General features: G+C 35.2%; 2 pseudogenes across 1 annotated transcript; one reads left to right on the forward strand and one right to left on the reverse strand.

Annotated features, from left to right (window-relative positions):
• Nucleotides 1-43,895: 43,895 nt before the first annotated feature.
• Nucleotides 43,896-48,740, reverse strand: LOC149149776 (uncharacterized protein At1g03900-like; annotated as a pseudogene).
• A 6,169-nt stretch (nt 48,741-54,909) lies between these two features.
• LOC149149777 (guanosine deaminase pseudogene) lies at nt 54,910-55,561 on the forward strand (annotated as a pseudogene). Its single transcript, XR_016263228.1, has 2 exons — nt 54,910-55,015; nt 55,338-55,561. The product of XR_016263228.1 is annotated as a guanosine deaminase pseudogene (transcript).
• Nucleotides 55,562-72,089: the final 16,528 nt, after the last annotated feature.

Here is a 72,089-nt window from a genome sequence, read left to right on the forward strand (position 1 = left end):
TTTATTCAACATTAAATTGTTTTGTTGATATCAAATGTGTTTTTTTTTTACTGTTAGGTGATTTCATTGTTTGATCATGGATCCAACTATTTGGAGTTGTCTTCCTTTCGAAATTCTTGAAATTTTCTTCCTCTGACTCCCTTTATCTGTTGTGATAAAGTTTAGCACTGTTTGTAAGAAATGGAAGAATTTTTTGCAAAACTCTTGTTTCCTGTTACGTTGCAAGCATGTCTCTACGAATGAATTTGGATTTCTGGTTCATTTCCTCAATAGTGAAGACAATTGTTTTTCTACTCAATACATTAATCAAAATGGGCACATATCTCAATTTCATTTGTGATTCATAGATTCAAGATACAGAGTAGAGTCTATTGTTGGACCAATGGTGGTTTTATCCTTACCAACAGAATGCTCCCATACACACAACTATTTGTAATGAATCCATTTACAAAGGCATTTAAAAACATAGGGCCAATACACATTGGAGACTGAGGATTCTTTTCATTATTGGAAAATGTAAGCAGCGGAAAATATGACTGGGTTGTTCTAAAACATATGTATGACATAATGCAGTGTAAATTTTATGTTTGCAGTAGTCTTGATAGGTTATGGCAAAGGGCTACTATTCCATTTGGTGGCACTTCAACCCCTCAGAATGTAGTGTTTTATAAAAGTAAATTGTTTTGGCTTTATCTGGACAAGGAGTATGAAGATTATCCTCGGTACGGGTATGCAATCTACTGGTTTTAAAAGAATGGGGTTTTTCATTTGTTACAATCAATGACATATGGTGTATGTCATTAGAAATGTACATAGATCAGTTGATATGCCTTATCAATGATGGCTCCACTTTTGTATGGTCAATTGAAGAACTAGATCATTTCCAATTTGGTCAACCGTGTGTTGAACGAAGAATTGACTACTTCGAAGATGATTGGGGTTTCAGATCGAAGTTGTTGGAAGAAATTTCTATAGATATAAATAGCAAATGTCCTAGTTATCTTCCATTTCGAACAGTCCATGGTTTAGCTCTTATGTGCAACTCCAATGAAGTTCCTTTTCTATTATATGACATGATGACTCACATATGTTTTCCAATAGATATTGATAATTCAACTAATGAACAAATGTCTCAGTTTTCGTACCCAACGTTGGAGGATTACAATGATTTGATTGAGTATGGAAATGTTTTTGCAATTTCTCCCCGTACGGATTCTGTTGATGAGATTCCACCATTGGATATGGATATGGATTCTTAGGATATTAGTATTCTTAGGAGATCTTATAAATATTACCATTCTTGTCTCTATACATACTATGAGTGTTTATGGTAATACTTTAAAATTATGTTTGTATCGATCTTTATGATGTAAAATATTTCATATTGTTTCCCCTAAAATTTTCTTAATTACATGTAAATGTGTCTTGATGTTACACATTTTTCTCTGTTTGTATAATTATAATTGCTATGAGTTATGTTATACATGTTATTTGTACTGGTTTTTGTCATTGATTCTCAAACAATGTTATATGTTTATGTACATTTTAATATTTGAAGTTATCTTTTGATAGTATATAGTTCCAATTTTTTAGATATACTTCCAAGTCATATAATTCTTAGAGTATTGTGTGCCAATAGTATGGGTTTCATTTTGATTGTAATATGATACATGTAAATTTAGAATTTTTTGTTTAAGCCATTTGGAAGAATTCATTTATGTTTTTAGCCATTTTGAAAAATTCGTTTTTGTTTTTAGCCATTTGGAAAAATCCTTATACATTTTGATAAGTTTATATGGTTGGAAAAAAATAACATATACACTTTTTATTTTTTTTACGATTTCCAAAAAAAACTTGTGCCTTTTTCATTATTTTGTGTTTGTTTATATTAGATATTTGTTATGTTCCATGTTTATGATTCCATAATGAATATTTTATTATTCATTGTAGACATGTCATCTGAAGGCACAAGCAAGCATACAAGAAAACAAAATTTTTCACCAGAATCACGTGAGAGGTCTAATGAAAGTCGTCGTTTACGGTATCAACAAAATAAGGATGCCATAAATGAGCATAAGAGAGCTACATATCATAGAAAAACGAGTGAAGCCACTCTTGAAAATGATTTTATAATTCCTCATAATTATCGTACAATAGATGATATAATGGAAAGAACATTTCTTGTTGATAGTTCATTATTAGGATATGCTCCTCGTAAGCATAATCTTGTTGCTTAATGCTCTCCTCAAAATTTTCATAACCTTGGGGAAACATCTTGCAATCGGGAAGAACGACATGTCAATAATGTGGATGAAAATGTCCACCCTAACCCTTCCGTGTGTCCAATTGCATGTTTTGATAGCCAAAGGTTGCAAAACATCCATGTTGTAGGTAATTATGACATTGTGTGTGATGATTTGGATGATAGTTTACTTGGCCATTTGTTTGATAATTTGGAGCCAGTTGCTCAAAACATCGGATCTTCCAATCCCGCTTCTCAAAGTAATTTGGTCCCAACAAGAGAATCAATCATCACCGATAGCATTTTGCGTGGAACAATGGAGGCAACACAGTGATATTTTGAGTTTTTATGCAATAGTTGTTGTTTTATTACATTCCTATCTTTACAAATTTTTGTTTATTAAACTTATAAATTATTTTATTCTCTTGGAATAGGATACAACTCGTTTTAATAGAGGTCTGGAAATTAATTCTCGAAGCGTTCCATCTACTAATCTTAGAAGTGAAGATGAAGCATGGCATGACCTTCGTATGCATTCTCCTCGATCAAATTGCCAAACTAATGTAAATTTTCAATTTTTTTGATTTTATTTTCATTTTTTAAATTTCTAGTTGGTTGGACATTGAATTTTATGGCATATTTTATTTTCTTCGGACATGACACAAGTCATTTCAATAGAGGCATACAAATTAACTTCATATATGTTCCATATATTGAGGATAGAATTGAAGAGGAACCATCTCATAGCGTTCATCCACATTGCCAAACAAATGTAAATGTTGAGTGCATTTGATATTTTTCTCATTTTAACATTTACTGTTGGTTGGAAATTGTATTTTGTAACCATTTATGGAGAAAACATGATTTCATCTCATTAGGTTGGATAATTGGAATCCAAAACATCAAATTGTAAAAATAATGTAGATGTTCAATGTATTTGATTTGTTTTCCATTTTTGAATTTTTATTTGTTGGACATTTAATTTTATAACATATTTTATTTTTTTGAAACATGAAACAACTCATTTGAATAGAGGCATAGAAACTAACTCCCAAAATCTCCCATCCACTGATGTTAGAAGCCAAGAGAATCATCTCATAACCCTCATCCACATCAAGACACAAATGTAAATTTTGAATGCATTTGATTCTTTTTCATTTTTTTCATTTATAATTAGTTGGAAATTAAATTTTAAAATATTTTATGACAAAGAGACCTTTACATAATCTGAGGTTCATGAAATGCAGACCATAAATTTTGAAATACCTTGTGATAGATCCATTCCACATGCTTCAAATTTGGGAAGGGAATCTAATGTTCCTGAAGATGAAGTACATTTTAGAAGAAATTTTACTCTTCCAAATGGTTTCAACATGGTTCGGCCAATAGATATTATATTCATTTTGATGAAAACATGATTGCGGTGCATAAAATATTTCGAGCAAAGATAGAAAACTTGTTAGTTGTCCAAATGTGTCACATTTGCCAAGAATCATATCCCAGAATCTAGGTTTTGAGACATTCTCAAGGACCTGTTTGCAGACGATGTAAGAGTGAAAGAGGAGACCATCGTTTTTTTCGATTTAATAACATGGATCCTGGTGAGCAACCTCATATTTTAAGAGTCCTTACTCAAGTTGGATAAATTCTAATAGCACGTGCGAATCCTATTTTGCAAGTGATACATGATCGAGGTGGGAAATATAAGTATAGTGGTCATACAATAATCTTTCCTCAAGATATTTCTACAATTGTACAAAGTCTTCCCCAACATGTTGAAGATATTGACTTTCTAATTGTGAGGAGACATGTCGCTCAGTCTAAATATTATGAATGTTATGTCAAAATATTTCGAGTGATGGCTACATTTCTTTTCAAAATCCAACATGATAAATATTATCGAGATGTTGTAATTGACTATGACTCAGTGAATTCTTTGCTCGAAAGATCAACAAATGTCTCCTCCGGGCTTAAATTTGTTGATTGTGATATTGAAGAATCTAAGATCAATGAAACTAATAATGAAGGGTTGCATGTTGAGCATTTTCCCTCTCATCCTTCTTCTTTTGTTCCTCGCCTACCAAACGAACGAAGAGAAGTGGAAGAAATTAGACCATTTCTTGATAATGTTGATTCTACATGTTCAAGACATGGATTGGCCCAATATTGGAAGCTCTCCAGTGAATGAATATAATACAGAGGGGTTATTAGATATGGAATTCTCAACATTGTTCCCCACTGGTGATGCTGATTGGTTGCAACCACATATTTGTATTTTTCAACTTCATGAGTATGCATTGCATCTTCTTAGGTGCTATGATCAGAGATTTGGAAGCCATCCTCACTTTCGATATTACCTATTCAACATGATAATGCAACATCGAAGCCAAGAAATTGTTGTAGTTTTTGTAAAGAAACATTTACATGATAACTCACCTACAACAATTGAAGAGTTGTGTCACCAACTATTTCATTTACCAGATAATAATTTGGTTGAGCATCTTATGGAGTTTGGCTTCTCTCTTAGAGGTACAAGGGCATACTGGACTAATTTTTGAGTTGCATTGACTGACATGATTACTCAATTAGGATGTCCATATTTATTTCTTACTTTGAGTGCAGTTGACAGAAAGTTGCCAGAGTTGCATAACCTCATGCCCATACATTCACATTCTCGTTCTTTAAATGAGAATCATATGAAAATTGGGAATGTTATCTAGTACCCTCATATTGTTGCCACATTTATGCACCATAGATTCAATATTTTTCGAGAGGAAGTTATCCAAAAATATCTTAAAGCTAAAGACTTCTAGTATAGGTTTGTGTTGTTTAATTTGTTTTCTATACTTTGTCAACTTTTATTATGATTCTATTTATATTGTTTGTAGTAACTATATCTTCATTTTTTTCAAATATGAGTGACAACATAGCGGTTCAGCACATATCTATGGTTTTCTATGGTTAGAAGGCGCTCCTGACATGGAAAGACTTGATTAGTCAAATGGTTCTAATGTACAGTGTGCAAAGAGATTGTTTGAAAAATATGTAACTACATGGAATCCACGTGACATACATCATCGCAACATAATGGTTCCACGAAGCCTCAATGATGACCCTTGCCTATTGAATATTGGTCATATTTTCTCTTGAAATCCTCATAATGATTACAAATAATTGTTAAATTGTGTCCAAAGGCACACAAAGTGTATTGTAGATTCTTGTTTGTGCAAAGAGGGCACTATTCTGACATGTCGGTACAATTCTCCATGGGATCTTTGTAATGAATCAAGATTGTTCATAGATGATCAAGGAAGAAAAAAATATGAGCCAGTAAGAAATGATGACAGACTTAATGTACATAACATTGACCTTATAACAATGTGGCGTGCAAATGTTGATTGGCATCTAGTGCTTTCTCGCTATGCTGTCTTGAAATATATTGCTAAGTAAGCATCAAAAGAATAAAAAATGTCTGAAATTTATCATTATATGTTAACTAGAATTTCAAATTCTATTGGCTCTCAGGATCCTGGTTTATGTGCATATGGAAGGTTTCTTGCATAAACGACTATTCACCATGACATTGGAGCACAAGGAAGGTGCCATATGTTGCTTAAGCTACCTCTTGTTGTTTGTAGTGGGAAATTTGTTTCCTTAAATGTTGGAAGAAAGGTTTTTAGGAAAATCTTAAGGGATGGCTTGCAATGTTCATCTGAAAATACTTTTTTTCAACATTATAAGAAGGGACCTTTTTTGCTTGAACATCTATCTTTGATAGAAACAACAAGATATTGGACATTTGATAGCAATCATAAACAAGATCCATTGAAGCCTAGAGATGTTCATGTTATTTTTCGGGTCTGACCAAGGTTTTATTTTACTCTTGGTGAGGCTTCAAAGGAATTTGAAACCTTTTGTTGGAAATAATTTCTCTTGTACAAGCCATTTCGTGACATTCCTGCAGAAAATGATGTTTCAGCTGAAATTATTATTGAAAATTGGAGGAATTTTTGATATTGAGCATGGCATGTTGATCAAAATCTATCAATTATAGATAATATTAAAGATGAAGAAGATGGTGATTTTTCTAACTAGGAAACGAATCTTGAAGATGATTTTCAATAATGGAAGATTTTCTCTCACTTGGTTCCACCAAATGATGTGAATGTTTATGATCTTCTCACCCTTGGTCAAAGGGACATTGATATATCCTTTGACTCCGAAAGTACAACTATTTCTGACGATGTTGCAGAGGAAGCTATTAATTTTATAAGGAATGAAAAATCAAGGGGTGATATTTTTGACCTTTCAAATAGAACATTTCCATCTCCAGATTCTTTTTCAGAAAAACTACGACATCCTTTTGAGATTGTTTTAAGGTACTTTGTTGAATATGAGATTCGTGAAGCTCTTCTTATGATTGTTCAGGGCACTACGGGCACTGGTAAGTCTTTCCTTATCCATTGCATTTTTGAAGCTCTTTCTAATTCGTCATGTAATGGAAGAAGCTCGTTACTTCTTCTTTCCTGGACAAGAATATATGCTTTTAATATACATGCAAAAACAATACGCTCGACTCTAAAAATTCTAATTAAATGTATGCAGCCACTATAGGGGCAGTCACTTGCAGTATTCCAAGAAGAAATGTGACATGTTAGATATATATTTATTGAGGAAATAGCTTTCTAGGATCAAGGTTGTTTATGAAAATAGATGCTCAATTACGAGAAGCATTTCCAGAGAGAAATAATTGTCCTTTTGGTGGCAGATTCATCGTCCTTGTGGATGACCTTGGCCAACCGTCTCTTGTGAGAGATAAGCCTTTGTATGTAGGTAATACAACAGGGAAAGTCTTGTGGAACAAATTCAACATTGTTTTCAATCTTGACACAATATTTTGCCAACAAGGGAATAATGAGAAACAATCTTGTTTTCGTAGAGTCCTCAATGACATAAGAAATGTAGAAATTGTTCTTGAAGATTGGGAGTTTCATATGTCACGGGCTGATATGAGGTTGCATCCTAGAGAAAGAGATTTATTTAATGCAGCAGTTCACATGTTTCCAACAAATAATTTGGTTTCCTTACATAATAGGCATATTTTAAAATCATTAAATTCTCTAATTGCATGATGTATTGTTGAGCATTCAAGGCATTCAAAAATCATTGGTGTTGATGATGATAAATTGGACCGTGAGCTTTTTGTGTCATGGTCAGCGTGTTATGTTGACATGTAATTTATGGGTTGAAGTTGGCTTGGTGAATGGTGCACTTGGTTATGCTAAGGATATATTTTATACGCCTACATCTAAGCCACCTCAACTTCCAATGTTCACAACTGTTGTTTTTGATAAGCATGTTGGTGTTCCATTTGATGCAAGAAATCCAAACAGTGTGCCTATCAGACCAGTGATAAGAGGAAATAAAAAACAAATTCCTTTGAAGATGGCATGGGCTCTTACAATCCACAAGTCACAGTGATTGACTTTAGAACGAGCCTCAGTTGATATCGAGAATAAAGAGCAGCAAGGCCTTACCTTCACAGCCATATCAAGAGTGAAATCAATAGATGGTTTACGAATTGCACTGAATTTCTCTTTTGAACGTTATGCCAAGATGAAATATAATGCATATGTTACAATTAGGAAGAAACAAGAGGAGTGATTGAAATCCATATCATTATGACATACAACTAATAACATTGTGACCTTCTTTATAGTATGTTTTCTGAATTGATTTTATTGTCCTCTTGATTTACTTTTAATATAATAATAATTTTCATATATTTATGAGATTAATAAATTCATCATATTCATAGTAATATTTGAGAAAGTTGTTTATATCATTTTCCATATTGTTCAATTTACTTTTTTTTTTAAAGTTCATATTGTTATTTTCTTTGCAACAGGCCATTCAGACATAAAAAATGAGTTATATGAACCGATCATTCAAAATCGTTTTTATAATTGGTTCATATTGATATTAATATTGTGGATTCATATTACATTATGAAATTCAAAAATGGAGGTTTTGAATATTGACAATCACCATGGCCAATATTCATTTTTTGAATATTGGCCATAGTTTTATTCTATTTCCATGATTTTTTCTATTGTATTGTGAAATGAGGCTTATATTTGTAGAAATTTTTATATCATTTGGTTCATGTAACACTCGATTGTTTTTTTCATGTAACATTATAACATTAAGTTTTTTAACATAAATACAAATGGGGTGTTATGTTATATATATGTGTGTGTGTGTGTGTGTGTGCTTATTTATTTGTGCATGTCTTTATAGATTTTGCTTTTGTTTTCTTGTTTTTCAAATGTAGATATGGGCAATAATGATGTCATCTATTATGCCAGAACGATGCACAATATTGCTGGAGCTATAAGTTTTCTTTTCTATCTTCGGAACAAGTCCGATAGAAAACATGGGTTCCATCCTGCTTTTATTGATGATCATATTCGTGTGTTAGATGAAATGAACACACATGTAAAATACCTATTACACGTGCACCAAAGGGAGTCTGGAAAGAGAACAAGAAGGAATTGGTTGAAAGCGTTAAGTATCATGATCATTGTCCTATTGATTTGAAATGGTGCTACATTTTTCATTGGTCTGGTTGTGTTTTGGAAGAGGCCACTCCATAGACAACTTTTGATGGAGTGTTTGAACTTCAACTTTGTAGTGGGAAACAAAAATATAAAGACTCAATGTTCTTTCTGTGGGTGCAATGTTGGTGAAATTGAATTTTTTTTCTCGTTATTGTTTTTATGTAGAAAAGTGTATATCTCTGGTCTTAAAATGTCCTATTATGTTATTCTTCTTTAAATCCAATGTGTGCAATTTAGATGTGTTTTTTGTATTTATGTTCCTTTGCTCTAATGGCAGTGTTACTATTTTTTTTCTCTTGCATTTGTGATTGTTGTGGTCTTTTGTGTGGATCCCTTCACTTTGTTCATGTCTTTCATAAATGAATATATTGTTTACATTTATAATATTATTGTTGGGCTTTCATGTTCTAGCTATTTATATCATTATTCTTGAAATTTATACTATTAGTACTCATGTATTGATATCAACGTATTTATGGCCTAAAATTTATTTATTGTTTATAATGTAGTGATATAAATTTGTTGTTATCAATTTGATAATGATTTATCAAGTTTTAATTCCTTATAGTTTACAATTTGGTTCTTATATTGACTGTGGTTTATGTTTTTTATTATTGTTTTGTGTTATAACATTATTTATGTTTATAATATTGATGTCATGGATTTAGGGTTTAAGGGTTTTAAAATATTTAATATGACATATATTCTCTCATTTTCAAAACTAATCATCGTGAGGGTTGTCGAACATTGCGTTATAACGAAGATTGTCTTCAGATGAAAACAATAATCAATAATCGTGAATCATTGTCAAGCATGGTCTAATGCTGCATTGTAACAAAGAATGTCTCAATATGAAAATCAACGATGGTTAAGGATGGTCATCGATATTTATTTTTCGATTTATAATATTTATCGTGGGGTTTAAACAACTTGGATTTATAATATTAATCCATTGGGGTTAAAATATCAATCCTTTCCATTTTTTATATTTATCCCTTGCATTTTTTAATCCCTTAGGTTTATCCCTTGGGTTTATTAGTTCCTTGGGTTTATAAAATTAATAATCTCTTTGGTTTATTAATCCCTTCAGTTTAAAATATTAATTCTTAGGGTTTATCAATCTCTTCGGTTCTTATATTGGTTTGTTGGTTTTATTAATTCCTCGGGTTTATTAATCTTTTGTGTTTATAATATTATCTTGTTGGGTTTACTATTTCCCTTTGGTTTACTATTTCCTTGGGTTTATAATATTAAATGATTAGGTTTATTTGTTCTTTAAGTTTGTACTATTAATAATTCCTTGGGTTTATAATTTATTCCCTTTGGTTTATTAATCCCCAATATTAAGGTTTAAATAACAGTTATAAGGTTTAATATTATTCCCTTACTTTTACACTGTTTATCCCTTCAATTTATTAACGTGTTGCTTTCATAATGTTAACAATCCCTAGGGTTTATTGACCCGTTAGGTTTATAATATTCATAGTCATGTTAGTTGATCAATCCATTGGGTTTAAAATATTAATTCCTATGTTTTATTAATTCCTTTTGTTTTTAATATTGATCTCTCGTCATTTTTATCCCGTGTGTTTTTAATATTTTTCCCTTGGGTTTATTAATTCCTTAGGTTTATAATATTAAATGCTTGGGTTTCTTTGTTCTTAAAGTTTTTAATATTAATATTTCCTTTGGTTTATCATTTAATCCCTTGGTTTTGTTAATCCTGTGACCTTAAAATATTAATTCCTGGCGTTTATTAATCGTTTGGATTTTTAATATTAGCTCGCTGGTTTTATTGATTCCTTGCATTTATTAATCATTTGTTTTTATAATATTAATGACTTGGGTTTGTAATATTAATAGTCCCTTCGTTTTATAAAACCCCAATATTAAGGGTTAAATATTTGTCCAAATATTTATGATTATTTCAATATCACAATAGATTAATCTAATATGGAAATCAACCATGGTCAACCATGTCTATTTTAGGGTTTATAATAGTCATGTTAGGGTTTCTATTTGTTGGGTTTATAATTTTTATCCCTTAGGTTTATTATTCCCTTAGGTTTATATTATCAATCAATCCTTTCGGTTTATTGATCTAAGGGTTCATATTCCTAGGGTTTAATAAATTATTCAACAATGGCCAACAATAAACAACCATGTTCAACCATGATCAACAATTGTCCACTATCAACCACTTGGGTTTATTATTCGCCGATCAATGATGGTTTATTATGAGGTCAACCATGGTCCAACATGGAATTGTGATAAGGATTGTCTCAATATGAAAAATAATGATGTTTAGTCATGTTTATTTTAGTGTTTATAATATTTGTCTTAAGGTTTATATACGTTGGGTTTATTATATTAGTCCCTTGGATTAAATATTATTCCCTTGGGTTCATAATCCCTTGTGGTTTTATTGTTAATCCCTTGGGTTTATTATTCCTTTGGGTTTATAATATCAATCCCTTGGATTTATTATTCCCTTAGGTTTACAATATCAATCATGGTCAACTATTATCAATCATATCCAAAAATGGCCAACCATGGTTGAATGTCGCATTGTGACAAGGATTGTCTCACCATGAAAATAAACCATGTTTATTTTAGTGTTTGTAATATGTATATTGGGGTTTACAAATGTTGGGTTTATAATATTAGTATCTTGGGTTTAATATTATTCCCTTGGGTTCATAATACCTTGGGTTTATTATTAGGTTGGGTTTATAATATCAATCATGGTCAGCTTTATTAATCTCTTGCGTTTGTAATATCGATCCCTTGTGCTTTTTGATCGCTTAGGTTTTTAATATTTATCCTTTGGGTTCAGTAATTCGTTGGGTTTTTAATATTAAATCGTTTGGTTTATTAGTTCCTTTGGTTTATAGTATTAATAATCTCTTTGGTTTATTAATCCCTTGAGTTTAAAATTTTAATTCTTAGGGTTTATTAATTCAACCATGTTTATTTTAGTATTTTTAATATTTATCTCAAGGTTTGTATACCTTGGGTTTATATAATTAGTCCCTTTTGTTTAATATTATTCCCTTAGGTTCATAAACACTTGGGGTTTTAGTATTAATCCCTTGGGTTTATTGTTCCTTTGTGTTTATAATATCAATCACTTGGGTTTATTATTCCTGGGTCAAACATGGTTTATTATGATGTCGACCATGGTGCAACATGGAATTGTGATAAGGATTGCCTCAATATGAAAATCAACCATGGTCAATCATGTTTATTTTAGTGTTTATGATATTTATATTAGGGTTTATATACGTTGGGTTTATAATATTATTCCCTTGGGTTTAATATTATTCCCTTGGGTTCATAATCCCTTGGGGTTTTAGTATTAATCCCTTGTTTTACTATTCCTTTGGGTTTCTCATATTAATCCCTTAGGTTTATAAGATCAATCATGGTCCACCATTGTCAATCATAGCCAACAATGGTCAACCATGGTTGAATGTCGCATTGTGACAAGAATTGTCTCCCCATGAAAATAAACCATGTTTATTTTACTGTTTGTAATATTTATATTTGGGTTTACCAATGTTATGTTTATAATATTAGTCCCATGGGTTTAATATTATTCCCTTGGGTTTATAATCTCTTGGTATTTTAATATTAATCCCTTGGGTTAATTATTGCTTTGGGTTTATAATATCAATCCCTTGGGTTTATTATTCCCTTAGATTTATAATATCAGTCATGGTAAACCATGGTCAATCATAGCCAACCATTGTCAACCATGGTTGAATGTCACATTGTGATAAGGATTATCTCACCATGAAAATAGACCATGTTTATTTTAGTGTTTATAGTATTTATATTTGGGTTTACCAATGTTGGGTTTATAATATTTGGCCCTTGGGTTTAATATCATTCCATTGGGTTCATAATCCCTTGGGGTTTTAGTATTAATCCCTTGTGTTTATTATTCCTTTCGGTTTATAATATCAATTCCCTTGGTTTATTATTCCCTTAGGTTTATAATATCAATGATGGTCAACGATTGTGAATTATAGGCAACCATGGTCAACCATGATTGAATGCCGCATAGTGACAAGGATTGTCTCACCATGAAAATAAACCTTATTTATTTTAGTGTTTGTAATACTTATATTTGGGTTTACCAATGTTGGGTTTTTTATATTAGTCCCTTGGGTTTAATATTATTCCCTTGGGCTCATAATCCCTTGAGTTTTAGTATTAATCCCTTGGGTTTATGTTTCCCATGGGTTCATAATATCAATCCCTTGCATTTATTATTAACTTAGGTTTATAATATCAATAATGGTCAACGATAAGCAACCATGGTCAACTGTGGTCAATCATGGTTCAATCTCACATTATGGAAAAAATTATCTCCATTTAGGGTTTATAATATTAGTCCCTTGGATTTAATATTATTCCCTTAGGTTCATAATCCATTGGGGCTTTAGTATTAAACCCTTGGGTTTATTGTTCCTTGCATTTATAATATTAATAATATTTTTGGTTTATTAATCCCTTGAGTTTAATATATTATTTCTTAAGGTTTATTAATTCAACAATTTTTATTTTAGTATTTTTAATATTTATCTTAGGGTTTTTATACCTTGGGTTTATAATATTAGTCCCTTTTATTTAATATTATTCCCTCTAGTTCATAGTCCCTTGGGATTTTAGTATTAATCCCTTGGGTTTATTGTTCTGTGGGTTTATAATATTAATTGCTTGGGTTTATTATTCCCTAGCCAACCATGGTTTATTATGATGTCAACAATAGTCGAGCATGGAATTGTGATAAGGAATGTCTCAATATAAAAATCAATGATGGTCAATCATGTTTATTTTAGTGTTTATAATATTTATGTTAGGGTTAATATACGCTGGATTTATAATATTAGTCTCTTGGGTTTAATATTATTCCCTTCAGTTCATAATGCATTGGGGTTTTAGTATTAATATGTTGGGTTTATTATTACTTTGGGTTTCTAATATCAATCCCTTGGATTTATTATTCTCTTAGGTTTATAATATTGATCGTGGTCAACCATTGTGAATCATAGCCAACCATGGTCAACGATTGATGAATGTCACATTTTGACAAGGATTGTCTCACAATGAAAATAAACCATGTTTATTTTAGTGTTTGTAATATTTATATTTGGGTTTACGAATGTTGGGTTTGGGGTGTATTATTCCCTTAGTTTTACAATATCAATCATTGTCAACCATTGTCAACAATAGCCAACCATGGTCAACCATCTTTGAATGTCGCATTATGACAAGGATTGTCTCACCATCAAAATAAACCATGTTTATATGAGTGTTTATAGTATTTATATTTGGGTTTATCAATGTTGAGTTTATAATATTACTCGCATGGGTTTAATATTATTCCCTTGTCTTCATAATCCCTTGGGGTTTTAGTATTAATCACATAGTTTTATTATTCCTTTGGGTTTATAATATCAATCCCTTGGGTTTATTATTAACTTAGGTTTATAATATCAATGATGGTCAACCATTGTCAATCATAGCCAACCATGGTCAACCATGGTTGAATGTCGCATTTTGACAAAGATTGTCTCACCATGAAAATAAACCATGTTTATTTTAGTGTTTGAAATATTTATATTTGGTCTTACCAATATTGGGTTTCTAATATTAGTCCCTTGGGTTTAATATTATTCCCCGAGGTTGATTATCCCTTGAGGTTTTAGTATTAATCCCTCAGGATTATTATTCCTTTGGGTTTTTAATATCAATCGCTTGGGTTTATTATTCCCTTAGGTTTATAATATCAATCAAGGTCAATCATTGACAATCATAGCGAGGCATGGTTAGCCATGTTTGAATGTCACATTGTGACAAGGATTGTCTCACCATGAAAATAAACCACGTTTATTTTAGTCTTTCTAATATTTATATTAGGGTTTACGAATGTTGGGTTTATAATATTAGTCCCTTGGGTCTTGTGTTATTTCCTTGGGTTCATAATCCCTTGGGGTTTTAGTATTAATCCTTTGAGTTTATTATTAACTTGGGTTTGTGATATTAATCATGGTGAGCTTTATTAATCTCTTGTGTTTGTAATATCAGTCCCTTGTGCTTCTTGATCCTTTAGGTTTATAATATTTATCCCTTGGGTTCACTAATTCCTTGGGTTTATAATATTAAACTGTTGGGTTTATTAGTTCCCTGGGTTTATAATATTAGTCCCTTTTGTTTAATATTATTCCCATAGGTTCATAATCCCTAGAGATTTTAATATTAATCCCTTGGGTAATAATGTATAATATTATTATTATAATAATAATATAAAAATATATCATATTATTATAATAATAATACAATATAATTGTTATTATTATTATAATAATATAATATATTTATTATATTATAATAATAATAATAATAATAATTATTATATTATAATAATAATAATAATAATTATTATTATTATTATTATAATATAATATATTTATTATATTATTATAATAATAATTATTATTATTATTATTCCATATTCAGCCATGCTCCAACATGGAATTGTGATAACTATTGTCTCAATATGAAAATCAATGATGGTCAATCATGTTTATTTTAGTGTTTATAATATTTATGTTAGGGTTTATATACATTGGGTTTATAATATTAGTCCCTTGGGTTTAATATTATTCCTTTAGGTTCATAATCCTTTGGGGTTTTAGTATTAATCCATCGGGTTTATTATTCCTTTGGGTTTATAATATCAATCACTTAGGTTTATTATTCCCTTAGGTTTATAATATCAATCGTGGTCAACCATTGACAATCATAGCCAGCCATGGTTAACCATGTTTGAATGTCACATTGTGACAAGGATTGTCTCGCCATGAAAATAAACCATGTTTATTTTAGTCTTTCTAATATTTATATTAGGGTTTACCAATGTTGGGTTTATAACATTAGTCCCTTGGGTTTAATATTACTTCCTTGGGTTCCGAATCCCTTGTGGTTTTAGTATTAATCCTTTGGGTTTATTATTAACTTGGGTTTATAATATCAATCATGGTGAACTTTATTAATCTCCTGTGTTTGTAATATCAATCCCTTGCACTTCTTGATCCCTTAGGAGTCGTATATTTCTCGCTTGGGTTCACTAATTCCTTGGGTTTATAATATTAAATTGTCGGGTTTATTGTTCCTTGAGTTTATAATATTAGTACCTTTTGTTTAATATTATTCCCTTGGGTAATAGTATATAATATAATAATAATAATAATAATATATAATAAATATATTATATTATTATAACAATAATACAATATAATAACTTCGTTAGAATCTTGAGAGAGCTCTGGAACGATGAACCCTAGCTTTGTAGATGTCGCCTCCTTTCCTTTGGCCGCTGCCTGGTCCCTGCTCGGCCATGATATGGACGGCGGAGCGCGTTTCAGCCCCAGAACGTTGATTTCCCCCTTAAGCAATGATTTGCAGGCTGGAACGATGAACGCTATTTTATTGGATGCCGCCTCTCTTCCTCTGACCGTCGCTTGGCCTCTGTTCGGCCCTAAGGTTATTGGCAAAGCGCGTTTCAGCCACAGGACGATGGCTTTCCCTTTAAGCACTGAAATGCAGTTATTAATATTTGTCTGAAAGCTTCCCGCTCCTCTCTAGCTTCCGCTCGGATTTCTGGGGTTGCCAGACTTTGGCCCTTCGTGGCGGCTTCGGGCATCCTTTGCTTACCTCTGACTGCAAACAGGAAGGCCAAGGATGATCAGGTGGATCATTCTAATGCTTTTCCTCAGATGACGGCAAACGGGAAGTTGTTCTATAATCTGGAAGGCTGCTCAACCTTCCTATCATCTCCTCTGCCTCCCAAAGATAGCCAGCACTCTGTTTTTAAACACCAGATTTTTTTTCAGAATCCTGGATCTATCTGGACGGGCCATATGGAGGCCTGATAGCGCAGGATGCATCAACATTCTCAATGAAGATGGATTACCCCCATCCTCTTCTCTCATGCCCTTCAGGAAAATTTAGAAAAAGAATACCCAGCAAAGCTCCCACCTCCCCTTGTCTCAGATCTGCCGAGGAAAGAGGAGCTCTGATTTTTTTGTCTCGTTTCAGACCCAAATCAAGCTCATTTCTGGTAAAACCCTGCTACAATGGGTGAATTCCACAGATCTAGTGCAGGACCTCAAGCACGCATTGGATCTCAAGCTGGGGATCCCCTCGTCAGCTCAACGGCTTCTCTACGAAGGTAAACAACTTGAGGATCTATACTCTCTTTCTTTTTACAGTATTAAAAGAAATGCTTACATTAGTATTGCCCTTCGTTTTAGAGGGGGAGCTACAGGACAATCATCGTCAGCCAAGACATACTCATACAAAGAGGTTGTCCATGCACAGAATCAGGAAAAAACAATTCCACCAGTCCAGGCTCCCAAACCTTTTCTGGTGGACAAACTGGAGGAAACCCCCTCAATCGAAATAAGGCATCCAACACTGGATGAGCAAACCCAAAAGTATGCAGAGCACAGTATTATATGTAGGTTCAATGGGCTATGGCCGCGCACAACAGACCTCTACCAGTGGATTCACTCTAACTGGACCAACGACTGTCAAGTTCTGTTATGCTCAAAAGGCTTTTTCATTACAGTGTTTGCTTTTTATGAGGACTACCAAAAGGCCTTAAAAGAATGGCCATGGTTCTGGGGTTCAACAGGACTATTCCTCACCCCCTGGTTCCCAGACTTCGATCCATCTACAACAATCATCACCAAGCTCCCAATCTGGGTCAAACTACCTAACCTCCCGGCACATCTATGGCACTTCGCAGTGTTCCAAAGGATAGGTAACTCTCTAGGCCGCTTTCTAGACACAGACACGTCTAGAGGAGAAAAGGGCCTATACACCTTTGCCAGAACCTGTGCAGAAATAGACATGAGCAAAGGTCTCCCGGACAAGATCAATCTCAAGATTGGAGACTTCCACTGGACTCAGAACTTGGACTACGAGAACACAGCCTTCCGCTGCCACAACTGCCATCACACAGGGCACCTTCAGAGCTCTTGTCCCTCGATGCCAGCCCAAAAAAAGAAAGCCAATCCTAAGCAGAAATCCAAAAGCTGGAAGCCTCATGACCCTCCACCCATAGACGATATTGATTTCAGCTCAGATGAAGAGGAGGAGAATGAGGAGGAAGTAGCTGAAAAGATGGCACAGGATCCGCCTTCGGCTGAGCCCGAAAATTTGTTCGTCCAGCCATTCTCTCAGAAAAGAATTCATGAATCTTCTACCTCAGATTCAGATAAGGAAAACTTTCAGTCAACCCAGCTCAATTTGCAAACCATGCCAGCTCAGCATTGCCCTCCTGAATGGGTCAAAGTTGGAAAAAAGAAAGGGAAAAAGTGCCGAATAGTTGACTCTGCCCATGTTGGGTAGAATCCTATTCTTTGCTTTCGCTCCCTGGTTCTTCTAGTTAATTCCTGCTCAACTCTTTCTTCTTCTCTCTTCTTCTAGGAGCCGAGGTGGATAGCATATCCTTTGCGGCTGCCTGTGCTTCTGCTTCTCCTGGTTGTAATTTCCTGATGTACATTACTTTCCTTTAATAGACTTAATCTTTACCGAGAAAAAAAAAAATACAATATAATAATAATAATAATAATAATAATAATTATAATATAATATATTTATATTATTATTATTATTATCATATTATATTATATTATATTATATTATATGATTCTTACCCCAGGGATTAATACTAAAATCCCAAGAGATTATGAATCCGAGGGAATAATATTGAACACAATGGACTAATATTATAAACCCAATGTATACACACCCTAAGATAAATATTAAAAATACTAAAATAAACATGGTTGAATTAATAAATCCTAATAATAATAATAATGAGAAGGAGCTGTTTATATTATTATAATAATATTAATATAATAATCATAAATATATAAATATATAAGAATATCGTTCTTATTATTTATAGAGTTATTAATGATCATAAATAATTAGTCTTTAACAAATTACACATAACCATTCTCTTATCACAGTTCTAATTATTATTGGATCATGCTTGTTATTATGAGTTAATATTATTATTATAATAATAATTTAATATAATTGTGATTATGATTATTAATATTATTTTATATTATTGTTATAATAATATAATAATAATCCTAATATATTATTATTATAATAATATATAATTAATGATTATTATTATTATTATTAATTAATAGCTATTATATTATTATAATAATAATATAATAATACTTATATTTTTATATTATTACAATAATATAGTGAGAATATAATATTATTATTAGATATTATTACAATTAATTAATATTATTATGGTTAATATTAATATAATATTATTATTATAATGATAATACAATATATTTGTTATTATTATTTTTATAATTTGTTATTATTATAATAATATACTGATAATCTAATATTATTATGAGTTTATATTATTATTATAATATTTAAATAATAATTATATAATAATATATATAAATAATATGGTTGTTATTATTTATATAGTTATAATAATCATAAATAGTTGGTGTTTAAAAAAATACTCATAATAATTACTAATGTGGTTGATATACGCTTATTGGCCAATATTAATCATATTGGAAAATATGGTTGTATATATATTTTATGTAACCTTATGGGCGTATATCAACCACATTGGTAAATATGATTGCGCTAATATATATATAAAACTAACATTCCACATTAATTAATCTTATTACATCTAAAACACAGATTTTATTAATTGTTATTAAATTAAAAAATAATTTTCCATATGTTTTTTGCCCGCTAGCTAGATTTTTACATCGTGTCAAATCCATAGAAACTTTCACTATGATCACAACAACTAGCCTGACGAGAGAACTATTTTTTCTCATTAATTTCGACCAAAAATTATAATCAATGGGTTGCAGAGTTAAACATGATTTTTGAAGCTAATAATTATCATTATAAACTCACTAAAAATGCCTTCCAACCACCTACCCTATCTACAGATGTAATCACACTACCACTACCTTCCAGCCACCATCCTTAAGTATTGATTCAAGCAAAAAAGTCTTATTTTGTTACACTATGTTGTAAAATGTTAATCAGTGAGCAGTTTCACTTGCTACTTTTCCACACCAGTACAATCCATGCCTTTACATAACACAAGCAGTTATCTCGAGAGCATTATAGGTCTACAGATTGTTTTATTCATTGCACTTATTTGCATTGTTATTTGTTTTTTTACATTTTAGCCATGCATAATATGTTTTCAGTTAATATTTTGAAAATCTAAATGACTACATCTATTATCTATCAAATCATTTGACTATACAAAATATATATATGATTAAGAAACGAGCCTTAATTATAAAAAGGCATGTCATAATCTTCAGTTCACAATAAACATTTCGGTGATTACAAGGTTTTTGAAAGTGCACATATATCTGTATTTTAAAATATCCTACGATTATGGATGAAAAACAATTAAACAATGGCATATAAATTAATAAAATATTTTTTTTTTCTAAAACGTTCAAGTAACAAATATAACTTTAATATTCTATAGAGGTGTTTCGTTTTGTTTACTAGTGTGTAGATTACCAGGTTTGGCTTTAATACCAAATGTGTGAATTGCCAAGTTTAAATCTAACACCCATGTGCATGGATTATCAAGTTTAAATTATATGCCTAAGTGTGAGTTATCAGGTTTGGATTTTCGACAGCTAATGGATTACTAGTTTTAATTTAGTGCCATAGTGTGTGGATTATGTGGTTTGGATTTTCGACAGCTAATCGATTTTAGCGTTAGATTTCAAGTTTTAGGAAATGTGGGGACTATCGGGTTTTGATTTCGATTATGAGAGAGGTTATATTTTTTAGTAAGAAAAAATCGTTTGTTTTAATATTATGGATGAAAAAATATATTTTTTTATGATGGACATATTATCTTCATAAATTTTGAAAAAAATTCATAAAGTGACCACATTTGGAAGAAGCTTCTCCACTTACATCTATTTGAACTATTATCTAATAGTTATAACATAATGATACTATTTACTCTCAACCATTTTTGTAATTTACATAGAGTAAACATATGGATTAGAACATTGCATTTCTGTAGATCACAAACTTTATGTAGTCTTTTCTTATATGATTTCTATACAAAATTAGATTCAAAAATTGATACAAAACACAACACAAAGAGAAACAGGGATTTTATATGGACTTATCTGCATTGAAGTTTTGCCTTTTTGAACTCTCTTCAGTGATCTATCCCGACACTTTTATATTTTCTACTTGTCTCCTGTACTCCCTTCTTCTGTGTCCTCTTGTAGTCCCTTTTTCGATAATTCATCCGCAGATTTGTTATGTGCCCTGCTGATGTGCTCAATGGATGAATTTTGGAAGGATATCCACATAATTTTTATACATCTCACCCAACCTTGTAGGGAAGTTTGCTGAATGTTGTTCTTCCCTTTAACATTGTCTATTATACATTTGGAATCCCCAAAAATTTGTACTTGAGGGATATGTAAACCATAATAGACCCCATAAAGCAACAACTTCTGTTTTCATACTAGTTCCTTCTCCCACATACCAGTGAATCTGAAATCCCTGCTCTTCTGTTAATTTTAAGCAAAAGCCACTCCCACATCTTCCTCCTTGAGCTGCTCCATCAAAAAACCCCACTGGATAGTTGGAGAACTGAACTCTCCTCTTCTCTGTCTTCTTCTTTTTATTTTTCTTGGTGTCCTCATTCTGATCTAATACCATCCACTGTTCTATGGATTCATAGATTAAGTTCCCCCCCGCCATTGCTAAGACCAAAAATCAGATTTTCCAAGCTTTCTAGATTCCCAGAAAATGACAAAAGCTAACAATCTCTTGCTTTTACTCTGAGTTCTCCACCATTTTAAACACTCCTCAACTGTATTAAACTAAGTGAATGGAACTTTCCTCTTGTTTGTGAAATGTTTCCAAATGCTAATAGATTTATGACAATGTAAAAATAAGTGCTCATTGTCCTCAAAATTATTGCTATATTGATAGCATATCCTACGACTATAGTGGTTCTTCTTTTGTAATTTTTCCCATGTCAGAGTTTTGTTCTGCCATGTTAGACAGAGGAATATTACAATTTTAATATCCTAGGGCCATAGTGGTTCTTCTTTTGTAAGTTTTCCCATGTCAGATTTTTGTTCTGCCATGTTAGCTAGAAGAACATTACAATTTTAATTGGAATGTTTATTTTCCAAAAACTGTGAAACCAACAATATTCAACATTTTGAATTTCCTTCATGCAAATTTTGAGGTAACAGTCTGCCACCTCTAGTTTTCCTGAAATCTGTCTTTCTAGCCCATGTCATACAATCCCCTTTGTTGTCATAACTTATCCCTGCCTCCTTTAATGTTTTTACCAGTTGTAACCAATCATGTTTATACTGGTCAACGAGATTTAGTTGGGAGAAGTTGGGCCATATTGGAATATTTCCTTCCAACCACTGAACAACTGACTTAGGACATAAATCCCTCTTCTATTCAGATGCATTTTTAATTCTATTGTCCCTGGTACACCCTCACCTACTCCTACAATGCAATCTTTACCCAACATATTATGAGAGACGTTATCATAATTCACTGTAATGGATTTTAGGTTTTAATTTCTAGTTCATTGATTCAAGTTTTATGAATTGCGTGGATTCCAGGAATATGCAGTTCTCAGGTTTCAATTTAATGGATTTTAGGTTTTAGTTATTAGTTAATTGTTTTTAAGATATAAGTAAGAGCCCTAATGGATTTTAGATTTTATTATGTGTTTATATTATCAGATTTTAACTTAACTGAGTTGGTTTAAACCGACACTTTGTAAATATTTATTAACATTAATCTATGAATTTTAATTATTAAATTTTTATAGCAGATAAATTCAAATTATTACTAAGGATTATATATATATATATATATATATATATATATATATATATATATATATATATATATATATAGATATATATATATATATATATAATACATTTTTAATTATTAAATTTGTTTAATTTATTGGAATATTTTTTTTGTATAATTTTATTACAGCTTGTGTATATGATTTAATTTGATGACCAACATAGATTTATCTTAATCATGGATCTTACATGAGCCCAGAGGTATCAAATTTCTTCAGTGCAAACTTATTTTAGAGTGCAAGAAACAATGTCTATTTTTTCGTTATTTAAATCGTACCTTTTTTTGTGTTTTAATAGAGGTGCATTGACCCATTTTATATGGAACATTAAACTGGTATTTTTGTTATTAATTTATTTTCAAGTATAAGTCAATATTAATTCATATTAAAATATCTTATTCATAACCATTCTATACAACTTAAAATATTTTTTGTAACATTTTTTTATGTATAGATATATATGAAATTGGTATCAAGTGTTAAAAATCTTACTCTCTCAGATATATATATATATATATATATATATATACATACTTCTAATTATTTTACATAAAATTATATTAGGTCATGTAGATTACAACTAACTAAATATACATAATACATTTTTTTTCTCTTTTTTATTATAACCAACATTGATTTTTTTTAGAAAATATTTTATTTTTGTTTTAATAGAGATAAATATACTTTCATATTACCTTTACACTAATCAACAAAATAAACCTCTAAACCCTAATATATATATATATATATTCACTTTTCTATTTAAAACATTACAATTTTTAATCATTAAACCCACTTAACCACCTACTCCAATAATCACGAAGTATAATTGTATAGTTTTACAAAACGATGGGGAAAATGATTTGATTTGATAAAGATCGATTTTATGATATTTGGATGTTATAAATATCATTTATTAGAGCTCGGAAAATTAATCACCACTCGACAGAAAACCTAAGAATCGGAGAAAACATCCACAGGACCGAATCAATCATGTACCGTATCTGAATTTGACAATGATTCCCCACCGAAAACAATGGTCAGGTATCCCAGACCAATCGCGTCACACAATTGAATGGTACTAAAATAAAAAAATTATTTAACAATTCTTTAAAAGTGGTGCGACAATTTTTTGCCGTCAAGGGCGTGGATTTTTTTCCGAAAATATTTACGATAGTCAAAAGTTAGAGATTTTGGCTTTTGGATTTTTATTAAGGGTACATTGAAATTATTTTCTTCATAATACATAAGACGATATGATTCCACTTTTCCCCTTTTCTTTTAAGTTCATACCAAAAACTGACAAAACAATTCAAATCGAAGTAGTATCTATAAAAATCATTACTAAAATTATTTTTTAATATTGAATATTAGTATTGATACAGTATTTATGTTTTCATAGATATGAAAACTCAAATTATGTTATTATTTTTAATAATTATATTATTATTCTTATTATTAATCATGATAAATTATTTTTTTCAATTTTTTTTGAAGGGGTATGTCAGCAGAGAAAATGCGGATGTGGTTTCTTTATTGTTTTGGAACTGGGCAAATATTATCATTTTGGGAGAGTGGAAATGGCACAAACAATAGGGCAAAAGTTATAACATTTTGGGGTATTCTCTTATTTCCTAAATGCTTAATGCTTGGGGTTGGAAGATTTGCATGTCTATGATGATGCAAAGAGCATCATTAAATGGGTTAAGGACTTTTTGTAGTTCAATCCACTTATCTTATCCCACTGCCAAGCATAAGGACCTTGATAAAGATTTTCTAGAACATTTCTTTTCACCACATATACAAAGAACAAAATCAGGTTATTGATCTCCTTTCTAAGTGAGGCATTACTAAAACCCTGAGTAGGTTCTTTGTTACCTACATTCAGAATGTTCTCTTGAATAAATTTTGTATAAGAAGACGATCCAATTTGATCAAAGAAAATTTTGTATAAGAAGACCATCCAATTCGATCAAAGAAATTTATTTTGGTAAAGATTTTTGAATTTGATAAAATCCACGAGTCAAACAAATGGTGGGTATAGCTGTAACACCTATGTTATTTTATATTGGATGTATGGACGTATAGAGTTCAGAATGTTTTTAGCTCTTTAAAATAAAATGTATGGAATTTGGAATACATTTTAAAACTTTAACATATGTATGGAATTGAAAATACAGAGAAGATACAAATTTGGGAACAAACTATTTAAATTACAATGGAGATATCATAAATTTCGGAGATATATCTCGGAACATGTACTCTTTTTCTAAATTATTAGCGAAAAGAAAATGTTTTTCTCCTCGGAAAATTATCTCACAATACAATTAAACTTCTTACAACATTTTAATTAACCAAACAAAATTTAACTTCATCCCAAACAAATAAAGTCCAAGATTTAAATTAATGCATTCAAAGAGAGCTGAAATCCGCGTCAGACGAGGCCACAAATCCATAGGCATATATCCTTGATCTCATTCATTTTTCTCTGAAATGGAAATGAAAAAGCTTACTAAATCTAAATCGTTCCTAGTTCTTGTGGAGACTGCGGGAAACCTTGGTGAGTGCTATCCATACAAAGTCAAGGCAAATTCAAGGTGATGTGCACATGCAAATCAGATGAGTCCTACTAAGTCACAGAAGACAAATATTGACTAAAAAGATGCATCAGGAATTTCAAACGATGCGGTAGGCGTTGAGGTTCTCGTCGTTGCAGTCATGGCAGCTTGTCGGAAGATTAACCTAAGTAAGATTCCGTTGCGACGCCTCCTGCGTTTTCTCGGGCGGTTTTTTGTCACCAGGCTTCTTCTCCGGTTCTTTACAAGGTCCAACGCTTACCAATTCAGCGAATCCGAATTTTCTGAGACTAGCCGTCACGCACACCGGATCTGCATCCCCAATTACAGTCATCTTCATTTTTTGCAATTCATCTCCACTTTCAACACGATTTCATTCAAAGAAAAATATTCAAAATAAGGTCAATAATAATAAAATATACGGGGCCAAGACCTATTAAACAAATAACAAAAATTACTAAAAAAACTTAAGAACGAATAAGATTATAAAGGATAAAAAAAAATTCTAATAAAAAATACTAAAAAAAATATAAATATTTACATAGATAAACAGCTAAGACCTCTTTCAATTTACGATGATGGAAATGACTAACCCTAACAATGACTTGGGCCTCCTCAATGCAGATGTGATGCTTAGATTTATCTACGTGCTCTATGAAAGCAGAGGAGCGGGTCCTTCCATGCTTGATGTTAGCGGCATACTCACAAATCTTTTGATTAATCGAGGGACCATACTCACCAATGTAGGGAGTCCCACAAGAGCATAGACAACATAAACACTCTTCATATTCTTGGAAAGCCTAAATTTTAAAGCCACCTTATGTTTTCTTAAAATTATCACAATCTTGTTAGTAATCCATTGGATAAAAAGAAAATAAACACCAAAAAATCAATCTTTAATATTTTTCTTAGCACCAAGACTTTTTCAACCCTGAGAAAATCCTTAATACATTAATGTCTATTATTATTAAAGAAAATACTCAAAAGATGTTAATATCAACCATTAATGCTCGGAAGCACTCCTAAGTTCATCAAAGAATAACGGTAACAACAAAACAATTTCTTTTTCATATTTTTGTTTCGCAAAAATAAGTATAGCGCCCAATTTCCACGAAGAATAAAGTCTGGTAATCCAATGGTTCTCCACGTCAAAATCGAGACTACTACTAATGATAACCAATTACGACAATTTCTTTGTGATATTTTTGTTTCGCAGAAATAAGTATAACGCCCAATTTCCAGGAAGAATAAAATCTGGTAATCCAATGTTTCCACTCATCATAATCAAGATTACTACTAATTAGAGCTAATTACGATGACCCCTTCACACACTTGTGAAGCCCCTTTCCCTTTTGGAGTGTAGAAATTATTTTTAATTGAAAATGATGTAGATGTTTCAAAATTTGACGAATCGATTTGTGTTAAAAGAATGAAATCACAAAAATCTCTCTTTTATGAGCACAAAGCTAGATCTGTTGAGTGCTCTATTCGATTTTGTTTGGAGTAAATAGACACAATAGGAAGTAGAATATTGAGATAATACCATAGTCAGAAGTTTAAAAAAATATTATAAGAAATACTACTACACCAAAGGCATTTATAAGACATTTTATGAGATAAAAGAAATCTTTTGTTTTAAAAAGTCTTTTTTTATTTTAGTTATTTTATATTAAAATTTAATATCAATTGAATTGTCTTAAATATGAACTTTAAATAAACACAATTTGAGACAAAAATATTTAAAGACAAAACTTTATATTTAAGACAAAACTTTGTATTTAAGACAAACTTTATATTTAAGACAAAATTATTTTAAGAGAAAAACACTTTGAGACAAAAATATTTTAAGACAAAACTTTATGTTTAAGACAATGGCCATTTAAGACGAAACCCATTTAAGACAATTAACAATTAAGACAAAAAAATATCAATTTAATAATTGACTATGAGGATACCTTTGCTCCGGGAATCTTCGAAAGCACGACGAACAACTAGGGTTGAAAGTTTGCAACAGGCGTCGAACTCCATGGAAGGGCGTGGAGGAGGGAGCTCCACTCCCTCCGACAAGTAGGTTGTTGCCAGCCGAGGTAAGAAGCCAGTAGAAGAGGTCAGAGGTCTTGCTGACAAAGGGAAAGAGAGTAGGGAAGAAGAGCATGAGGGAGTCAAAGATCAGGAGAATAAAAGCACAAAAGAAAAGGAAGAAAATGACAAGGAAAAGGGAGCAAAAACCAAGGCACAAAAGGGACCTTGTAAACCCAAAACTGAAGTTACACCCAGAGTAGTTTTGAATGATCCTACTCTGTAGGCCCACAGGGACCACATGCGGACGTATGCTATCATTTGTAATTTCATGGGAGTATGGTCCACTGAAAAAGCTTTACAGACATCGATTAAATACCACTGCAAACCAAAAGGGAGCATTGACCTACATCTCGGATCAAAAGGATTCTTTACTGGTCTTCACTAATATTGAGGATAAAGACAGAGTGTTTGAAGGAGGGCCCTACTTCTACGCAGTTGCTAGACTCTATATGAGGCCGTGGATGATGAGCTTTGTTCCGGAGCGGGAGACTTTCACATCAGTTCCGGTTTGGGTAAGACTTTACTCCCTTCCTCTTGATTACTGGCAAACATAATCGTTAACAGCCATGGGTAATAAATTAGGACGTTTTGTCAAAGCTTCTGAAGCCACTAGAAGAGGAAAATACACTTCATTTACACGAATCTGTGTGGAAATGAATCTCTCCGGAGCTCTACTGGATGAGGTGATCTTGAAAGTTTTTGATGAAGAATGGGTGCAAACAGTAGGTTATAAACATAATCCCTTTAGATGTCGCAGATGCCATGAGCATGGACACATTTTTAGAGATTGCCTTCTCAATAAAATAGAGAATAAGAACAAAGCTTCCACAACGAAAGATACATAAAGCTTTCAAAAAGTGAGCCATAGAGGAAAAGGGGGCAAAAGGGGACTTAAACAACATGAAGAAAAAGGGCCTCAAGTTAAGCTGAATAGGTTCCAAGTTCTCAAGGAAGTAGAAGAGATGATAAAGTAGATCAAGGAATGGAGGGAAGTCCAAAGGAGCAGGATACGGAGGAAGACAAAGACCAAAGAAAGAACAATAATATAAAGAAAGAGGCTATGATGAGCGATGTAGAATTGGATATGGACCAAGAAATGACTCTGAGCGAAATGGAAATGGAGGACCACGAACTTCAGGAGATTCTGGATAGAGAGCACCTAGATTTGGAAGGGTTCTTGAAACAGGGAACCGTGGGAGGGTTAGACTTATTAGCTCAAGAAGAGTTCTCTGGAGTACAACAGCTGTAATTATGGAAAACCCAGGCTAAAGGGGTGGACAGGCAAGGTAACACAGCAAACGAAGGTAAAGAAGGTGTGAAATCTAAAAAAACACACCAGGATTAGCACCTAGATGTTCAGGAAAGAAAATAGGCAGAAAAAAGCAGAATGAGCTATCGATGGAGTGTGGAAAGCTAATGATAGATTCAGGTAAGATGAAAGACCTAACTAGTTACTCTTTCATAAATCTTTAATGATGAAGTTTACTTCTTGGAACATCAGGCGTCTAGATAGTAAAATGAAGAAAAGATTACTTAGTAACAGAATGAAACAAGAAGCTCCAGATATCATTTTTATCCAGGAAACTAAATGTTCCAATCAGAAAATAAATAAACTTTATAGAAAATGGCTCAATCAATTTTAGTTTCTAGAAGTCAAGGCAGAAAATACAGCAAGTGGCATTCTTACTCTTTGGAATCCCCTAAAGATTGGTATAATAGATGTTGAGGCTTCTAGAAATTAGTTATCAGTGGTTATTCAACCGGTGGGGGATAGGGAGACCTATCTGGTCACGAATGTTTATGGTCCTCAGAGAATGGACGACAAACTCAGGTTTCTAGATTCTCTTATGGATCTTAGAGAGAGATATAAGAGATACCATGGATTATGGGTGGGGACTTCAACATGATCAAATCACTATTGGAGAAAAAGGGGGGTACCAGAACTCTAAACAAAGATGCCTTAGCTTTTCAATATTTTATGGATACTATGAAGCTGGTTGCATTGATTCAAGTAATGGTCTCTTTACTTGGAAAAATAGAAGAGGAGGAGTGTCTCTTGTTGCCTCAAAGTTAGAAAGATTTATCATCTCGGAGGACCTTATACTCAATGATAAAGGAATGGAAGCAAGGATTCTCCCCTTTGGAGGATCTGATCACTGGCTAATTAAACTGGAGATCAGGGGCATTGGTACTCCCAGGAATAGACCTTTTAGATTTGAGAATATCTGGCTCACCAATCCAGATTTTACCAGCAACATTTCAAGTTGGTGGTCTAAATATTTGCATATTCAAGGTACAAGTATGTTCCTTCTTCACAAAAGACTAAAACATATCAAGCTCAGGCTAAGAGATTGGAATAAGAATGAATTTGGTAATATTTTTGAAGGAAAAAAAGCGGTCGAAAATAAATTGCAAATACTCAACCAATCCCTTATCAAGGATGGCTTTGAAAAAGTCATCAATGATAGAGCCACCAAACTCTAGAATGATTGGGAGAACTTATGTAAAGAAGAAGAAATATTTTGGAGACAAAATTCTAGAGTGAAATGGCTAAAATAAGGAGAACGAAACACCAAATTTTTCCACAGGTCAACCTTGGCCCATAGAGCACATAATAGAATCTCTTCGATTAAGGAATAGGGAGGGCAACTGCTCAGCACCCCCGAAGAAATAGAAGCTATGTTAGTTCAACACTTTCATGGGATTGTAAAGGGAACCATTTCAAACAAAGAGCCTTACATTAAGAATCTAACAAGACATATACCAAGACTAGTGTCCAGAGAGGATAATTTCAACCTCAATAAGCCAGTAACTGAAGAGGAAATCAGTGAAGTTCTCAAGGAAATGCAGAATGGTAAAGCACCGAGCCCTGATGGTTTTAATTTGGATTTCTTTAAAGCTTGCTGGAATATTATTAAACAGGATATTCTGAATGTAGAAGATTCCAAGAGGAGTAGAACCATTCTGAAGGCACTCAACACCTCCTTCATTTCTCTGATCCCTAAATAGGATAATTACGTAACTCCTGATAAGTTTAGACCCATATCATTGTGCAATGTGGTTTATAAGATGATATCTAAGGTTGTGGCCAACAGACTCAAACTTCTTCTCCCCACTCTTGTTTCTGGGGAGCAATTTGGTTATGTGGAAGGTAGCCAAATTCTCAACAACATCATTCAAGCACAGGAGGTGGTGCACTCACTGACTAGCAACAGGAAGGATGGAATGATCATGTAGCTGGACCTAGCCAAAGCCTATGATAAGTTGAAATGGACCTATATAATGAGGGTTCTTATTCCTTTTGGGTTTGATCAAAATTGGGTTAGATGGGTCATGGCTTTGGTAACTTCTTCTAGCTTTTCAATTTTGGTAAATGGCTCTCCCTCCGAGATTTTTATTCCCTCAAGAGGCCTTAGGCAGGGAGATCCACTCTCTCCCTTTCTCTTTATATTCATGATGGAAGGAATTGGTAGATCGATTAAGCAGGCAGAATAAGAAGGCAAAATCAAGGGTCTTCAACTTTCTAAGAATGGACAGGCATTGATTCATCAACAATTTGTCGATGATACCATGCTGTAGGGAGTCCCTACAGTCAAAGAAGCTTTGGCATACAAACAAATTCTAAGTGACTTTTCCATGGCCATAGGTATGGAGGTTAATCTTTTCAAATCTAAGATCTTTTTCTTTAATACTGATATTTCCATTCAAAGGAATATCTCCAGAATTCTAGGCTTTCAAAGAGATTCTCTACCTTCAAAATATTTGGCAGTCCCTCTAACTGCTAAACCTCTTCATAAGAGCATATGGGAGCCGGTGATTAACAAGATGCAGGATAAAATTAGGAATTCAACCATTAGATCTCTAAACTTGGCTGGCAGGTTGGTGCTTACAAAGGCAATTCTCCAATCTATCCCAGTTTTCATGCTATCAGCACTCTAGCACCTAAAGGAGTCTTACAACAATTCAGAACCATTCAAAGAGACTTCCTCTGGGGTAAGGTGGAGAAAAAAAGGAAATGGGCCTTAGTAGCTTGGGAAAATATTTGCAAACCCAAAAATCACGGAGGCCTAGGTTTGGATGATCTAGAGGTTCTAAGCAGGGCTTTAGGGGCTAAATTATGGTGAGATGGGTCAAAGAACCAAAGGCTCAGTGGGCTAGTATCTGGATAGAAAAATATGCCGGCACTTGGAAAATTAACGATCATATAAGGATGTCTAGAAATATAAAGGGCTCATACATCTGGAATAAGGCCCAGGAGAATAGAGGCTTAGTACAAAAGAATAGCTTCTGGGAAATCAGAGAGGGGGATCTGGCACTTTTTTGGGAAGATAAATGGCAACAAGAACTAGTACTACTAAAAGAGGAATTTGTGGACCTCAAGAGAGATATAGACATCATAGGGTTATCAAAGGTCAAAGATTTTTGGGACCAAAACAATAATGCAGGCAAATGGAGAAAGTGGAGGAACATGGTTTAAGGGAAGATAGCCCCTTGAAATCTAAAGTAGAGGCCCTTATGCAGATGTTGGAGCAAAGGAAGATTCTAGTGACAGGGGGGCATGACCAGTTAAGGTGGGGAAACAATAATAAGGGCACCTTTAATCTTAAGGAGGCAAAATGCAAACTCCTTGAGATGGATTCTCTTGCTCCAGATAGAATTTGGCAGAATCTGTGGAGGCATCAAGGCTGCATGAAGATTAAACTCTTCATGTGGCTTTTTTATCATAAGAAAATTCTAACTTGGGATAACATAACGAAAAGGGGTATTCTCCGGCCTTCTAGATGCCAGCGATGTGAGGCCCAAGAAGAAACCATGGAACACCTCCTCAATAATTGTATCTTCACCTCTAGATTGTGGGATTCTTTCACCAACATCTTCCAAAAGAGCGACAGGGATAGAGGGAGTATCATCAATACCATAACCAATTGGAGGTGGAAATTTTCAAATTATGAAATTCTTGGCTCAGCTTGGGATCTTATGCCCAGCTTCATTATTTGGAATGTTTGGAAAGAAAGGAACAAGAGAAATTTCAAAAAAGAAAAAAGACCCTTCAAATGTCTTTTTGAGCAAACCTTGGCACAACTTAAGGAGACGATTGGTACCATTGTGTGAAATACCCATAAGAATCCACCTTCAAATGCTGACATGAGGATCCTAGGACAGTTGGGCATGCAAGGGCTTATTTCATAGGGCCTGAACAGAAAGGTTAAGGTTATGGATACTGAGCAGGACTTCTGGCATCCTCACCCTAGGGGCTTTCTGAAATATAACATTTATGGGGCCTCAAAAGGAAACCCGGGCACTTTGGGCTTTGGAGGGGTGTTAAGGGATGACATTGGTAATATCCTTTCCATCTTCCATGGTCACTTGGGCAGAGCTACAAATAATATGGCAGAATCCATGGCTATGGAGCAGTGCTTAGAACTCCTGGTGCACGATAATTGGAAAAATGTGATTATCAAAGCTAACTCTGAGTTAATCATCAACACAGTCAAAAGAATTGGTTGGGGCTCAGAGTCAGAGAAGGTTTTAAAAAGACTGGAGGTTGATCTAGGTCTTTCAAAGGATCCAGCTCCACCCCAGAAGCCAACGCATGATAAGTTTTAACCATGTGCGTAGGAAGGCCAACAAACTGGCTCATTTACTGGCCAGTCAAGGAGTGAAAAGTACCATTAACAGGGTCACGATGGGTTGGCTTGGGTTTCCTCAGGATGGTCTCAAGGATCAGTGCGATAGCCAAGCAGATGAAGATATCATAGTGTATCATAACAAAACCATGGAAGCTCTGTCCAATCAATTTGGTTTCATTATGAGTTGCAAGTTTTTCCTATTTTTGTTCTTTCTTAAGTTGCTCGGTGGATTCTGTTGCCCGAGTAGTTGGATGGAGGGATGTGGTTTTACTTCACATGGGCTCACAAATGGGTGCAAAGGAGAAGGCGGAAGCTGCCAGAATTCGGGCTCTAGTGGCGACCGGAATATTCCTAATTCTCTATACAAGGACGCAAATCCACCCGCAGAGTGGTTTTTGGTGTATCTGGGGCCTCTCAGGCAGCAAGTGGTTTTTAAGATTTGGGAGCGATCCCACTCATCGTGCTACACATTTCCGATGGGTGGGTTAGTTTGCCACCCTTATCACACGTTAACTAGAAGTACTTTTGCTCCATGTGATATGATCTGCGGCTGTCGAATCAAGAACAATGGATCTACGGCTATGATTCATCGGGCATGTTAGTGGGTCCATATGGTTAAAAGGTGAACTTTTAGGCAGTGTGATATTTTCCTCTACCATTGGATCAAGTTGGGAGGGTCTACGGTCAGGAACCTGCGCGCATATTGGTGGGTCCAAAATGTTAATTAGCAAGAGTATTGGCACAACGATGTCCTACTCTGTCGTTGCATTGGGCAAGGAGTATGGATGGTGGAGATTAAAGGCTTTGTCCCCCATCTAGATTTGATGGGTAGATTTTGTAGCCTTGGTACTATTTGCTTTTGAGGGTGGTGCTATTCTGTGGGTAGGGGTCGGGGTTTTCACACTTAACTCGAGACCCTTGGTTTCTTAGAAAGCAGTTTTGGCTAGATCCATGAATCCTTGTGGATGGTTGTATTCTATGTAAATATTTCTTCGATCTAATGATTACGAAGGTACGACTCTTGCTTTAGTAAAAAAAGAGAGGATACCTTTGCTCATGTAGCAAGGTACTCATCTATTAGATCAATTCTTTCTCTGGCTATGCAAATGGGGTGGAAGATCCACCAGATGGATGTAAAAATAACATTTCTCAATAAGGTTATTAAGGACAAGGTGTACATCGAGCAACCATAAGATTTTGAGACATTTCAACAAGAGTATCATGGTGTGCAGACTTAAGCGAGCATTGTATGGTTTCAAACAAGCACCTTGTGCTTGGTACATCAGGATCGATAGTTATCTCATCGGTTTGGGCTTCACCAAAATTGAAGCGGATGCAAACCTAAATCACATCTTGGTAGAAGGTAAATTTCTTATTATTGTCTTATATGTTGTTGATTTGATTCTAACTAATGGTGAGAAGCTGATTGGATCTTGCAAGGAGGACCTTGCAAGGTTATTTGAAATGCAGTACGTGGGTCTCATGCAACACTTCCTTTGGTTGGAAGTATACGAAGACTATAAGGAATTGTTTGTTTCTCAAGGCAAGCAATCAAATGAGATACTACAGAGATTATGCATGGATAGATGTAAACCCATGGAGACATGTCTAGCAAACAACTGGAGGAAGGAGCATGTCACTTCAAGTGAAGAAGCAGATGCTACCATTTATCAACAACTAGTGGGCTCACTCTTGTATCTTGTGAACACATGACTATATATGTGCTATGCAGTAAACCAGCTAAGCCAAGTTATAGTTAGGCCAACAAAATTATTTTGAAAGGTAGTTAAGCATGTTTTACGTTGCCTCAAAGGCACTACCCAGTTTGGACTATGGTATAGACAAGCAGAGGGAGTGAAGTTGTGTGGCTTCATAGATGCAGATTGGGCACAAAGTCCATCAGACCGAAAGAGTACATCAGTTGGAATTTTCAGTGTTGGGTTTTCAGTTGTTTCTTAGTACAACATGAAGCAAAGCTATGTGGCGCTAAGCTCAGAAGAAGTAGAATACATGGCTACAATTCAAACAACATGTGAGGCGATATGGAGGAGTAAGATACTTGTTGGACTGTTTGGTCAGATAAGGGATCCAACTGTGATCTATTGTGATAATGAGAGTTGCATCAAACTCTCTGAGAATCTTGTATTTCATGATTGATCCAAGCATATAGATATTTAGTATCACCATTTATGGGACTGTGTGCAAAGATGGATAATGTTGCTACACTACATTCCAATAGAGGAACAAGATGCTGGCATTTTGAAAAAAACTTTGTCAAGAGGGAAGTTTGAGTTCCACAGGTGTAGGATAGGGGTGGTTGATAATCCCTTTCTTGCTGAGAGGGAGTGTTGAAAAATGGAGAAAGAAATTCTCAATTTGATTTTTCCTTGATTAAATTGATAAAATTTGAATTTCCACATCAATAGACAACTTGGATGCAGTTAACTTGTGTGACATGGCTTGTGTCACCCGGTTTACTCAGTAAATTGGAGTTGGAGGAGATAGAGTTTAGTTAAGCATGTGGGATTGCTAATTTGTAGCAACCAAAGTCAGTTATCTCAAGTTGTTTTCAGTTAAACTAGTTCCAAATATTGGAGGATCTAGTGGAAGGTCAGTTGTGCAGTGGGACTTCAGTAGCGAGACACATGTGGATGGTGACTACAAAGTGAGTTGTGAATTGATGAATCCAACAATAGACCTTGTTGATGATGGTGAAGCTTTGAATAAATAAGTGAATAACACGTGTGATTTAGTTGGTATGATTGTAGTTGATGATGACCTCTTTGCATCAGATTTCGAGGCATTTAAGTTTGAGAATAGATTCAAAACATGATATTATAGGTATTGACTGCACCTTATTTGGAGACATCATTTGTATTGTAGGGATCTGTACCTTTCCATTGGATGTGGTTGGTGATGTGAATAATACTCAACTTCTAGTAAAGATTCATAATAACTCTAACAAGCCTATGGATGCTTGTTTACAAAGGGATACCCCTCTCGACTCAGCTCATTGGATTCTTTGTTTGTTCATGCTATTTTTTGTTCTCAACCTTCCTTCTCTAAGGGTTTGATACTATTTTCTTCATTTATTTTACATGGCCCAGTGAAAGAAGAAGAATGGAGCTTGTATCCACAACTTTTCCATTTCGCTAAGTTAAAAATAAAAAGAGTCCAATTCTATAGCCAATAGACTAATAACCTCTTGATACACCTTTGGTGAGCTATGTATATATCTCATCTATCCTTGTAGCTCAATGAAATGGAATCTAATAGCTCTAGTGGGAAAGAGTTCAATTTTATGCCCAAGACACCAGTAGAAATGGAGTATTTGTGAAGGAAACGATCTCCATTGGGGATTTCCATTTTTATTGCAACAAACAAGAAGAATCTTGATGTTGGAGGAAGATATAAAAGATCTCTACCAAAAACATAATATCATCGCTCTCTTGGTGCCTTTAATTTTTTTTAACTCATTCGAATGCACGTAATGTATAAGGATTTATTAGCGTATATGCAATTTTCTCTCTTTCCAATAGAAAAATAGGTTCATCCTAGTATTAATATATAAAATAAGGTTCATTAATATGTATGGTTCAATTTCGTTTGATGATCCTATTTCTCCAAAGGATATCTTTTTTTTGGTTTAAGATATGGTGATACCTTTAAATATGAGGTAATTTTGGGTAAAATTAGAAGTGGAACAACAAGTTGGGGTTTGAATTTCCTTTGTAGTAGTAGGCTACTTGAATTTTCCATCGAAATGTTTTGTTGTGGCCCAACATAGAATAATCTTTGGATGGAAAGGTTTGTTATGGGTGGTATGTTTTTTAGCCCTTCAACTCATTATATTCTTTGTTTGTTCATGGTATTTTTTTTTCTCAACTTTCCTTTTCCAAGGGGTTGATACTATTTGCTTTATTCATTTGTCATGGCCCAGTGAAAGAAGAAGAATGTGGCTTGTCTCCACAAATTTTCCATTTCTCTGAGTTACAAATAAAATAGTCCAATTCTATAGGCAAGAGACTAATAGCCTCTTGATACACCTATGAAAACCTTGGAAGAGAGTATAACTACAATCTAGGTTTTTGAACTCAAGAGTTGGTTCTTACACACATTTAAAATCTACCCCTTTTCCCATTTGATCATTGTTTTCATACTGATGTTTTATATTCTAGATCATTTGATTAAAATTTGTAAGTCTATCTAAATGTATTCATGATTTGGCAGGAATATTTTGATGTAAATGAATCTTATATATCTTCAAGAAAGACCTTCCTAGAGTGGACAATGAGGTGGTGCAAAAATTTATATGTTGACAAATGCTCTGTTCCTAGTGTTTGGCTTATTATCTTCAATTTATTGGTTATATCATTGTTTCCACTTCTTGCATCTTAAATTACTTTGTTCACATTTTATGCTCATGTTTCTTGGGCTATATTGATCTCATTTTTTTGGTTTTTCTCCAGATATCTTAGTGAATTATTGTCACTATCTTTTAAATCAATGGTTGCAGATTCTTCATTGGCATCATAAAGTGGAGGCAAATAGCTGAAACTATTTTGAGTGCCATGGTTATAATGTTCACCATTGTCTAAGCACTTGAAATATCGAGGAGATTTCAAGAATGGAAGAACAATGGGTGGTGCAATTTTGTTCAAACCCTCAATGAGATTTAAAGAATGGAGGAATAAACCCTCAAGGAACCTTCAAGAATGGAAGAACCTTCTATATTAATGAGTTTATTTTATAGTCCTTTAACTCCTTATCATTAGCTTTATCGATAATCCTTTCAAAATCTAAATCATTGTTTAACTTTTTCATTTTTCTATGTAACCTTTCCACTTATGACCCAAAGTTGTCAGGGAAAGGATCCCTATCTCTAGATTCATGGCTGCTAGAATCCTTTGGCTAGTTGCCTCATTGGTTACCAAAGGTGGTAGATTATCTTGAATCCATTTACCCTATGCTTTTATTGCAACAAAATCTCTGTCATCATGTATTATTCCAATGAGTTTTTGATGAAACAATGTACATGATACTATATTTTTTTGTCAAAAAACAATGATTTAAGACCATTGTTGTGGAGTCTTTTTCATTATGTGTCCAAGGCCATAGTGTTTAGAGTCAGTCAATTTGTTAAGAAGTAATTAGTGTGTCATCAAGTAATGAGAATATAATTTTCCTATGAGTCAACACATGATTCATCTCTATTAGTTTTATTATCTAACAAATTCCCTTTAGATAAAGTTCCATTAGTGTGTGTAGGAAATATATTATTTAATACATAATCAAGCTTTGTCAAATATATTAATGAGATATACCCATTACTCCTCAACACTCTTGGCACATCTTAACATGTTTTGGCCCACACTAACATTCCTTGGCACCTCGCATGTCTTGGAACATCTTTGTACCTAGAAAATATTGCCATGACTAGGACACCCAAGCACATGTTGGCATACCCTAGCATAGCATAGCACTCTCCTAACATGTGTTGACATGCCCTGTAGTCTCTAACATGCCTTGCAACAATTTGGCATGCATTAACATACATTAGCACTTGACACAGATTGGCACTTGGCATGTATTGGAACCTATTATTAGTGTGCCTAGCATGCCCCTTTTGAAAAAGATAAAGTCCTGACTTATTAACCCTCTTATGTGTTCATTTCCTTGCATTTTAGCTTGGTTCTTCCTTATGTTTCCTTAACACTCCTTGACACATATTAGCATACCCTGACACCCTGCACATCCTAGCATGCCTTAGCATATGTCATGTCTTGGCATGACTTGGCACTATTTGGAAAATTTTAACACACACTAGAACTCCTTAACACACTTTGGCACTTCTTAACATGCCATGATATTCCCTAGCATGCCTTATCAATGCTCAACATACCTTGTCACTCCCTCCTTGGCATGCCAACTAACACTCATTGACACACCCTAGCACACCCTCATATTCATTCACTTCCATTCATTTTGACCTAGTGCTCCATTGTGTTTCCATAGTACTCCCTAAAACTCCTCAGCATGCATTAGCTCTCTCTAGCATACCTTAGCACTCTTCAACATGCCCTTCCACTTCATAGAAATATGTGTATCACTCCCTAACACATATTGGCACTTGGGACATGTTGGTGCTTGGAAAGTCTTATCATGTCTAACATTCGTTGAGATGCCTTGGTATGCTTTGGAATGGTTTAATATTAAAGTTATTTGAGATCAACTATTGGAAAGTAAATGAGAAGTAATAAAAGAATATTTGGCACTTAGAATGCTATAACACTTGGCACCTATTGGCACCTAGTGTTCGTGTGCCTAGCATGACCATCTTGAAAAAGGTAAATTGATGACTTATTAACCCTCTTATGTGTTCATTTCCTTTTAGTTTAACTTGTTTCTCCTTTTTGTTGCCTTAACAGTCCTTGGCATATATTGTGACACCCTTGCACATCTTAGCATGCCTTAGCACTTGGCACATATTAACAAATTTGACATGCCTTCACATTATCTGGCACATGTTAGCATTCCCTAGCATGCCTTGGCACTCACACCCTCACAGCTAGCCTTACATTTTTTCATGGCTTAGGAAGCCAATCAAGTCCTTAGCTACTATAGTTCATGTGACATTGGTATACTTCGGTTGCAATAATTAGACCAATTGCACCTAATACAAGTAGATTGTTCCTTGTTCACCTAATAATTTCGTATAACTCATCTTAGGGCACTCATGTCCAAGATCAACTTTTCCCACTTAAGAACTTACCAAGACAAGGATCACATCTAGCCATGGACATAAAGCAACTAAGCAACATAGATTACACATACAATATTTCATATGTATGTCCGGTTCATATAAAAAATAGTGCATTAACTAAGAGTTTTTAAGAACCACAAGATGCACAAGATGCAGATGATATAATCTGATAGAATCTGAGTGCCCCAGAAATTATACAATAATGTATAATACGCAACTGTATAAAATAGTTTTAACATGCCATAGCATAGCATAGCACTCTCCTAGCATGTGTTGGCATGCCCTATAGTCCCTAACATGCTGTGGAACACCTGTACATGCATTAACATACATTAGCTCTTGACACACATTGGCACTTGGCATGTATTAGAACCTACTATTAGTGTGCCTAGCATGCCCCTTTTGAAAAAGATAAAGTCTCGACTTATTAACCCTATTATGTGTTCATTTCCTTGCATTTTAGTTTGGTTCTTCCTTTTGTTTTCTTGGCACTCCTTGACACATATTACAATACCCTGGTGTTATGAGGACTAATCACAAGTACATACACAAGCAATCTCCCTAGGTTTCTGACAAAACCTAGTAACATTCCTCCACATAAGTTGAAGGGGTTATTATGAGCATGAGCATCATTCTAAACCTTTCAAAATTTTCACTTCTTAGCACTTTGGTGAAAATGTTCATAATTTTTTCATTTGTAGAATAATGTCTCAAATGAATTGACTTGGTCTATACATGATATCGAATCAAATTCTTAATGTTAACATTCCTGGTTTGATTATGGAATCTTGAATTATTGGATAAATTGACCACATACATCTTGTCAACTAGAAGAGGAGAATAGTTCACTCATTTCTCATACAAATACTTCTTAAATCACACAATTTCCTTTATTGATTCTTTAACTACCATGTATTCTAGCTCTGTTGTGGAATGTTTTGGAATTGATTGTTTATGTGTGTTACAGGCATTTTTGGGCACTGCAACCCCAATCATAAATGTCCATAAACCAAGGGCTCTTAAGTCCCTAAAAGTGTTGTTCCAACCTCTAAAAGAACAAGGTCAAATGATTACATCTTCTCCCATAAGTTCTCCACGAAAAACTGCTCAGAACTAGTCAAAACTGGACCATCTCACCTGCTCCATGGTCAAAGTGCGCTGCATCCCACCTAAGTACACACAGTAGGTGCGATGCATCTTGAAACTCCCTTCTATGGGGTGTGATGGGCGAGAGTGGACAAATGGAAAGGTCAATCTGCAAGGTGGAGCATCATGGAATCTTCTAGAAACTTCTCCTGTGACACTTGCCTCTCTGCATTCGCCCAGGGATGAGTAAGAGATCATAAATCTCCAAGTGGAATCAAGAACTATCAGAGAGAGGACACTAATCAACTCTCAAAAGCTGACTCACCTTCCTTGCAAACATCTATATATGGATCCCTCATCCAAGATATCCAGAGGCTGGAATTTTGTATCTTGTAAGGAAGTGGTGTTGGTTTCTTGGTGCAATATCCTAGTGTTGGGTGATCTAAGCTTTTCATGAGGTGAAGAAGGGCTTTCTTGCTGAGAGGATGATGCTGGATCAGAACAATTGGTTGTAATCCTCTTTTCTCTTTCTTGATTATCAATAAAGCTATTCAAGTTTTCCTCCACATTCTTGTATGATTGATGTTATGTTCATTTGTGTGGTCAATATATATCTGGTCCTATATTGTTTATGATAATAGATCTATGTTCTTGGATATTGTTATGTTGCTTTGATTCTACAGGTGCTCTGTGAAGCTGGGTAGGCAAGGAAGTGAGTAGCAAAGATCTATTAGAAGGGAGAGGAATCGAACAAGGAACCAAGCGCAAGACAGAGGTTGATCTCCTTATTCCCCTCTTATCTATTTCTCATAAAGGAAAACGAAAGTAGTTTTAGCCGGGAAGGATATACTCCAAATATTGTACTTTCAAATAGTTTTATAAACATAGAACATATACGTGTATTTATAGACTAACAAATTTCAAACTCTATTGATTGTATCTCCATTACCTTTCGTGCTTCTATTCGTTTGAAATGACTTGTACGATATTGACACATAACTATGTTTAACCCTAACTTCCTTCAGAAACCTTATTTGCATCTAATCGTTTTAAAATGGTATAATTTAAATATCCTCAGTTCTGGAAATCCTTGTATAAAAGTGAAGATAGATGTGCACTTTCAACAACCTTGAAGTTTTATAATTAAGGCTCGTTTCTTAATCATTTAAGAATCTTAATAAAAATCATAATAATAAATGCATTGATTTAGATTTTTAAAATATTAATTGAAAAAATACTATGATAAAAAATTGATACTGTGTATTGTCTAAAAATAGGAAAATTATGGTGGACATACAATCTGTTGGTTGAAAGAATATCTCAACCACACACCAAACTAGGGAAACCACTCCTATAGAATAGGACCAAACTTTTTACATAATAAGTCAAAACTTAAACAAGTAGGAATTTATATTCCAACACACCCCCTTAATGAGTACTTATCTCGATATCACTATGGAAAGTCTAGTTGTGGTCAAGCATACCAAAAGAATATGTTGATGTCCATATAAAAGAGAAACCATCCACCAGAATGCATGGGTGCTAACTGCTGCAACCGCCAGTCTTGTAGGATGTCCTTCACATACATGGTTCTGTCAACCATTATAACTACACACATGTACCTGTACCTCTAAATCCCCCTCCAATATCATAATGAGTTTTATCGGATTACCCGTAACCATGCTCTGGATTTTATCGGATCACCCTCAACCATGCCACCAAGGCTCAACACAACCATGAAGGCTCAACTCAGCCACGAAGGCACTCTAGCCACTCTGGGCTACAAACCTTGCCACTAGGGCACTACAACCACTCTGGGCCACAAACCTACCACTAAGGCACTCCAGCCACTCTAGGCTACAAACCTTCCACTAGGGCACTCTAGTCACTAAGGCTCACCAAAGCCCTGACTCAACCAAGCTGAGGGTTTTCTCGGTTATCTCTAAACCATGCCAACAGGAATCTTTGTCCCACTTCACTCTTACATGTGGTTTCTTTCTTACCACAAACCGACACTACAAATACAAAGTGTTTTTTAGATTACCATGAACTGTATGGGGTACACATGACTTACAAGGCTTACAACACAACTCCAACTTTTGGAGTTATCAAGTACATGCATTATAAAGACCACTACAAAACATCCTAGACTTGCTTACAATTAATATGTGTGACTCATAATACATCATGTTAGTGAGTCTATTCCATAAACTCACACACACAATTTAACTTAATTGTCCATCATCACCTAATTTTCAGTGTCATTGCACAAAATAAATATTCGCTGCACTTCTGGTCTCTTCTTTCTTTTTCTTGTTTAATTGTCTTGGATTCAATTGCGTGATTTTTTAGTGTAGCTAATTCTAACAGAAAAAGACTGCATTGAGTTAGCTAATCTCAATGCTTCTAATTCCAAAAAAATTATAAATTACCGAAGAGACTCAAACCCAACTACGATCCAAGTGTTATGGCTCATCCATCACCAAGATGACCAACCCCCATTTCAAACTGATGGCCTCCATAGCACTATGCATAAGGTAGAAAAAACAAACTCCCAAGGTCCAGGAAGGGTCATGGCCGCATCCCCATTGGCAGGAGGCCTAGAATTCACCCCGTCGTCCAAAAAAACTTGGATCTCTTCCAAAAGAATTGAGCTGAAATACATCTGGTGAGATCTTCAACGCCTTGACTCCCCATGCTGATTGGGGAATCCAATGCTCTTCCTCTGCTAAGCTCGATGATCAACACCTCAAACTCATGCCTTCACAATAGATCTTCATGGTGCACCACTGGCCTAATCGATTATGCGTGTACTCCACGAGAAATTTATCACGATAGAAGATCCTAGGGGTTGCCGAAAGTGAAGAATCGGTGACATTTAAACTCCAACAGATTCTTCAGAATGCTTCCCAGCCAGAAGCAGAAGCGGTCTTTGACGAACCAGAAGAAGTGCTTGAAGGCAGGCTCATCTCAAGCTGAGAATTATCTAATAAGGGATCAACATTATGCCTGGAAGTGTCCCTTGAAAACTTTGATCCACTGTTTTGAATTGGGCTGGAAATCATTGTAGAGCCAATTTTGGCTATCATTCTGTATCATTAGGTGGGGGAGGTAGAGGTGGCCTGATTCTCCCACTCCCCTACGGAGGGGCAAGAGATGCTTTTTGTCTGCCCGTGCTTGAGACACTCCCTACTAAGCCCGCATCTGAAAGCATGCCTGTACCTTCAGATGCTTTATTCTTGACATTTATACTAATAGTCTCACCTTCCTTTAACCTCTGGTTAACAGCAAGGTGAATTAAAATTTTTCCATCCTTGTTCTCTTCGCCCTTCTCCTTCTCCTACTCCTTGCTGATATACTTCTCGTGATCAAAAAGGGCACCATTGAAGTCGAAGGCCTCGTTCCTCTCTGTAAATCTGAGGTCAATGAAGGCATGTTTGTCTTTGCCATCTTTAATATTCAATACAAAATAGTGGGAGGAATCAGTAACAATCTCAATAGAGCTCTATGGCTAAACAATCTACCAGGATCCACCAACTCAACTGTAGTGGTGGGGTTTCAGGTATCGGATCCGCGAAAAAATCCGCCTCTCTCCACTCCACTCCACACCTTCTGGGTTTTTCAACAAGCCCTCATCACTCTGACAGGAAACGATATCGAATCTTCCATTGATCACTGCCTCTTTACAATTCTAATTGTCGCTGCAATCACAACGCTTGAGGACATATCAACAAACCTTCTTACTTTGAATGCAGGTCTTTTATGACAAAGTGATCGATTCTCACAGGCAGATATCCGATGGAAAAACAAAAGAATAAAAAAATAAAAATATATTATCTTATTTCCTCAGTCTAGGATGGGCCAAGTCCAGGAGGGGCTAGGCCCTCAAGGCTCTGATACCATGATAAAAAATCGATAGTGCATAACTATCTTCACATTAATTAATCAAATATGATATTACATATATACATGAGGATTGTCTCAAGATAGGAAAACTATCTTGGACACACAATATGTTGGTTGAGAGAATATCTCAATCACACACCAAACTAGGGAAACCACTCCTATAGAATAGGAACAAACTCTTTACATAGAAAGTCACAACTAAGACAAGTAGGAATTAATATTCCAACATATTGTGCATATTCAAAATGGAAAAGAACAAATAACACTGCAAATAAGTAAAATCAATAAAACAATTTATATACACCTATAAAGCTCTATAGATGGCTGCGTGTGTTATGTGAAAACATGGATTGTATTGACGTGGAAAAGCAGTAGAAAAAACTACTCACTGGTGAACAATTTTCAACATAGTGTAACAAAATAAGACTTTTCCAGTATGTAAGGATGGTGGCTGGAAGGCACTGGTAGTGTGATTACAACTTTACGTAGTGGAGGTGGTTGGAAGACACTCTTAGTGAGTCCATAATGATAATGATCCCCTTCAAAAATCATGTCTCTAACTCTTCAACCCATTGATTTTAAGTTTTGGTCAAATTTCATGAGAAAAAAGAGTTGTCCCATATAGCTAGTTGGTGTGATAATAGTGAAAGTCTCTATGAATTTCACAAGACCTTAAAATGTAGCAGGCATAAAGCATGTGGAAAACTATTTTTTAATCTAATAGCAATTAAGTAATATTAATATGTAATCTTAAAATTTGTTTTTTTTTAAGAAGAGTGAGTATTAATTTTACAAATTTTATAGATTGAAATGTTAATTTCGAAAAATTAATATTTTTTTTGAAATTATAATGATGATGATGATGGTGGTGGTGGTGGTGGTTAACGTCCACTAAGACCAAATTGGTCTATCGGACCTATAACTTTCTTAGTTTTTAATTATCTAGCTCCTCGTCTTTCTTGGCGTGATTGGTGTTGTAGCTTTCTTTTTTTTCTCTACGATCTTCCAACTTCCTTTATCTTGCATCCCCTTCATCTCTTCTGGTTCTTGGGACATTGGTGTATTAGCTTCGCAATCTATTGTGTTCGTCCTTTTGAATATAGTCGGAGAAGAATTTTGGTCTAGGAGATCTGCTTTGCTGTTAAATGAAGACTTATTTTGTGCGGTCGAATCCTCATAATTGTTGATTTGTTGGGTGGGGCTTTCTCCATGCCTGTCTTGAGAGTTGTTTCTTTCCTGCCCGATTTCTTGTGATTCAGAGTTTTCTCCAGAGTATTCTTCTTTGATGACAGTGTAGTGTTCTTTTTGTGCTCCTTCCCACCATGTAGATCTGTGGTGGTTGTTTCTAGCAGAATTTTTCTGGGAGGCTTTTGGGCAATTTTTGACTAGATGCCCTGTCTCAAAGCAGGATCGACATCTGAAGAGGACACTTTCGTAATCGAGTTTCTAGTTCCACACATAGTCTTTACTTGTTAGGTTTATTTCAGCTGAGAATCCGACGCTGAAATCCATTTCCACACAGATGCGTGCATAGGTGGTTCTTTCATATTCCTCTGTTTCTGGGCACCTGCAGTAAAATTTCCCAATTGCATCTCCAATGGCTTTTAGCAATGAGAGATTCCAAAGATGCAAAGGTAGGCTTGGCAATCTCACCCAAACTGGTGCTGAAGTTATGACTGTTGTAGAGGGATCGAATGATGGGTTCCATGGCTTCATGAATAGGCCTGATTTTTCCCAAAACCAAGGGCCGAAATCTAGAATACATTGTCTGCTTATTAACTAATTAAAAATTTAAATAATTAACAATTAATAAAATGAAAATAAAATCCTCTGAAAGAAATATTATTTAAAACGTTTTATGTTATAAAAAAATTAGGGAAAAAAAGAGTTTCCATATAATAAGACATTTCATGTTTTAATTATATGTAATGTTAAAAAGGAAAAATAAAAAGAAAATATTTGCATTCGAAATATATGTTAGTGGTTATGAAAAATATCAAATTTTGGTATATAAAAACATTTTAACAAAATAGAATATGTTTTGGGAAATTTTTTCAACATTCATCATTACACTGCACAAATTTTCTCCCTTTTAAAGAGTGTTGAATAAGTTCAAATCGTTTTAGATTAAACTAAACTTTTATTTATCACTGATTCTTTCTGAACCCATTTTGAGAAAAAAATATATATATATTTCCCATTATTTCAATTAATTGACTTATTGACATGATGATAGAAAAAAATGCACAAAAAAATTCATACTAACTTTGAGAAACATGGCATTACTAAAAATCATGGAGTTGAGGATATTGTTTTCTTCATTGCCTCACCATTAGCACTATTTCTAACCAAACAAATTGAATTGGAATTCCTCTTACACGTAAATAGTAAGAAGTCTAAACTCCTTAAGGGATCTTTTAGGATACAGAGGGATGTTTGTGTGATACCCCATTGGAAAGGAGGGTGTCTACAATGACAATAAAATAGTTGAGGTTCCTAGAGCGTATATCAAGGAGTACAAGTTCCATTATCTTGTAATTTTGGTTGGGAATTAGGAATGAGTGTTTAAGTTGGAAATTCGCTATTATTGTTTTAACTTTTAGCTAGATTGTAACATGTGTATGAGTTGGTTAGAATAATTGACGTCATTTTTACCAAATATTTCATTATTAAATAATTATTTATATTAATATTATTTATAAGTTGAAAATTATTATTCGATTATTAGTGTACATGAATAGTGTATATAAATATTGAATCTTTGAATTTAAATAATTTATAAATGTTTATGATAATATTTTATTAAATATTGTGAACGATTTGAAAAGTGAATAAACACGCAATAAAATGTTGTTAAAATCAATAATTAAATATAATACCATTAAACCATTATGATATAAATTAAGATACATTTATATTACTTATGTCAAATTAACATTAAAAATTTATTAAATATTTTAAAATGGAAATGAATTTTTTATTTCTTAAATATATTTTAAGAATCATTTGATTGTAAGAAAATTCCACTGAACATAACTACATTATCAAGAATAAGAATTTCAAAATGTTGCTGCAGTTATACACAGTTATACAAGTTGATGTTTATAATTCGGACTATGGAGACATTCTTACCCAAATTCATTATTATATTATTTTTATTTATAAAACAAAAATTAATTATTTGATTCTGATGGTTGCATGTCGATCTAATTACTATGGAGACATTTTCCCGGAAACTTCTTTATTATATTATTTTTAGGCCGATAGGCCTTCCTTTGAAAGAGACTTTCGTCGTCTCTTTGTTCCTCATGCTGACACCGGGCGGAATGGGCAATTTGCTTCTTATTTGTTCAGGCTTGATTATCAGGCTGACACCTGGTGAAATGGGCAATTTGCTTCGTATTTGTTCAGGCTTGATTATCAGGCGGAGTGGTTTCTGCAGCCGATTTTACAGTCAGTTGTTACCCATTTTACACCGGAGTTCCCGTACACCACTTGGGTGCAGCACAATCGCAAGTCTAGGTGCATGCACCTGTCTGCACAAACTCACTCCTCCCTCTGCATTCGATAGGGTTTAGAGGTCTGTTCTCAGCCTGCAATTCTTGAGGGGGTCAAAATTTCTCAGAGCTCACGCGATTTGTTAATGGATTCTCAATCCAATTCTCAATGCAAGTTCAACGCATTTTCTTGATCTTTGTACATCAAATCCTTCAGACAAAAGCAAAATCGACAACAACAATCCAACGACTCTGTTTTTCTGAAATCCCGTGCGTGGTATTGGGAGCTCTGGAAGTACAGACGGATGGCTTTGAGAGTTCTTTAGCCAGGCACGGCATTGAAATTCTGTGCATAAGATCCTCATTAATGAATGATCTGTTTCCCTTTATCTTTAGCCGAAGGACTAAACGGTAGACCCCCCTTTTTAATCTTGCTTTGAACGGAAACCCAAAGGGTTTCGATCCCATGATCTCCTTATACAGACCCAACAATACTTTTCTCGGCAGGTAAGTGCTCCATGATGGGCACCAGTGGTGCTCCCAAGAGGTCCATCCGACCACCGCGACAAAGGGTTAAAGGTTCCAGGATGGGCTTCTTTGATGCCCAACAGCGGGGTGGGGTTCCTAAGGCTGACGTGGACCCTTTCCCACCTTTTCCTCCAAACTCGTCCTCTTCTAATCATCTGCAGAGAAAGCCAAGTCAGGGTTCTGTTATGGACAAGAATTATCTGAAAGATAGAATGATGTCTCGGCTGTGGTGCGGCACGAAAATATTTCCTTTATGTCTCCAAATTCTAGAGGCAAACCCTGGAAAGGATTTTCTCAATTAATAGAAAAAGGTTGTTGTTAGGCCAGAGAAATTTATTGATCCTTATCCTAATACAACCCTGGCTAGCACTGTTATGCTGCAGGGCGTGACAGAGGAACATTTGGCTGCAGATAAACTAAATGCTAAGGCAGCTGCAAAAATTCTTCAAATTAGAAATGAAAAACATAAGGACATTTGGAAGTTAGATCTCCATGGGCTTCATGCAGCAGAAGCGGTGCAGGCCTTGGAATTGCGATTGGAATTGGGTGCACCCGTTGTTTACTACTAAGGGAAAAAGAGGTGGTCACCCTTGGTCGGTGATGGTCGTTGGGGTTCCATACCCACTATATAGGAGCAGCTGAGAGGTGAGGACAGGACAAGACATATCGTAGAAGGAAAAAAGTTCCAATCTTCTTCTCATCTTGTACTGTCCTCCTTGCGAGTCGCTTTCATTCCACGCGAACTTTTTATACATGACAGACTCAGTCCGTATTAGACCATCAATTCAATTCGTGTTTCAGGTCCCTCTGTTGATTTTGGGAGGTAAGATTCTCTGATCCCATTCTCATATTTCATATAGGTTTTATTAGTGGGACACTTGTTTTCAGGAGCTTTTCCATTTTATTTTCAGTGGGTCATATCTGAATCTGGGATCCGGTGGACCCATTCACAATCCTATTTTTTAATATGCATTATCCTCTGTGTTTCTGAACGCTATTTTTCCAATTGGGGTAGGTAGAGAAGACGGCTAATACGTCTATAAGGAATGCGAGTGCAAGTTGTGGGGGCATCAAACTGTTTTGGGTGTCTGTGAGTGTGCAGATTTGGGTAAATGTGGAAGACTGAAGCATTGTTGCAGTATAGCTTTTTGGGCTTCCTGCATTGATAATCTAGCGACCCAGTTTTTATTTTGTCTGGAATCTATAGTTCAATTTAATTTCTTGGTCACCTCGATCATTGATATGGAAGAAGCCAATGGTAAGCAAGCATTCTGGTTCTTGCCTTTTTATTTAGCTGAAAGTTAATTTATTCCGACATAAATTTTCGTTTCTGGTTTTCGAGCTTGTTTATGTGATGGGCATGTGTGCACACACCCATCAGTGCCTTATTAGACGAGATATACGTACAAACCCCAAACACATATAATATGCAAATACCCATTCTTTAAACTGAAAACAGTGTGTTTCAATACAAGAAATGAGGAAATAGGAGGACCTTGTTATGACAATTTATCACATGTTTTCTGATGCAGTTGTAGAACCCAAGGATGGGACCATTTCTGCAGCATCGGCATATACAGGTCATCATGAAGGTCAGATTTTGCTAGGTTATGCTTGATAACAATATTTTATGCTACTTTTCAATGGATTTGTTCTATTTGGGATCATGAAGATCGGTGAAGAAATCTGCATATAATTTGCAGAGTGATGTTCTTTTACGGATTTTTATACAAACTTTTGTTTTTCAAAGATGAATTCTGTGATTTGAAATCTAATCCACAATAGAAAAAGCCACGAGGCATGGATGGGGAAAATTATTTAGCAGCTTTTCAAGTGGACAAATTTTTTAGCAGCTCCTCAAATGAGTCTCGTATCTGCTTCCTGAATTTCCTGTTTTTCGTTGTTGTTGCTCAGCTGTTCAAGACAGAGATATGAAATTCTTGACCAAGGCTGTTGAAGAAGCACACAATGCAGTTAATTGTGGCCATGGTGGGCCTTTTGGTGCGATTGTGGTTCGTCCCTCTTTCCGGGGACATTTGTCCAAAATAACTGTGATTATCAATATTCTTTTAAATATTCCTGCTTTATCCAATCATCCATTTGTTTGAATATATATAATTTTTTTGATTATTAATATTCTTTTAAATTTTCCTGATTTTTCCAATGGGGGTAGTGGTCTAGAGGGACCATTGCATATCAGGCCACCCGTTAAGGTTAAATTGCCAAAGGTGCAAATAAGTGGTTAGGCAAATTGCATGTTCTAAATGATATCGATGGAGAAGTGCCCCTGTCATGGCAGCTTAGCTGAAGGAAAGTTCTTATAATTAATGGTTATGAAAATGCACATTGCTTGTGCTGCTTAACATATCTGAGTTACCTGTAATACTTCTCAAGTTTAAAGGAAGCACTTATTTCAAAAAACTGTTTCTTGAATTTTAGCATTTCCCTACTTTGTTCAAATCAGTAGACAAAAAATTGAATTATTCTCTGAAAATATGTTGTAAGAAATGAGTTAGCTTCAAATTTATGTAATGCCCATTTCTGAATGTTTTGTCGAAGTTTGAATCAGCAATAGTCTCAGGCATATGTTGCAGGTCACATATTTAAGCGGGGGAGTATCCAGAAATGTCGCTGAGTGTATGCAAAGACTCGGAGTTAAGCCCTTTATCATCAGTGTTGTTGGTTCCGTATTGCTTAGTCATCTATCTGGTAACTTGTCGATTTATTCAAGATGTTCTATGGATTCTGTCTGTATTGTCTTGTGCAGGAAAAACATTGCTTGAAAACTCTAAGTCCCTTGGTTTGTCCATAGATGGTAAGTTCAAACTAACTCTCATCCTTAATTTGCTTAGTTGCGTTAAGTTCACAAACTGGTATGCATTTGGTCGAGGATGCATTTCTACGTCAATAGCTGCATCTTTCTTGTATCTATTTGTGTATTATATTAGTTACTTAAGATCATGGGGATTGAACCCAAGAGTTTTTTGATTTCGTTATACGTATTCACATTAAGAATAACAAGTTGCTACTACGGTCATTTTCATTTATGCGATCACTTTTGGCACTGCAAGTAGTAGTCCAAACATGTTATTTTGTATTGGAATTTCAGGAATCCGCAAGTGTAAGAATGTAGCAACCCCTATTGTATCAAACATATTTGACAGTGCAGGAGAAATAACATCCGCTGTTGCAGACGTGCAGGCAGTTTTAAGTTACAACTGACCATGGAAAATAATTCTTTTCGTAGACATCCTCTCTAAAGCGGTTTGGGAGAATGCCAGAAAGAGTGTACTGTTAAATTTCATAATTCATGTTTTTCATGACCGTTTGAGATGATAGGAAGAATCCTTGACAGCAGAATGGATAAATCAGTTTAGGAGCTATTTTGGCTCTGCACCTTTGTTGATGATTGATGCAAATTTACATCCTCTGGCCCTTGAGGCAGTTTGCAATTGTAAGTTTACAGACTTTGATGCTGTTGTACTTACATCTATATGGGCAACAGTGATCTTATGCATCAGATTTCTCTTGATTTGCAGTGGCCAAGGAATCAAATACACCTGTTTGGTTTGAGCCTGTATCATTTGCCAAATCAGCTAGAGTCAGAAGTATTGTAAAATATGTAAGTAATGAGTAATTTTATGTATTGCAAATTCTGTTTCGTTGAGGTTGTTGCAGCCCATCTATTTTCCTTTTGTGCCTGCTGCAGATTTTCATCTTCGAGGAAATATTTAGTAAGTAATGAGTAATTTTATGTATTGCAAATTGTCTTTCATTGAGGTTGTTGCAGCCCATCTATTTTCCTTTTGTGCCTCCTGCAGATTTGCATCTTCGAGGAAATATTTAGTATGCCCTAACTCATTGCTTGAATTGCTGTGCAGGTCACTTTTGTTTCACCTAATGAGTCTGAACTTATTGCTATGGAAGATTCAATATCTTCTTTAAATTTGTCTCAATCTCTTCAAACCCTGGAGAATGATGGCAAGAAAATGAATGTTGAAGCAATCTATGAAATTTTCAAACCAACCATCAGTATATTGCTAGATGAGGGTGTTAAGTTTATTGTTTTGACACGTGGCACATGCAGAGGTTTCGGAAAAATATTGGGGCAGCGTCTCCTCTTATAGGACATCCCCGCAGTCTCAGTCTTCATGAAGAGGGAACAGAAATACCACGGGAAGGTTAAGTCCCTCATTGATGGCTTGAGAGATTCTAGAGGCAAACCCTGGAAAGGATTTTCTCAATTAATAGAAAAAGTTGCTGTTAGGCCAGAGAAATTTATTGATCCTTATCCTAATACAACCCTGGCTAGCACTGTTATGCTGCAGGGCGTGACAGATGATGCAAATCAGAAAAAGGTTGCAGTAGAGAAACTGAAGGCCTTGTATGGTTGGGCTGATGAGAGCCTGATAGAGGATGTTTTAGTGGCTGTTAATTATGAGCTTGAACAAGCCTCTGCTTCCCTGGAGTCTATGGCTGTGATGACGTTGCCGGAGAATTCAGATCCCTCTGATGCATCTGAAGCTGTTGAGAATTCTCTACCTGATCAGAGTTCTGAAGGAAGTGGCCCTCTATTGCCTGAGTCCTTGGGTTTTGAAAATTTACATGTGACAGTTTCAAGAGGACACATGCCAACTGCTCCCCCTGAGCCAGAATGGGAGGAAGATGATGTATATTTGAAACATCCAAAGGAAGCATTGTGGATGCTCAGGTATATTTTGCCAGCCTATTTCCATGAAGTCCATTGAATTTTTTTAAGGTGATCATTACTGATAATTGGGAAGGCATGAACATATATTATCATCGCTTGTTTTCAAGCAGGGCTGCAAATCAACATTCAAGGGAAGCTGAAAGAGCTTATTTGCGAGGCGATCACAGCACTGCTAGGAATATTTCTCTAAAATCAAAAGAGGAACATTTGGCTGCAGATAAACTAAATGCTAAGGCAGCTGCAGATATTCTTCAAATTAGAAATGAAAAACATAAGGACATTTGGAAGTTAGATCTCCATGGGATTCATGCAGCAGAAGCGGTGCAAGCCTTGGAATTGCGATTGGAATTTGGCGCACCCGTTGTTTACTACTAAGGGAAAAAGAGGTGGTCACCCTTGGTCGGTGATGGTCGTTGGGGTTCCATACCCACTATATAGGAGCAGCTGAGAGGTGAGGACAGGACAAGACATATCGTAGAAGGAAAAAAGTTCCAATCTTCTTCTCATCTTGTACTGTCCTCCTTGCGAGTCGCTTTAATTCCACACGAACTTTTTATACATGACAGACTCAGTCCGTATTAGACCATCAATTCAATTCATGTTTCAGGTCCCTTTGTTGATTTTGGTAGGTAAGATTCTCTGATCCCATTCTCATATTTCATATAAGTTTTATTAGTGGGACACTTGTTTTCAGGAGCTTTTCCATTTTATTTTCAGTGGGTCGTATCTGAAACTGGGATTCGGTGGACCCATTACAATCCTATTTTTTACTATGCATTATCCTCTGTGTTTCTGAACGCAATTTTTCCAATTGGGGTAGGTAGAGAAGACGGCTAATACGTCTATAAGGAATGCGAGTGCAAGTTGTGGGGGATCAAACTGTTTTGGGTGTCTGTGAGTGTGCAGATTTGGGTAAATGTGGAAAACTAAAGCGTTGTTGCAGTATAGCTTTTTGGGCTTCCTGCATTGATAATCTAGCGACCCAGTTTTTATTTTGTCTGGAATCTATAGTTCAATTTGATTTCTTGGTCACCTGGATCATTGATATGGAAATTCTGGTTCTTGCCTTTTTATTTAGCTGAAAGTTAATTTATTCCGACATAATTTTTCGTTTCTGGTTTTCGAGCTTGTTTATGTGATGGGCATGTGTGCACACACCCATCAGCGCCTTATTAGACGAGATATACGTACAAACCCAAACACATATAATATGCAAATACCCATTCTTTAAACTGAAAACAGTGTGTTTCAATACAAGAAATGAGGAAATAGGAGGACCTTGTTATGACAATTTATCATATGTTTTCTGATGCAGTTGTAGAATCCAAGGATGGGACCATTTCTGCAGCATCGGCATATACAGGTCATCATGAAGGTCAGATTTTGCTAGGTTATGCTTGATAACAATATTTTATGCTACTTTTCAATGGATTTGTTCTATTTGGGATCATGAAGATCGGTGAAGAAATCTGCATATAATTTGCAGAGTGATGTTCTTTTACAGATTTTTAGACAAACTTTTGTTTTTCAAAGATGAATTCTGTGATTTGAAATCTAATCCACAATAGAAAAAGCCACGAGGCATGGATGGGGAAAATTATTTAGCATCTTTTCAAGTGGACAATTTTTTTAGCAGCTCTTCAAATGAGTCTCGTATCTGCTTCCTGAATTTCCTGTTTTTCGTTGTTGTTTCTCAGCTGTTCAAGACAGAGATATGAAATTCTTGACCAAGGCTGTTGAAGAAGCACACAATGCAGTTAATTGTGGCCATGGTGGGCCTTTTGGTGCGATCGTGGTTCGTAATGATGAGGTTATTGCGAGTTGTCACAACATGGTTCTCAAGAACATGGATCCCATTGCACATGCAGAGGTTTCAGAAAAATATTGGGGCAGCGTCTCCTCTTCTAGGACATCCTCGTAGTCTCAGTCTTCATGAAGAGGGAACAGAAATACCACGGGAAGTGGTTCGTAATGATGATATTATCGCGAGTTGTCACAACATGGTTCTCAAGAACATGGATCCAAAGTTCAATCTAAAATAACATGAAATGAAGTAAAAAAAGGATACATAATAGGATAGCCACAGTGAAGTTTAGTATTGTTATCCACATGGACATTAACTAAGGAAAAAAAGGCTGATCATACTTATTGAAAAAAAAAAAATACATAATATCAAGTCTTTCTCACCATCTCTTCTCTATTTCAGTGAAAGTGATATGTGAAAACCCATCAATCTCTGATGTAAGTTTCATGTCTGTTAAGCAAGTCACATGATGGTTGTTTTGTAGTTTTTCTCTGTGTTAAGACAGCTTGATCATTTTCATGAGAAATGCAAGGGTGTCACTCTTCTTAGACACCGGTACCACTATCCAATTAGGAGAACTTTAGAGGTTGTAGACAATTATACGAGAGACTATGTACAATTGGATGATCTTTGGGCGCTGAATTACTTCTTAACCAAAATTGGCAGTGAAGGTCAAGTGAACTCATAAGTTATTTTGTTTTCTCTATTCTAAAATTTGAAACTGAATTCAAAACCTTGACTGTTTTCCTTACACATTTGTTCTTCTGGGTACTGTTTTGTATGGAGGGTTCTTGCCTGAATCCCCTTTGTTATTTTATTTTTGGATGAACCTAAATAAAATCTTTCCCCATTTCTACTTTCTACTTTTGAGTGTGTAGAAAAAGGTGAATTGATATCCTTCAGTATCTTTCCAGACACCCTAGATTCCTCAGCAGCTGCTAAAAGGTCCCTACTAATAATGTGCCACAGTTTTTGGTAGAAATCAATAGGGAAACCAACAGGCCTGGGGCCCTTACCAATTTCCATTGAGTACACAACTGATCTCAGTTCTTCCTGGACAAGGACCCATGTTTAGTCAGCAGCTACTAAAAGGTCCCTACTAATAATGTGCCACAGTTTTTGGTAGAAATCAATAGGGAAACCAACAGGCCTGGGGCCCTTACCAATTTCCATTGGGTACACAACTGATCTCAGTTCTTCCTGGACGAGGACCCATGTTTACTCTGTTATCGGGATTTGAGATATCAAAAGGCTCTGTTAGCAGGTTTTGGTGGTAAGATTTTGCTGCTGTCTTAATACACAGAGCTGATCTGAGTTCTTCTTTCCAGCCTTATTCTAGATGTCCTGTTTGCTTCTCTTCTCCCTTCGGTAGTTGTGTGAAAGAAAGCAGTTGTCACGGACCAGAGCTTTCCCCCTTCATGGTTCATTCATCAGACAGCACCAGTAGGCTATGATATCCTCATGGTTGTGCCTTTATGGTCCTCAGACCTTTCTATTCTTTTCCCTCATGGCTAAGATCTTGTTTTTAGATATATAGGTCCATTTTTATAGGAGATTGCTTTTGCACTCCCCTTTGGAGCAATTGTATGTATGTAGAAGGAAAAGCAATTATGATATCGCTATTGATTTGCCAAACCATTGTTATGTACTTTTTCAGGTCTGAAGATGTGTAACTTGTGGTTTAGCTTGATACATTCTCTTGTATACCAGTTTACTTTGAATTAGTAAATATCATAAGCCCAGTAGTGATTTAAGTGTATGTCTGCATGGCAAACTGCATTGGGCTTGAACTTTTCTAAAAAATTAAGTTGTATTTAAAGGAATATGGTGTCCAAAAAAAATAGAACTCCAAACATGAAATCTCTTTGCTCCTTCGAGGCTTGAACCAACATCTCTTTAAGAGAAATTCAACATTTCTAATTTAATAATCATATCGGCCTCTCTTTGTACCTTTTGGGACAATTGCTAGTTATATATAAATCGAAAATTAATTATTTGATTCTCATGGTTGTTGTGTGTCGAGATTGAGCCTTTGAACTTGGAATATTATGTGCACGTAAACGTACACATAATATTATTCACAAGTAAACGTACACATATTGTAACACATTGACGTTTTGGACATTAGTGAAAATGTGAATAAGATTTTCATTTGGGGAATTCCATTAAGTTTGAGTAAATTATGAAGAAAGAAAATTTAGAGACATTGTGAACTTCTATTATATATGTCAATTCTATGTTAAAATGATTGATTGTGTAATGGGAGGTCAATTCCATGTTAAAATGTTTTTTTCAGCACGATGTTAAAATGTTACATCATGCATGTGGAAATTGGCTGTGATGTCATGGGAAACCTTTGGATTCACACTAGTATGATTGAAAAATTTAATAGACTTTCTTGACACGGAACGACTTTCGGTATCAGCCTGCTATAAAATTAACCTTTTTTTCCCCTAGGAAAAAATCGTAATTTTATTCATAAATTGATAAAATTACATTTTGTAGATGCCAAGGCATATGCAAATGGCTGATCCTGTGATGACAGGCAGCGAAAAAAAGACAATAACACTAGGTAGCAAGAGAAATTATTCCTGTAAAGACATGAAACAACAGAGTAACAGTAAAAAGAAAATTGTATGTTCCAGCGAGCCTATACTTTTCTTCCCTTCTTCTTTTCCACCCGACGCCATCCTCCTGAGTCAGCAGTGGGTGTAATGATAGCTAGCTGGTTATCCATTGTGATCATTTGTGGTTCTTTGTCTGATTCTGAGCCCTCTGAGCTGTGGGTTCTCTTTATGCAACTTACTTCCATTTGTAACTCCTGATGCAGATTTGTGATCGGCCCTGCATGAGTGGAAGGGGTATTCGTTGCCTGTGTTTGTTTCTGTCCCATTTGAGTGGCTGGTTCCGTCAGGTTCTCTGTGGGTTCCTCATTTATGTCCTCTTCTTCTAATGGGTCTGTGTTCTGCCAGCCTTTGGGCTTTTTTGGTTGTTTCTTAGTTTTCCTGGGGTCCTTTCGGGCTAATGGGCAGTTATTTTGAAGGTGCCCTGTCTGCAAACAAGTCCTGCATCGGAATGTTGTGTTTTCATAGTCAAGCTGCTGTATCCATTGAGTATTATTAAAGTTCAGCGTGATGTGGTCAGGTAGCCCCTCATTCAAGTCCACTTCTACACATATTCTGGCAAATGTGAAGATTCCCCTGATAGCTCTTTCTTCATCCATTTTTAGGAATTTCCCTAGGGAATTCCCAATGGCAATTAACACTTTGTGATGCCAGAAGTGTAGTGGGAGTCCATGTAGCCTCACCCATACAGGAATTTTTGAGACTATCATTGTTGTAGCATCGAAGTCCGAGAACCAGGGGGTGGTGAAGAGGCCGGCACTGCCCCAGAACCAAGGGCCCTGATTGATAATGCTGTCTCTTTCCTGTTCTGTATTAAATCTAACTATGAAAAACCCCTTAGGGCAGAGATAAATTTCACAGTTAGGTGACCATGTTGAGTAGATCCATTGATGCAGGGCATCTGATTTAGGCCAGAAGCCATTGAATCTACAAATAACTGCAGTATTGGATAAATCGGTATATATGTTATTTACCTCTGGCATAGTAACTTGTAGGGTTGGTGATTTTGGCTTTTGTTCAACGATGTATGGACCTGGCAGCTCTGATGGTGGTGCTGTTTTGTTTTCCATTTTTTTCCCTTTCACTGCATCCAGAAAAGAGCTGGTGTTTTTTGAGCTGGAGCCGCTGCTTCCACCACACAGTCGCAGATTAAGAATGATGGTTGAATCGTTGGTAATACCGTAGTGCTGGAGTGTTTGGCTATCCTGTAAACTGTACCCAGAATATATAAGGTTTTGATATTGAGCTGGGGTTCCAAGGTGCCCCTGGATCCTCTTCTTTAATTCGTGTACGCTCGTCCCTTTACTGAGTCTTATGCAAAAATGTTTGCCTTCAATAGATTTAATGAAGATCCGGAGCAGATCTATGTTGGTGAGGAATAGTCCCTGATTCACAGGTTTATAAGCTAGATCTGTCGGAAATATGGCACCAGGGCTCTCTGATATCGGGTCTGGGCCGCTCCTTCTTCTTCCGCCTGGAAATGGGGGGGCGATATTCTGTGTGGCCCCTGCTTGCGCGGCCCATTCCAGCCACTCCGTTCCATACTTACCCTTTAACGCGATCAGAGGGTGCGAATCAAGGTGGAGTTGCGTTATCAGATGCGTATCTGTACATTAGCGAAACTCCGGCCTCAGCGCTCCATACTTACCCTTAATCGCAATCAAAGGGTGCGGATCAAGGCGGGGTTGCGCTATCAAATGCGGATCTGAACATTGGCGATCTATTTCATCCTGGCCGTGATCTGTTACAGGATGGGCAAGAGTTTTACCGTGAAAATAACCCTTATTCAGTAAATGAGAAAAAGAACATGACCTGTGAGCTGACCATTCTTCATCTAAGGCTTGATTTGTTGCAGGGGGTTTGTGTTCTTGTCATCTGCAATACCCTATCCAGATCGGCGCATACAGTTCGAGCAGTCCGGCGTTCAATCTCCAGGGATCCGTTGTTGTCTCTGCCTCCTCGCAGCGCACTGTGATGGCGGCCCCCATGTAATCCCTAGCCATCCTTGCTTCAGAGCGATCTCCCAATGCATGCATCTACCTGAAGAATTAAACCCATTCCTATAAAATTCAACCTACATTGGAGAAAATGGAAAATATGTTATTTAAAGTTTTATTGAAGATATATTATTAAATTTATTTAGTATTTTTTTTTTTTTATTAATGTTTATTTTTCATAAAATAAAATTTATTGTTTTTAAGAATTATTAAAAATAAATGTAAAATTTATTAATATATAGTATAAAAAGATGAAATATAAAAAACCAATTTCAAAAATATATAATTTTTGTTTATATATTTAAAAAATAATAATTTAAATTTGTATATATCATTAATATGTTATTTTTCATTTAAAAGATAATGAATATCTTTATTTAAAGATGTTAATTTAGTATAATTTTTTGAAATATAAATGTATAATTGTAAATAACATTTGAATATTTTGCAGGAGCTTGTTGAGTGAATTGAACCCATGATTTTTGGATAAGAAACATGTTTTAACAATAAGTACTCAATCAATTGAACCCTTGGGATTGAACAGTAAAGTTCATTATTGACTAGCAAAAATAAATAAAAAATACTCCAAAAATAGAAAACCATTGTATTTTAGAACATGTCACATGTACAAATAAAAATCAACAAAAAAATAGAATTTCCCTCTTTATATATATATATATATATATATATATATATATATATATATCCCCACACAAGGGGGGATTTTATTTTATTTTAAGGATTTGTGGGGATTTTTTTATTTGTATATGTAGCATATTCTAAAATACATATTTTTGATATAATTTTTAATTGCATTAATATATATATATATATATATATATATATATATATATATATATAGACATGGTTAAAATGGAGAAAAGAATAAGTAGCCAGAAAAATGTGCATGTTTTTTTATGGAATTGAACTCACATAAATCAAATGAAGGGAAATTTTCATTTTTTTTCACATGGATACATTTTTATTAGATAAATTCGTCACTTTACAACACCTATGTTTCATAGTGTTTCAGTTCTACAAGCTTCATTTTTGTATCCAAGGCCCTTATTTTTTATTTTAGCCATGGTATATGCCCCTAGACCCATTATTAATACCTTAAGTAATGTAATGGATGTAATATCTCACTAAGAAGCCAAAATTCCCTTAGAATGTCCTATGTCATGTTTTAATGTCCTTCACCATGAAGCTTTACTAAATTACCAAGGACATTATTATACTTCCCTAACCTTTATCAAGATGTCAAAACCCATTATTTTTATTGCAAATATTATAATTCCCTTTACTAAACCACTCATAATAAAAAATTGCTTAAGACATGCAACTTATTTTGAATTTGGGGTGATTTTTAGGGCAATTGATATTGAGATGCATAATCAAGGGCCCATAATCATTATGCTTTTATATGAACATACTTAAAGCTCTAAACTTATTCTTGATGCAATAATAACATAACCATTGTACCTACAACTTCCATTGAGGTAATTAATATAAAACAATGACCTTATGTGGTGGTTCAAAGATTCATTTATGGTGTTAGAACCTAAGAAGAAAAGGTTAGGGTAGAGGCTACTCTCCCCCCTCCCCCCCAACCCCCCGAACATTGTTCAAGTCCCTGAAACACATCCTTAGAGTGCATATAATTGTAATGGAATCCATATCCAAGTTTGATGCCAAAGGAACCTTAGAGAGAGCTTATATTGTTGTATTTGGGAGTTGTTTGTGGTATTGAATCAAGGAAATGGTGTTTAAGGCCTAAGGTGCAAGGATTTTTCTCCCTTTACTATACCGCTTAGCCTCTAAAATGTCATTTCGGGGACAAAATCCATTGCTTTCCTCTAACAATGTTTAGGCCTTAAAACCTATTTCTAGAGCGCAAAACCTACTTATGGTAACTATAACCCACTTGGATTGTTAAAACAAATTGACAATTTCCCCATAAAATAATCATAGTATGTGTTATAGACCCATTATCTTTTAGGGAATCCATTTTATTTTAATGATAGTTCCTAAATGCCTTGAGAAGGCTAGAGATATCATACAAGGGTTTTATATGGACACTGAGGGATGCATTCAACATTATAACCATAGAATATTTATGAGTAGTTGACGTTGTTCATGTCGATTGTGTGTGAAAAGAATAATTTAGGAAATAAGGCTCATTCCTATCCTCTTGTGAACTTGGTCAAATATCTAGACACATTTATGGTGTATAACTAACCTATTGATGGTTCTAATAGAGCCATTAGAGGAGATTATTAACAAAGCTTAGATGTTAATATTAAAGCATTCATTCAAGCTGTTTGGGCATATGAAGCAAGTTTTACGGTCAAATTTTCTTGTTTTCGTTTACAAACTATGGTCATGGACCTTACACCCACCCATTATGTCCAATGCCTCACAATGGTGCCCATAGTCAACTTAGATGCTAAGAACTCCATGGAGAAGGTTTGTGTCATGGTTTCTACATGTTGTTCATTGTGGTTAAGTTTGAGAAACTTCAATGCAACGTTAGGTCATTACTATCACCTAACCATGTGTATGCCTCAACAAACATTTTTATTGCACAAAGCCTACACATGATAGGTATATCTTAGTTTGAGGCTATACAACCCATACAATGATTAAATTGCATAAGGAATTTGATCATAAGAACACTCAATGAGATCCCAAGACACTATTTTTCCATCTTTGATTATGATGAAGGAATTAGGAAGCAATGTTCAAGGCTAAACATTGTTTTTTACTTGAGAACATGCTTATTTACCATAACTATGACCAAGGCCTAAAGACCCATATGCATAATGAGAAACATTTCAATTGCATCTATATATGACTCCCAAGGAAAAGGTCATTTAGTGAGGGATCCTTCCATTGTGTATAGTGTTTTTTCATCACGCTTAAGTTGAAAAAGGTTTAATTAGGGATTAAGGGCCTTATTTACCCCCTTGACTATATGGGATTGTCCATACCCATTTCCAATGCATGAAACATATTCATCACAGATATATCCTACTCAAAGGCATGTGGATAACCTTTAAAAATATCTCATGTGTTCATTTGAGGACTCCATTAAGGCCCTTAAGCTCAAAAAAATTCAATAAAGTTTGAATACACCTGTATTTATTCCTTGATAATGTTCTAATGATATGTCACCCGTACTCAGTGCACAAAGGCTCATAATAAAATTTATGTCCAAAAGTGATGTCAAAGGTTGCTTAAGGGAAAATTTCACTTGTAGTAATAGTTTACTTTAGATCCAGCAATCTTTGCTGAAGGCTTTCCTAGATAGTGTGTGTGTGTAGATAAGTGATACTAAGCTAAAAGAAAACCCATGCATTCAAAGTCACAAAGAGAAAGTGAAGAAGTTACCTCTTACTGTGAGAATCTAGTCTTTGTTGGTGAAGCTAGCTTGGGGAAGATCTCATTGAGATATTTTCTCTTCAATATTCACTGTGACCCACAAACAATGAAGAGAACCAATTTGTATATTCTTGCAAAAAAATGTTAGCACACACACAATAGATCAACGATATAAAACATGAGAATACATGGAATAAAAATGAGGTCATAAAAAAATATAAATTTATGAATGATGAACACAAAATAAAGAAGTCATTCATAAAGGGAGACTATAATGAACAAAGTTTGTATATTTAGAGGAATGCACTAATACCAATGTAACGAACAAGGTTCATATAATTAGAGGAATGCTCAGATACTGCATAGTACGAACCTTGTTCATAAACAACCTTGATCCTAAAAAGAAAGGGATTATCAACCACCCCTATCCTGCACCTGTGGAACTCAAACTTCCCTCTTGACAAAGTTTTGTTCAAAATGCCAGCATCTTTTTCTTCTATTGGAATGTAGTGTAGCAACATTATCTGTCTTTGCACACATTCCCATAAATGGTGATACTAAATATCTATATGCTTGGATCAATCATGAAATACAAGATTCTCAGAGAGTTTGATGCAACTCTGATTATCACAGTAGATCATAGTTGGATCCATCATCTGACCAAACAGTCCAACAAGTATCTTACTCCTCCATATCGCCTCACATGTTGCTTGAATTGTAGCCATGTATTTTACTTCTTCCGAGCCTAGCGCCACATAGCTTTGCTTCATGTTGTACCAAGAAATAACTGAAAACCCAACACTGAAAATTCCACCTGATGTACTCTTTCGGTCTGATGGACTTTGCACCCAATCTGCATCTATGAAGCCACACAACTTCACTCCCTTTGCCTGTCTATACCATAGTCCAAACTGGGTAGTGCCTCTGAGGTACCGTAAAACATGCTTAACTACCTTCCAAAATAATTTGGTTGGCCTAACTATAACTTGGCTTAGCTGGTTTACTACATAGCACATATATGGTCATGTGTTCACAAGATACATGAGTGAGCCCACTAGTTGTTGATAAATGGTAGCATCCACTTCTTCACTTGAAGTGACATGCTCCTTCCTCCAGTTGTTTGCTAGAGGTGTCTCCATGGGTTTACATCTATCCATGCATAATCTTTGTAGTATCTCATTTGGATACTTGCCTTGAGAAACAAACAATTCCTTGTAGTCTTCCTATACTTCCAACCAAAGGAAGTGCTGCATGATACCCACGTCCTGCATTTAAAATAACCGTGCAAGGTCCTCCTTGCAAGATCCGATCAGCTTCTCATCATTAGTTATAATCAAATCAACAACATATAAGACAATAATAAAAAATTTACCTTCTACCAAGATGTGATTAAGGTTTGCATCCGCTTCAAATTTGCTGAAGCCCAAACCGATGAGATGACTATCAATCCTGGTGTACCAAGCACAAGGTGCTTGTTTGAAACCATACAACGCTCGCTTAAGTTTTCACACATGAGACTCTTGTTGAAATGTCTCAAAATCTTCTGGTGGCTCGATGTACACCTCCTCCTTAATAACCTTATTGAGAAATGTTATTTTTACGTCCATCTAGCGGATCTTCCACCCCATTTGCATAGCCAAAGAAAGAATTGATCTAATAGATGAGTACCTTGCTACATGAGCAAAGGTATTCTCATAGTCAATTCTTAAATTGATATTTGTTTGTCTTAATTGTTAATTGTCTTAAATGGGTTTTGTCTTAAATGGTCATTGTCTTAAATATAAAGTTGTCTTAAAATATTTTTGTCTCAAACTGTTTTTCTCTTAAAATAATTTTGTCTCAAATATAAATTTTTGACTTAAAATAATTTTGTCTCAAACTATTTTTGTCTTAAAATATTTTTGTCTTAAATATAAAGTTTCTCTTAAATATTTTTGTCTTAAAATTAAAGTTTCTCTTAAACTATTTGTCTTAAATACAAAGTTTTGTCTTAAAATATTTTTGTCTCAAACTGTTTTTGTCTTAAATATAAAGTTTTGTCTTTAAATATTTTTGTTTTAAATTGTGTTTGTTTAAATTTCATATTCAAGACAATTTAATTGATATTAAATTTTAATATAAAATAACTAAAATAACAATAGACTTTTTAAAACAAAAGATTTCTTTTGTCTTATAAAAATGTCTTATAAATGCCCTTGATGTAGTAGTGTTCTCTGTAATATTTTTTTAACTTCTAACTGTAATATTATCTCAATATTCTACTTCCTCTTGTGTCTATTTACTCCAAACGAAAATGAAAAGAGCACTCAACAAATCTAGCTCTATGCTCATAAAAGAGAGATTTTTGTGATTTCATTCTTTTAACACAAATCGATTCGTCAAATTTTGAAACATCTACATCATATTCAATTAAAAATCATTTCTGCACTTCAAGAGGGAAAGGGGCTTCACAAGTGTGTGAAGGGGTCATCGTAATTAGTTCTAATTAGTAGTAAGCTTGATTATGATGGGTAGAAACATTGGATTACCCGATTTTATTCTTCCTGGAAATTGTGTGAAGGGGTCATCGTAATTAGTTCTAAGTAGTAGTAAGCTTGATTATGATGGGTAGAAACATTGGATTACCAGATTTTATTCTTCCTGGAAATTGGGCGCTATACTTATTTCTGCGAAAAAAAAATATCACAAAGAAATTGTCGTAATTAGTTATAATTAGTAGTAGTCTCGATTATGACGTGGAGAAACATTTGATTACCAGATTTTATTCTTCGTGGAAATTGGGCGCTATACTTATTTCTGCGAAACAAAAATATGAAAAAGCAATTGTTTTGTTGTTGCCATTATTCTTCGATGAAGTGCTTCCGAGCATTCGTGGTTGATATTAACATCTTTTGAGTATTTTCTTTAATAATAGTAGACATTAATGTATTAAGGATTTTCTCAGCGCGGAGAAAGGTTTTAGTGCTAATAAAGATACTAAAGATTGATTTTTTTTGTTTATTTTTTTTTTTATTTAAGGAAGTATAAGGTGGCTTTAAAATTTAGGCTTCTCCAAGAATATGAAGAGTGTTTATGTTCTTTGATGCTCTTGTGGGACTTCCTACATTGGTGAGATTGGTCGCGCGATTAATCAAAAGATTCATAGAGCACGCAAATAAATCTAAGCATCACATCTGCATTGAGGAGGCCCAAGTCGTTGTTAGGGTTAGTCATTTCCATCATCGTAAATTGAGGGAGACCCTAAAAATTGAAAAAATACCCCATAATTTTGAATAGAGACGATGGTTGAAATATTAATAAAAATTGGGTGCCTGTAGTGTCATCATTTTTTAGATTTTTTTTTTTGGATTTTTTTTTTTTTTTTAATCTATGTAAGCATTTACGTCTTTTTTATAATATTTTTTATTACAATTTTTTTTTAATCTTTAGTGTTTTCTTAAGTATTTTACCATCTTATTCGTTCTTACTTTTAGTAATTTGTTATTTGTTTAATAGGACTTTTATTATTGACCTTATTTTGATTATTCTTGTTTGAATGAAAATCGTGTTGAAAGTGGAGATAAATTGCGAAAAATGAAAAGAGAGAACCATGATGACAGTTGCTTGCAGGGAATCAAGGTGAAGTCCCGCTTATTTATTATGTATCCTTACCCGATCTTTCAGGGTTGCAATACCTTCTGCTAAGTTATAGCAGGTCCGTGGATCCATTGCAGGTGTCGTCTCTGTGGCGACACGAATAAGAAGATGACTGTAATTGGGGATGCAGATCCGGTGTGCATGATGGCTAGTCTCAGAATATTGGGATTCGCTGAATTGGTGAGCGTCGGACTTTCTAAAAAACCATAGAAGAATCCTGATGACAAAAAGCCGCTCGACAAGAAGCAGGATGCGTCGCAACAGAAGCTGACTTATGTTAATCTTCCGACAAGCTTCCATGACTGCAATGACGAGAACCTCAACGTCGACCGCATCGTTTGAAATTATTGATGCATCCTTTTAGTCAATAATTGTCTTCTGTGACTTAGTAGTACTCATCTGATTTGCATGTGCACATCACCTTGAATTTTCCTTGACTTTGTATGGATAGAACTCACCAAGGTTTCCCGCAATCTCCACAAGAACTAGGAACGATTTAGATTTAGTAAGTTTTTTCATTTCTATTTTAGAGAAAAATGAATGAGATCAAGGATATATGCATATGGATTTGTGGCCTCGTCTGACGCAGATTTCAGCTCTCTTTGCACGCATTAACTTAAATCTTGGATTTTATTTGTTAGGGATGAAGTTAAATTTTGTTTGGTTAATTAAAATGTTGTAAGAAGTTTAATTGTATTTTGAGATAATTTTCAGAGGAGAAAAACATTTTCTTTTCACTAATAATTTAGAAAGAGTACATATTCTGAGATATATCTCATAAATTTATGATATCTCAATTGTAATTTAAATAGGTTGTTCCCAAATTTGTATCTTTTCAGTATTTCCAATTCCACACATATGTTAAAGTTTTATTTTAACAGCTAAAATAACATTCTGAACTCTATACGTCCAATACATCCAATACAAAATAACATAGGTGTTATAGCTATACCCACCATTTGTTTGACTTGTAGATTCTATCCAATTCAAAAATTTTCACCAAAATAAATTTCTTTCATCAAATTGGATGTGCTTCCTATACAAAATTTATACATCCAATATTCATGAGAATATTTTGAATGTAGGTAACAAAGAACCTATTCAGATTTTTTTGCAATGCCTCACTTATAAAGGAGATCAATAACCTGATTTTGTTCTTTGTATATGTGGTGAAGGATTTTGTTCTTTGTATATGTGGTTAAAGGAAATGTTCTAGAAAGTCCTTACCAAGGTCCTTATGCTTGACAGTGGGATAAGATAAGTGGATTGAACTACAAAAAGTCCTTAACCCATTTAATGATGCTCTTTGCATCAGTATAGACATGCAAATCTTCCAACCCCAACCATTTAGGAAATAAGAGAATACCCCAAAATGCTATAACTTTTTCCCTTTTGTTTGTGCCATTTCCACCATCCCAAAATGATAATATTTGCCTACTTTCAAAATAATAAAGAAACCACATCCGCATTTTCTCTGCTGACATACCCCTTCGAAAAAAAGCCTGGAGGAAGATCATCCTAGAGATTCTTATACATGATCACTTGATCTCCATCCTATACTTGATCCCTCCACATTTGAGATTATTATTTGTAAAAGTGAGTAAAAATTTGAGAAAAATAATTTATCATGGTTAATAATAAGAATATTAATATAATTATTAAAAATAATAATATAATTTGAGCTTTCATATCTATGAAAACATAAATACTGTATTTTTTGAAAAAAAACAAGTACTCTTGACAATTAAACTCACAATACTAATATTCAATATTAAAATGTAATTTTAGTAATGATTTTTATAGATACTACTTTCATTTGAATTGTTTTTTCAGTTTTTGGTATGAACTTAAAAGAAATGGGGAAAAGTTGAATCATATCGTCTTATGTATTATGAAGAAAATAATTTCAATATATCCTTAATAAAAATCCAAAAGCCAAAATCTCTAACTTTCGACTATCGTAAATATTTTCCTGTTTTGAGGGAAAAAAATCCACACCCTTGACGACAAAAAATTGTCGCACCACTTTTAAAGAATTGTAAAATAATTTTTATTATTTTAGTAGCATTCAATTGTGTGACGCAGTTGGTCTGGGATACCTGACAATTTTTTTCGGTGGGGAATCATTGTCAAATTCAAATACGGTGCATGATTGATTCTGTCACGCCCCTACACTGGCGGTACTCTTCCAACCACATTATAGCGAGGTGCGACACTACTAACCATTTTCTTTTCACCAATACTTACGATTGTAGACTACGCCTAACATTCCATACTTAGTTTATTTTTCATTACCAAGTATTATATTTGTCCTTTATATAGTGAAAGCCCATAACATTCACATAAACAACATTATACAAGAGAAATGCACAACAGTGTAAAGGGAGGGGCAACTCCCTGCAATATGACTTTGCCCGAATCAATATATATAATCTTCTTTTATAAGTACAAGTTAAATCTTGGGAAACCCTAAATTTACACTTAGCCAAATTTCCAACTTCGGCAAACTCGGTTGCCCAGTGCATCGGTGCCTCCACACGGTCGCCGCATGACTCACCAACCCTTCGTTCACCTCGTCGCATGATCATGTTGTTTGCCCGACTTGGGTGCGCCTCGTTGTAACCAAGTCGCCACACACGGGCGCCTCCACACAAGTCACACCTCCGTTCACAACTCCAACACTTCACCGTTTCCACCGTTTTGTCGTGCATGACGCACCCTACCCAAGTCACCCGTCCACACGATTCTTCATTTCGTCGTTCGCGGCGCGCCCTCACTCGGCCGCCCGTCCACCACCGGTTCACCCTAACTCGTTCACCCGAACAACTTCACTCGAGTCGCCACACGACTTCACCCGGGCTGCCATGCGACTTCACCCGGTTTGCCCGAACGACCTCACCCGGGTCGCCACACAACTTCACCTGGCTCGCCAGAACGACTTCACCCGGGTCGCCCAACGACCTCACCCGGCTCGCCCGAACGACTTCACCCGGGTCGCTCAATGACCTCACCCGACTCGCCCGAACAACCTCACCCGATTCGCCCGAACGACCTCGCCCGAGTTTCCTGCCCGAAGACCTCGCCCGAGTTCTGCCTGAACGACCTCACCCGAGTTCCGCCTGAATGACCTCGCCCGAGTTCTGCCCAACAACCTCGCCCGAGTTTTCTACACGAGTTTCCTACATGAGTTTTTCACCCTGAGTTTTCTGCCCGAGTTTTTCGCACGAGTTTTTCGCCCGAGTTTTCTGCCCGAGTTTTCTGCACGAGTTTTTCGCCCGAGTTTTCTACCAGAGTTTTCTGCACAAGTTTTTCACCCGAGTTCCACCCGAAGTGCAGGCTCATCCATGCACTACAAAACTCCTTTGATCGAACTCATGATGATCAAATGATGCCTTTGCCTCCACAAACGCACGCCAATATATATGGGCGGGTGGCTGGTTATGTCACTCGACTGACCTATGCCCAACGCCCAAGCAGACTCGTTTACAATGTGTTGTCTCGCCGAGGAGGAGGGTCGACCCGCCCAACTCGTGGGACCGCCCCCTCAACTCATCCAAGGTCCATTTACATCACATTTCGCACAAGTCCTTTGCACGGTGGAGTCGTCTTGCCCGTCGCACAGACCGCAGGTCCTTACATCCTCCTCCACTTGAAGTCATTATCGTCCTCGACAATATCTCATCCCAGCAACCATCTGTCACCAAGATCACCATACCAAGGCATACACCCCATCGGCATGTCATATATTGTAAAATCATCTCAATCCATGATTATCAACCATCTCGTCACAATCTCCACATGCTGCTCCCCCTCGTGGAAGGTTGGTCCCTCCATCTCAAGCTACATGCTTCGTGCAACATATCGTGTCAACCTCATCATGTGTCGTCATCATGTGAACTGTCGCCATGATACTCCAACAAATGCTAACACATCTCTATTTTTTCATCATGCCGACCCAATGCTAACACATATCTGTACACTAAGCTCCCCCATGTTTGAACTAGTTGGGTAGCTAATCCAACCATCACGCCCAAACCATGAGAATGCACATCCTCATGCCATCATCAGTCGTTTCTCATAACATCCTGTCACATCATCAACTCGATCAAGAATCCATCTCCATACAAGTATAAGCCATGCTCAGGTCCATGAAATAGTCCTCATCTCATCTGCAACATGTTTTCCATGATGTTTGGTACTAATGTGCTACATGAAATCAGCCACATCTATCCCAACATCATCATCCATTTGCAAAACATCCATCTCTTCAAGGTGAAGAGATCATCTCATCAACCTCCAACTCTCGATGTGCCACATCAAGGTCCATGAAGCAACCTCCATCATATCTGTAATGTGCCATCCCTCAAGTCTGCCATAGAAAAAAGTATACACCTATCACATCTATCCATGTGTTGTCCATGATCATAGATCAATTAGCTCCCATGTGTCAAAAGTGGTTGAGTCTCAGCTCAACCCATGCCCAAGTGTTGCCACCAAGGCATCATCAACGTTGTAACTCCATCACTCCAAAGTGTCTCATATTGATCCTCCACATCAAGTCACTCTTCCAAGCCACACCCATACATGTATTTGAAAGTATGCATCCCATCCTGCATCAAAGTCTCTGACCTCAGCTCCTCAATGCATCAGATCCTCCAAGTCCACCATATGACGTCTTCAAAAGTCACAATCTCATGTCATTATGAGCTCCATGAGTCATCTCCAACCAACATCTCAGCAAGCATACAAGTCTCGGCCCAAAGGTCTCTGCAAGATGCCTCAGCTCTCCATGTAGTATGAATTCTCCATAGTCTACTCACAACCCCATCCAAGTCCATAGCCTTGTTGTACAAGAGTGCACAACCTCTCCATCGGCTCATAAATAATAAGTCTCCATGTCACACCAGCAAATCCACCTGCACAACATCCCTGCCTTGGCACTCCTCGTTGGATGCCCATAAGTGACACCTCTACAAGTGCTACTGCATAATGTCCTTGCATAGACTG

Source organism: Pinus tabuliformis, chromosome 9, assembly GCF_031772625.1.
Source record: "Pinus tabuliformis cultivar Carrire ecotype Pingquan chromosome 9, CPIR1, whole genome shotgun sequence".
Classification (NCBI taxonomy): Eukaryota; Viridiplantae; Streptophyta; class Pinopsida; order Pinales; family Pinaceae; genus Pinus; species Pinus tabuliformis.